The following is a 65,144-nucleotide window of genomic DNA, read 5'->3' as shown; positions in this document are numbered from 1 at the left end:
ACTAGCCCTTTGTCCGATATGTCATTTGCAAATATCTTTTCCCATTCCGTTGGTTGCCTTTTAGTTTTGTTGGTTGTTTCCTTTGCTGTGCAGAAGCTTTTTATCTTCATAAGGTCCCAGTAATTCACTTTTGCTTTTAATTCCCTTGCCTTTGGGGATGTGTCGAGTAAGAGATTGCTACGGCTGAGGTCAGAGAGGTCTTTTCCTGCTTTCTCCTCTAAGGTTTTGATGGTTTCCTGTCTCACATTCAAGTCCTTTATCCATTTTGAGTTTATTTTTGTGAATGGTGTGAGAAAGTGGTCTAGTTCCAACCTTCTGCATGTTGCTGTCCAGTTCTCCCAGCACCATTTGTTAAAGAGACTGTCTTTTTTCCATTGGATGTTCTTTCCTGCTTTGTCAAAGATGAGTTGGCCATACGTTTGTGGGTCTAGTTCTGGGGTTTCTATTCTATTCCATTGGTCTATGTGTCTGTTTTTGTGCCACATTTTCTCCAATTTCAAAGAGGTGTTTTGTCAGAACTTTTGTGTATTTAAAATAGTCTCTGCTTTCTATATTTTGATAAAATGTTGTCAGTACTTAGAGATTCATGATTGATATACTTTAGTGGCTTATATTTGTATTAAAAATACTCCTAACTTCTTAGAAATATGTAAAAAATGCACGTGTATAGGGGCACCTGGGTAGCTCAGTCGGTTAAGCGTCTACTTTGGCTCAGGTCATATCTTGTGGTTCATGACTTCCAGCCCCACACTGGGCTCTGTGCTGACAGCTCAGAGCCTGGAGCCTGCTTCACATTCTATGTCTCTCTCTCTCTCTCTCTCTCTCTCTCTGCCTCTCCCCTGCTTATGCTCTCTCTCTCCCTCAAAAGTGAATAAACATTAAAAAAATTTTAAAATTCATGTATATAATACATGAATAAAAGAGGAAATCAAAACTGAAATTACACACTAGTAAGAAAATATTAATGAAAATAATATATCTTCAGATGAAAAGTGATCCTGGTCTCACTTGAAATTTATGACCTTAATTGGGCCCCAAGAACTACCTCACAGCCCAGCTATGTTTTCCAGGGCAATTCCCTCTCTCTCTCTAAGAGGGCTATTTTAAACCTTCTTGAAATTCCCATACTTCTTCCTTAGTCCTCACTCTTAGCTGCCAACCTGTTTCTTATTTCAGTGCAAAGTTATTCTCCATCAGAAAAGCACATTCCCCTGGCAAGGAAAGCAACATCTTGCCTCCGAATCCCATGCCTCATCCCCTCTTGTCACACCAGTCAGCTGTCTTTGCGCCTACAGAGGCCAGCGCCGCCACCTTGTAAATCAGGTCCCCACCATTTGGAGCTGCTCAGGGCTTAGCCCCACTGCAAAAAGTGTCCCCTCTCTTTCCTGTTTCATCAGTCTTTCTCTCTCTGTGGGACCATTTCAACCTCAGCCTTGAACTCTGATGTGTTATCTTTTGTGTTAAAATAAGCCTCCTTCTATGGCCCCTGTCCCCATTTTTCTGCTGCCTGAGGAGTTAGCCACCTTCTCCATGTTGCCTAACTCATCCTCCTGATGTCTTTGAGCCTACTTCAAGCAAGCATTTACCTCCACCTGCTTTGTTCTCAAAGTCACTGCCACTCTCCACATTGTCAAAACCAAGGGTTAACTCTTTGTTGATTTCTCAGCAGTATTTGACTTGATTGACTCCTCCTGCCTTCTGGAAACACTTCTTTCATTTGGGCTTTTGTACCCGTTTCTCTCTCTCTCTCTTCCTTTTTTAAAAGTTGTAGTAAAATAGATATGACATAAAATTTACCACATTAACCATTTTTTAAAGTTTTCAAAACTTTTTAAAAATTTATTTAAGTGATCTCTACACCTAACGTGGGGCTTGATCTCATGACCTTGAGATCAAGAGTCAGATGCTCCACTGACTGAGTCAGTCACATGCCCCCCCCCCCATATTAACCATTGTTAAGGCTATACCTCAGTAGCATTAAGTACATTCACATTTTTGTGCTGCCATCACTTCCCTCCATCCACAGAACTCTTTCCACCTTGCAAAATGGAAGTGCTGGGCCTATGAAACACTAGCCCCCATCTCTTCCCCAATCCTCAGTCTCCCCTGCACTTCTAAATGTTGTCATGCTCCAGGTTCAGCACTTTGACCCTATCTCTGCTCTAGTTACACTCCTTCTCTGGGAAATCTCATCTAACCACCTGGTGTTAAATACTACCTCTGCAATGGTGATCCCCAGATTTGGATCACAGCCTGGACTTCTTTCCTGAACTTTGTATTTGGATGTCCAACTTCTTTTATATCTCCATTTAGAGATTTAATAGGCGTCACAAACTTAACATTGTCCAAGCCAAACTTTGTTTTCTGCCCCCAAACATGCTTTTTCCATAGTGGCCCCAACCCAGAATTCCCTACCTCATTACTCACTTACTTGCCCAGGCTTGGAGCTGGAGGTTCTTCCTAGAATATAAGATCCAAGAGGGCAGGGATTCCTGTTTTGTCTACTGAGGTACCTACAGCACCTAGAATTGTATTTGGTGCATAGCAGATTCTCTAAGGCTTGACATGATCTAACTGTGGATGTTTTTTTCTAACCCTCTGGCTTACTGCTCTAAAACCATTTGGTTTAGCATGACAAGCAGATGCCTCCCTTAGAAACTTTACAGTTATTCTTCTTCTGCCTAGTTCTGAGGTGATTTTAAAAATACAAACTTAAAAGAAAGTTCTTACACGGACTTAGGAATATCCAAATTAATCTTTTAATAGTCGTTATCTCCCCCACCCCACCTCCTGATATGGTCCTCAAGGAAACAGATGCACACAGGAGGCAAACTAGGCTCTATTACATAACGGAGTTGTGGCTTCCAACCAAACTGCCAACTCATGGACATCACAGAAACTTCCTTCACCTCATCCAGGTTCACCTAAAAAGCCAGCCTTCTTTTCAAAGCCTAAACCTACATTGACTCTTGGCCCTTCTAAATGCAGAAGGCCACACCTTTCCACCTGTGGAGTAGGAAATGGGGTGAGAGGGACCCAGCAAATGAGCATGTTTGTTTCAGGGATTAGAGTTGCCTCTACAAACCTTTAAAACTTAAAGTTTATTTATGTTAAGAGAGACAGAGATAGCACAAGTGGGAGAGGGGCAGAGAGAGAAGGGGGAGAGAGAGAATCCCAAGCAAGCTCCACGCTGCTAGTACAGAGCCTGATGTGGGGCTTGAACCCACAAAACCATGAGATCATGACCTGAGCTGAAACCAAGAGTCAGACGCTCAACTGACTGAGCCACCCAGGCACCCCTCTAACCCAACCCTTTTAAAAAATATATTTTTAAAAGGTTATTTATTTTCAGAGGGAGAAAGAAAACATGAGGAGAGGAAGGGCAGTGAGAGAGGAGAGCGTGAGAATCCCAAGCAGGCTCTGCACTGCCAGTGTGGAGCCCAACGCGGGGCTCAACAAGGGGCTCAAACTCATGAACCATGAGATCATGACCTGAGCTGAAGTCCAATGCTTAACCAACTGAGCCACCCAGGCGCCCCCCTCCAAACCTTTTAATGCAGGACAAATGGCCCTGGGTGGGATGCCATGATGGAGGGAGAACATAATAAAGGGGGAGACAAACAATTGGAAGGAATGATCAAAAGTTGGGGAGGGGGAGACAGAGACTGACCGAGAGACAAAAAGCGAAGAGAGACAAGTGCAGACAGAGCCACAGGTAGAGACAACTACAAAGAGACTTGAGAGCAGGTCAGAAAGAGCAACATGGCAGAATGCAGGTCTGGGGAGAAAGGTAGCTAGTGATGCTCACAGCAGGAGGAGCCAAAGAAATCAGGACAATAGCTTAAAGTTGTTTATTAAGCTGTGTGTTGTGACAACCCTCCTCCATTATACACTACAGCCTCTTCCCCACACACCACAGACTTTTGTACATGCTGATTTGGAGGTATGAAGGAAGGAGGGGTGGGTGCAGGGTGGGGCCTATGGCAGGGCTCCTGGATATACATGGGGGTACACAAGGGGGCAAGTGGAACTGAAAGTCAGCCAAGCATGTTCCATTTGCTAAGCCCTGTGTCTATGCGGCTGTGCCCTCTGCGAGTGAGGGTGGTATATTTAAGACAGAAGGTTTTCATGGAACTCTGTCCCTTTGCTCACCTAGGTTATGTTTCTTCACATTTCTTTTGATGTGAAGCAGCCTAAGTTTGAATTGAGCTCCTACTACATGTCACTGGGGGTTCCATCATCAACAAAACAAGTGTGCTTCCAGTCTTGTTTTCCAGTTTTGAAGGGGAATTCCTACTCATTCTTCAAGTCACAGCTTAACCACTGTCACTTCCTGGGGGAAGTTGCAGTGGCTACTGTTGATACTCAGCCCCATGTCCCCACAGCTTACCCCTCATCTCCAGCATCCTTTTCTTCCTCGAACTAAGGGAATGTTCTGGCACTGGAGCTTCACTCAGCTGCATGTAGACAAGGGGACACTTGGCAGTATCTGGAGAGATTTTTGGTTGTCACACTTTGGTGTGTGTGTGTGAATGCTACTGGCATCCAGTGGGTAGAGGCCAGGGATGCTGCTGAACAACCTATAATGTCTAGGACCCACCCCCTGCACACACAACAAAGGACAAATGTCAGTAGTGCCTGGGCAAGAAACACTGATGTTGATACAACTCAGAAGTATGTGCATTAATGCTCCTGGGGGCAGCCCTCAAGGAATGGAAGACAGAGCCAGTGGGTAAATACCTGTGGCTTCCTGTCCTCTAGTGGGGTAACCCTGAGGTGTGTTCCCCACGGGTTTCTTAAAGGGTCCCCACCAGGACTGAGCCTCAGTTGCCCACAAAGGCAAGTTGCTCACTACGGTACCTTTCATTGGATTTTACAAAAATCTTTTCATCTCATTCTCCCTGCTCCCTTGTTCCTGTTCCTAGGGATAGCTTCCCAAAGCAACTACCTGCACCCAGTTTCTCCCAGGGTCTGCTTTTAATACAGATTCCTTTTCTGATTCTCCAGTTAGATTAGGTTTCTCTGCCTTGAGTGAAGCCACCCCTCTTCGTAGTGACTTTGTATTTATTGTCTTTTTCATAGACTGTGAACACTATAAGGATGCCTGTCTTGTTCAGTGCTTTATTTTCATGGCTTAGTGCAGTTTATGGCATATGGTAGATGCTCAAAAGATATTTGTTGAATGACTGAATGAACAAATGAGTGAATTTAGGCTGTTTTCTTCCTCTGAATTGGGAGCCTCTTTGATATGTTCTTTCCCCCCTGATTTTTTAAAAATGTTTATTTATTTTTGAAAGCGAGAGTGAGTGAGAGAGAGAGAGAGAAAGAGAGAGAGAGAGAGATGGGGAGGAGCAGAGAGACAGGGAGACACAGAATGTGAAGCAGGCTCCAGGCTCTGAGCTGTCAGCACAGAGCCTGATGTGGGGCTCGAACTCATGAACTGTGAGATTATGACCTGAGCCGAAGTCGAACGCTCAACCGACTGAGCCACCCATGTGCCTTCTTTCCCCCTGGTTTGAATGGCTTAGTGAAACAGCTGGGAAAACCTTCAGAAAGAGTGGGAGGTCAAGCCATGGGTGACTTGATGGCAATATTCCTAAGGTTAAAATGGGGCCATTGTGTCAGATTCTTCAGATTTGGGATTAGGACCTTGGAATATGAAATAGTCTGAGAACATTCTCAATAATTTTGTTTAACAAAGCAGAGACTCAAGGCCTACCAAGTAACAGAGAGGATTATCTCAAGGCTTCAAGAAAATAGACAAGTTTGAAACAATGGGAGAGTTTAGTAAAGGAAAAGAGAAGGAAAATAACATTGATGGGTCACGTACTATGTGCCTGGCCCTGTGCTTTATTCCTACTGGCTCACTTGGTGGTAGGTGTTATTATAGCTACCCATTTTTCAGATTAAGAAATAGAAATTCAGAGAGAGGAAATGGCAGAGCCCAGATATGAACTTCAACTGCCCCTTTCCAAGACTTATGGCATTTTCTGTTATGGCATGGGATATGTGTGTGTGGGGGGGGGATGTCTAGACACTGAGGACATTTGGAGCAACTGTGGTCGGGGGGTAGCTATTGGGCAAGAGTTTGGACATGATGTCCTTCTGGGTTCCTTACTATGTTAGGAATGTCTTACTGCACTGACCGCAAGCTGTCCATCAGGCCTCTTTTGTCAGCTTATCAGTTTTAGCTCAGCGGCAGCAGGCATTTTCCCATCATTTACTTTCCTTTTATTGCTTCTTATTAGCTAAGGCTCCATCTTGTAGATATTGAGTCCCTGGCATTTATTGTATTTCAACTGATAAGCTACTGGGTGGATGGTACACAGTCATCTAATGTACCCTAAGAAAGAAAAAGCAGTGCTAAAAATTATTTTAAGATGTCATAAATTGTAACAAGTGTCAATTTTAGAGATGTTAAAATGTAAAAAATGTGACTATTTGAATCCGTGAATTATTGCAAACTCAAATTCCCACAACCACATACTCAGTTATCCTCAAAACAGGAGCAATACTCCTGGCTTCCCCCTCTCCTATCATCAATATACACCTAGTGGATGCCTGCTATGGGTAAGGCTCTGGATCAGATGGCTTGAAAGGAATATAAGATAATATGGAACCAGAACCACAAATCATAATCCTGGTGAGGTGGTTTTAAAAGATGGCCAGATGGATACTGACAGGGGCACTTGTTGGGATGAGCAGTGGGTGTTGTATATAAGCGATGAATCATGGGAATCTACTCCTGAAGCTAAGAGCACACTGTATACATTGTATATTAGTTAACTTGACAACAAATTATATTTAAAAAAAATAAAAGGATTTCAGCCTTAAAAAAATAACTAAAATATAGCCAGAAATTTTACGGCATTCCTCCCATAGCAAGGGAGGTCCATGTCCTCTTCCCTTGAATCTGTGCAGGCTTGTGACTACTTCGGCCACAGAATACAGCAGGAGTGATGCTATGTGACTTCCAAGGCAAGACGTAAAAGGTCATGTGGCCTCTGTTCTTTTAACTAGATCACTTGCTCTTGGAACTCTGAATCTCCACGTAAGAAGACAAGTACCCTGAGGGCACCATCCTAGAGAGGCCACATGTAGGCATTCTGGGTGTCAGCCCCAACTGACTTACGTTCTAGCCATCCCTGCCTAAGGGCGCCAGACATGGGAGCCAAACACCCATTCTGGAAATAGGGCCTCCAGCCCAAGCTGGTCCAACTCCCAGAAAGATGACAATAATCCCTTGTATAAGTTAAATGACCCTAGGCCATGCCAGCTACAAGCCCGAATGTCTGTAGACTTACATGGTGAACATTCATTTGTCATTCATGTCAGAGTCCCATGTGGGTCTAGTGATCCTTCTGCAGTTTGCAGCTATGACATCCAGGAGCAGTGGCTTCTAAGATTGCTACAGATGGGGGAGACAGGTCTGGTTTGCACAGGATGCTTTTAAAGGCCAGGTTTGGGGGGCACCTGGGTGGCTCAGTTCATTGAGCAACAGACTTTGGCTCAGGTCATGATCTCACAGTTTGTGGGTTCGAGCCCCACATCAGGCTCTGTGCTGACAGCCTGCTTCAGATTCTGTGTCTCCCCCTCTCTCTACCCCTCCCCTGCTCACACTCTGTGTCTCTCTGTCTCTCAATAATAAATAAATGTTAAAAAATAAAAAAAATAAAGGCCAGGCTTGGAATGGCTTAGAGCAGTGCTTCTTAAACCTTCTCAGGATGAAATTTTTAAATCAATCACAGACCAATACTTTTATAAAAATGCAACAAAAATGAATTACTAGGAAAAAGAAATGCTGATAAGATATAGTGGTAATGTCAAATTGCTATAAAAGTCCCTAATTACTTACTTTAAAATTTCTGTATTAGCTTATTGCAAACTGGCAACAATCTGCAAATGGGCACTGGTGCACAGACCATTGAGTACTGTGGGCTTGTAGTAATTGGGCCCACATCCTATTGGCCAGAACTCAGTTACATGGCCCCATCCAAATGAGTGAGCCTGGAAAATATAGTGTCCTATGTGCCGGGAAGAGAAGACAGAGTGCTGAATTCACAGCACTGCCTCTGCAACATGCTGTAAGTCAGGGGTTTACTCCTTTTTCTCTCTAGGAGGACCCAGTTGTTTACAAGTATATTGTCTTATTTATGTTCCAAGATCTAGGTTAGAAAACCCCAGTTTTGTAGGACAGGAAGGAAAGGAGACTGGGAAACTGCCCTGAACAGTATATGGTGCAACTGTGATTCTCCCCAGTTTTAAAGGTCCTGACCTTGGGTGCAATTCCAGTTGGATAAAAATTTTGTTCAAGGGCACACAGGCTGCAGTGAAGTTTCTGTTACATTCCAGATCTCTGGTACTATGTCAGGTGACTACTGTTACTGCCTCAGACCCTGGAGGAGGACCCTCCCCCATCTACCATGTAACACCAAAGGGAGTAGAGTTACCTCATATTTGAAAAAGAGCTAGGTTATAGAGGTCTCATATGACAATTCTAGAAAAAGTAACTCTAAATACATTTATAGGCAGCCAAAGCTCTGCAAAAATAGTCTCTTTTAACACTCATAGAAAATGACCACTAAGAAACAGAAGTGTTCAAAATTGCAATAATATAACTTTGTACGATGGTTTCTTTTAAAGTTTTTATTTATTTTGAGAGAGAGAACACAAGCAGGGGAGGGACAGAGAGGGAGAGACAGAATCCCAAGAAGGCTCACGCCATCAGCACAGAGCCTGACATGGGGCCTGATCACACAAACTGTGAGATCATGACCTGAGCCGAAATCAAGTGTCGGACGCTCAACTGACTCAGTCACCCAGGCGCCCCTGTAAGATTGTTTTAAATAAACTTGGCTTTTTAGATACAAGATGCCAATGTAGTCAGACTTTGCTCAACTTTGCTGAGGCCTATGTGCCATAAAGGACAGCTGTGTTGGGCAGATAATGATGGAACCCAGCCCAGACCCCCTCAGATCCTGTTTCCCCATTTGTTGTCTGCTTTGGCTTCACCAGGCATTTGCTTCCAACACCTCAGTGCTCTTTTTGAGGCCTGCCCTCCGGCCTATGGAGCAGGCCTCTACAGCTGGTAAGGAGAGCCAAAAGCCCTGGAAATTTGTTCCCCTGGGCAGCCCTGAAGCAATGACAGACAGGTACAGGAGTATGACAGCCCCACTCCTTTGCCTGGGTTAGAACAACTCTATGGCATAAGTTCTTACACTCCAGATCAAAAGGACGATACCTTCTATGGGACCTGAGATCTTATCTTTGTTCCCCAGTTTTTCCTGGAAACATTTTCTTCATTAATCACTTGTACACAAATCCTCACATCCAGATTTGCTTCTGGAGAAACCCAACTAAAGACATGTGTCCTTTAGAACTAATACCCCCGCAGAGCAGTCACCTTGTTGACAAAGTAGCCATGTCCAAGGCAGCAAGGTTTCCAACCTCGGCTGGATCCTCAACACTGCTGGGTGCTACTTTCAGCTCTTCCCTGTTCTCTATGACTGGTTTCTTGTTCAAGACTTTTAGAAAGGTGAGGCAGGCTGTCAGGTGGCCTCTGTTTTCCCCGTTCCCCTCCTTCCCAACCCCACAGACCCTCTTACAACCTTTTTTGGGATCAGCTTATTTCCTCCTCAGAGGAAAGAACATGTGTTCCTGCCTCTATGGGCAAGATTTCATCTTCTCCTCTGGACTTTGCTCATCAGTGACCTCCTTTTGACCTTTATCATCCCTGTCACTCTGACTTCTAAATATGTTTAAATGTTGTTCTGAGTGTTATAAGATACAGGCTCCCTCAAATTCTCTCCATATTGGAAATCTGCAAACCCAACTATGATCCTTTTCCTCCATTCTTAGTCACAGGTCTAGAAGAGATGTGTCCACTCGCAGCCTCAACTCTTCATTGGTGCCACAACCTGTAGTGATCTGGGTTTGGAACCAGCCCCCACGGTCTGTGGAAATGCTTCCCTCTGATGCCACCACTGGATTTGTAATTCTTCATGGCCCATCTAAGAGCTTACTATGTGTCAGACTCTACGTCCAGCACTTAAGATGTGTCTCATTACTTCACTCCCACCCCCAAAGCACCACATTTCACTTTTTTGTCCTCCCACATCCAATCAGTTAGCAAGATTACTTTTGACTCTATTAGTAAAATACATTTCAAACCTCTCTTCTGGTCTTTATCTTCACTGTCAATGCCTTTGTTCAAGCACCATCATCTCTAGCCTTTTAATAGTTCTCCCTTCTTCTCTGCTCGTTCTAGTACGGTCCACTTTCCACATGACAGTGAGAGGGAGTGCATCAAAGCTGAAATCAGGCAACTCCACTGCTGAAAACCTTCTAAGCGTTCCTACTACGTTTAGAAGAAAATCAGCATTTCTTGCCAAAACAGCCGATGAAGTCCCTGCTAGCTTCTGCCTCTCTTTCTCACCTTGTCTGATGCTTTTTTTCACTGTGTTGGGACTGCATTGTTTTTGTTTTTGTTTTTGTTTTTGTTTTTGTTTTTGTTTTTGTTTTTGTTTTGAGTCCTGAGAATGTCCTTTCCCATCCCAGGGCTTTTGCACATGCAGTTCCCTCTGTCTGAAATGTTCTTTTCTTGCTCTATCAATCTGACTTCTTGGAGAGATGCTGCTCCTGCCACACCTCCCCCAACTTATTCTCTAACTCAGCCTTTTGTCTGTCTTCATATCACTTAATAGGATATATAATTACTTTGTTAGTTGTTTACTTAGCTTGGTCTGTGCCCTCTTTTCCCCAGTGTAAGTACTGATGGCAGGAACATAGGCTTATTCACTCTTTTCTCCCCAGTGACAGTGGGGAAAGAACGGTGCTGGCATTTAGTATAAGCTCAGGACATTGGGCTGAAACATATCCTTCTCTGTGAAGCCCTCAGCACCATGGGAGAGTTAGGGGCACCGTCCTGTGAATTCCCATAGCAGTTTGAATACAGCACATAAATCCAATAACCACCTTGTTATTTATTGTCTCCTCCACCAGACCATAGTGAACAGAACTATATCTTACTCATTTTTAAACCCTCAACATCTAGCACAGTGCCCTAATCATAGTAAGCACTTAATAAAATAAGTGATGGATGAATGTACGAATAAATGAATGAAATCTTATTCTCCCAGCTGGGAGTGACTGAGAGGTGGATGCCAGCATTTTCTCTGAGGACAGAGAAACAGGCACCATGTTTTTGGAGATGGGGGTCTGAATTTCACTTTCAAGGCTAGATAGCTCTTTTATATCTGCAAGGAAAATACTTTGGGGGGAAAAAGCTGTTGAGCTATACAAAGATGAAATGAAGGTCCCTTTTTGAAATGAGGAGTTTGCAGACAAGGAGATGCTAAACTGTTCTGCATAATTATGTAAAAGATTTTTTCATGTGGGTAGAGTTATAACTCTGCACATTACTTCTTTTTGGAAAAACTGTTCTTCCTCTCTGTGGCTACTCACGGAAGTAAGCTACATTCCAAGGGAAGAGTCATAAACATGGCTGCTGTGTCACTGTGAAGGACCGGGGTTAAGGAGACAAATGGCTCAAGAAATCATAGAGGGAAGAAGTTATCACATAGTATGCACCCCAGGGGACAAACCTTGTCACCTGCTCTCCTGGATTAAAAACAAGCATCGAGGGGCACCAGGGTGGCTCAGTCAGTTAAGCATCCGACTCTTGGTTTAGGCTTAGGTCATGATCTCACGGATTGTGAGTTCGAGCCCGGTAGGAGGCTCTTTGCTAACAGTGTGGAGCCTGCTTGGGATCCTCTGTCTCCCTCTCTCTCTGGCCCTCCCCTGCTCGCTCTATCTCTCTCACTCAAAATAAATAAATGACTAAATGAATAAATAAATAAATAAATAAATAAATAAATAAATAAATATTAAAAAAGCCAAGCATTGCTTTGTTCATAGTTATAGTGTCAAAAATTAAAATTTAATATAGAAGTAAATGTTATGGGAAAATGAAGTGTTTTCATAGATCACAGCTACTTTCTTTTTCATAATTCTTCCCAGTTAATCATTTTTCATTTATCAATTTTTCTTCTTTCTGTCAGCATACAAAGTTTTTTTGGGTCACATGTTTATACATAATGGTACAAATATTTATTAACTAACTTATTTAAAAATTTCATAATATGATTTATTTTACTCTTTGCCCAAACTATAGGCAGACCTACAATAGAGCAGAACTGAGGAAAGAGGACCCCAAAAGAAGCCTGTAATTTGGGGCACATGATAAGAGTCTTATCCATGAGGACATTCAGGGGTGGGGCAATGGTATGAGCAGCCTGGCTCTTTCTGTTGGCTTGCATAGTGGAACATGAAAAAACCTCTGGAATTTGGAGGCTGAAGACCTAGATTACGGTTCTGACTCAGACACTTCTTAGTCATATGACTTTACCTTTTTCAAGGTGTTTTTTATGAAGGTGTCATTTATAAAATGGAGATTTTCTTATTTCTCCTTTGCAACCATGAGATATAATTACAGCTAACAAAATGTAAGGGGAAATCTGCTGAGGCTTCTGGGAGAGTTTCTTTCTTGAGAAGAGGAAAGCTCTTTTTCCCACCATCCCTGCTTTTCCTTCTTGTTTGGATGTTAGTGGAAGATCCTGATTCTTGGAGCTGTGGCAGCCATTTTGAGAACATGAGGTAAGAAGCATGAAGATGAAAAGTTGACTTGTTGAGAGTGGCAGATTAAAGAACTAGAAATTGCCTGGGGTTTTTCAACTTCATAAAATTTCTGAACCAATCTGGAACTACCTCCCTTCAGGTTTCTAGACTTGTGAGATGACTAAATACTGATTGAACCACTGCTACTCAGGTATTCCATTACTTGCAGCCTTGTCTCTGTGTCTGGATTTGAGACAATCCAAATCAAGACAAAGAGGTTCACTGGAGTTTCATATTGTGGCAGGGGTGGAGGGGACCCTCAGAAATAACCAGAACCAAGAATTCAGACCTCCTTAGAGAGTGCCAAATCTATTTCTCCAACTCTAGTTTTTTAAAAAATTTTTTTCAACGTTTTTTATTTATTTTTGGGACAGAGAGAGACAGAGCATGAACGGGGGAGGGGCAGAGAGAGAGGGAGACACAGAATCGGAAACAGGCTCCAGGCTCTGAGCCATCAGCCCAGAGCCCGACGCGGGGCTCGAACCCACGGACCGCGAGATCGTGACCTGGCTGAAGTCGAACGCTTAACCGACTGCGCCACCCAGGCGCCCCTCCAACTCTACTTTTTAAAATGTCAGGGTTCTGGGGTTCCTGGGGGGCTCAATCAGTTGAGTGTCTAACTTCAGCTCAGGTCATGATGTCACGCTTCATGGGTTCGAGCCCCATGTTAGACTCCCTGCTGTCAGTATCCGAGTCTGCTTCAGATACTCTGTCTCCTTCTTTCTCTGCACCTCCCCTGATTGCGTTCTCTTTCAAAAATAAATAAGCATTAAAAAAAACCTTTAAAATCCCAGGGTTCTAATTGCCCCCACCCTGAGTCCGTCACTCAACTTCTGGCCAGGGGCAAGGTCATCTATCATTGGGGTTCACACCTGTGGATGAGGTTCTTTCCCGAGGGGGTATAGCAGTGAGCTGAAGAGCCCTCCCAGGTGTGGTCTCCCAGAAGCACCAAGAAGCCAAATACTTATCTTTGACCTCTTACCACAGCCCCTTGAAATTTCGACTACTGTTGTCACTTTGTCAGTTTAAGGAACCTATATAACAAAAGAAGCCCCAGGCACACAGTAACACGTAACTGGATTGGTGAGTGACAATTACCAAGTGGATGGGCACAACATGAGTCTATTTCTTACTGGGAGGATACAAATGAAAGGAGAGGGAAAAGAAACAGTCTTTAAGTATGGGTAATTCTGCTGGGGACCTCTGGGAAACTGTAGATCACACTGAGGAATCATTCCACCAGAAGACAGGGAGGTGGAGCATTTACCACCATCCCCATTACTTGAGGTTTGTCCCTAGGGTGTCTGCTCCCTGGCACTATAGGTCATGCCTGCAGCACACCCAGGAAACCTGTCTTGGAGACAGAGAGAGCCCTAAAGCAGAGAGGCAGAGAGATTCAGGCTTTTGAGGTATGAGGCTGACAGCGTACTGGGAAATGTCTACAGCTACAGGGAAGCTCAGGAGGGCACAGGTGATATTGAGAAAGGCATCAACAGTATCTGCCACACCCCCTCTTGGCTGAAACTGGTTCGCTTTGGGTTTCTGTCACTTATGACCAAAGGAGTCCTGATAATGCAGCTCGCTTCAGTTCTTCCACAGAAGCAGCCATGCCCAAGTCGGGCCAGGCCTGTGTACAAGACACTGCTGCTGGGAGCACTTTCCTTGACATATATAACACCACTGGCTACTAAGGGGTCACTGAAGGCAAAAGGACTGTGGCAGAATTGATGTACCAACTGCAGGGCAAGGGGTCAAGAATGGCTCACTGTTTTATTTGTCCAAGGAGTGATGCAACCTACTGTTTGGTGAAGAGCTCTAGACACATAAGAGTAGCCAAACATGTAGAGAAATAGTAAGGTGCTGAGTGTATTCTGTTCTCCAGTGATAAATAACTCACTTTTTTGTGCCACATGTTCTCAAAGCATGAGTTAAACTGAAGTTTAAAGATTCTTTTAAACAGCACATGAATGGAATGGAAAGGTGAGCTGCAAACTGAGATGAACTGCAATTATCTGCTGGCCTTCTAGCTACAGAAAGTTTGTTTTCTTTTTACCAACCTGAAAACAAGCTAGTTGCTTCTGTGTGGAATGCATTCAGCTGCAGGGAACAGAAATGTGACTTCAGGGGCTCATATGAACAGGACCTTCTTTTCCTCACGTAATGAGAGAACTGGGCGGAGATGGTGGCTGGCGGTAGCTCATTGGCTGACTACACTGCCAGGGACTCATACCTTCATACAGTGGATGAATTATAAGTGTGCTTGCTCTGTTTGATCCTTCTACTGAAGGGAGCCTCTGTGTAAAGTTCCAGAGACCGAAGAAACAAAGTAAATCAACGGATTAATAAAAGTAGTGTTGGGGCGCCTGAGTGGCTCAGTCAGTTGAACTTCAGACTTTGGCTCAGGTCATGGTCTTGTGGTTCGTGGGCTCGAGCCCTGCATTGGGATCCCTGCTGTCAGCCTGTTGGCGAGGAGACTGCTTCGGATCCTCTGTCCTCCTCTCTCTCTCTTCCCCTCCCCTGCTTAGTCCCTCTCCAAAAATAAATAAAAAACATTTAAAAATGAAAAAAAAACGTTAAAATGATGAGCACGAGAAAGAAAATCCAATCCCCCTCAACCCCCAAAACCATACAAAACGAAAATAATGAGCATGTGTCTTAGATTTGGTAGTGTTCTGTTTAAAATGTGTTTTGCCTCCTACCTGGTCCTGTCCCCTGTCATACTTAAAACAGATATTTCCTCTTTGTTTTGTTTTGTGCTGTTGTCTCGTATGGTCTGTGATCAAAGTCATTGTCACCAGTAGAGGCTGTAGAGCACAGAAGGCAAGGACTTAGCCTTGCCACCAAATCTGAGTTGATTGATCTGGGACCATTTATGACCTACAGAAAGGGTGATGTCTTTTTTTTTTTTTAATTTTTAATGTTTATTTATTTTTGAGAGAGAGAGAGAGGGAGAGAGAGAGAGAGAACATGAGCAGGGGAGGGGCAGACAGGAAGACACAGAATTTGAAGTAGGTTCCAGGCTCTGAGCTGTCAGCACAGAGCCTGATGCAGGGCTCGAACTCACAGACTGTGAGATCATGACCTGAGCCAAAGTTGGATGCTTAACCGACTGAGCCACCCAGGCACCCCAGAAAGGGTGATGTCTTATAGTTCAACATAATATTATAATTATCATCATTTAGTGGCCATTTATTGAGTACTGATCATGAAAGAAATTTAACAGCTCCTCAGTGACCAAGCTAGGACTTAAACACTGCTGCATGTCTGTGCCCCTGATAGGCAGCTTGGTGCCATGCTGCTTCTCTCTAATTTTTATTTTTATTGAACACCCCTCATCTTCTGGCCTCTGGGTGATAATGCTAAAGATAGAAACTTTTCCTACTTTTTGAACTTCACTGTGTCCCCTCAGAACATGTGAGAAAGTGCTGCCAGCATCTTCTGGAAGATTAGGAGGGCAGTAAGATTCCGTAGCCACCTTCTGGCTGACATTTGAGCCCTGCTTTCAGCACGGTCAAGCCTTTTGGAGGAAGCCAGTATATGGTTTGTATCAAACTCTATATTTAGGAAGAACAACTGTGAGCTATGACAGGAATTCTCTTTAACACTTAGCCTGAAACCGAGTTTCCCTCTAGCCCCGAGCGGGGAGCAGCTCTCAGTACTGAGTGAGGCACCGAACACTTGAGCTATTTCAGCCACATGCAAAGCATCGGAATTGAGATCACAGCTCAGAGGACACCAGGCGTCCCTTCCACCTTCTGAGGAGCGTTGTATTCTTGCATCTGGCTGCTTGGGACTTTCCTTAGGCAGTAAACAAATACATAAAGCAGGTAAGCAAGAGGACCCAGCTCAGGGAGCTGGGGATTTCTGAAGGAGATTTCCTTGATACCTAACTTGAAGTGACTACTTAGAACTTTGTAGGCTTGTGACTAGTGGATGTAGCTTCCCTATAAATTCACTGTTCAGTGGTATTGTTGCTGATCCTGTTTTATAAGTTGTGTGTGTGGGGGGGAGGGAACTATTTGAAAGAATATTGAACTAAAACTAGTTTTCACCGATGGTGCCATTACAAAAATTTCCACAGTCCAGATAGGATGACTGTGATCCTGAACATCATGTCATTTTCATTCTTATGGCCAGGATTACAGTCAGTCAGCTGCAGAGTGATTCAGGCTGTAAGCCTAGAAATAATCAGGAGAATTTGCAGCAGAGGAAACCTGTAATGCTAGCTCTCTGATTTACCTAAATGCAAACGATTGCCGGAGTTGTTGCACAGTACAAGTTTAAAATGCTTTGCCCCTCTCCCTAAGCACCGGGCTTGGCCCCAATGATAAAGTTCTATGAACGTACGGATCGATTAACATTCCAAAGGCATCTTTTTGAAAGCGCCACTTTGGTCAGGTGTTCCCGGTGCCCAGCAGGGTGGAGGGCAGCACTTGTCTGTCTCTGTGGGCACCAGGTTCTGAGACATGGCAACGATGAGAGTGTCTCTTGCCTCTCGGCATATTTCAGGCAAAGTGAATAAGGAGTTAGTCAGTTCAGACAGCTGAACATCTTTCTACACTCTTCTCAGGGATTATTTTTAGCTGCGGGACAGAAGATAATTCCCTGTGAGAGTGAGCTTCAGCCATTTAGTAGACCTTGAAAAAGAACAAACAAAGCCCCTTCTATCCAGATATTGATTTATTTTGCTGTGAATCCCTTCTTATTAAATTAGTGATATTAATGTTGACAAATTTTTAGTAAGTGTAAGAGTCTTATTTAGAAGTCAGATATTAGGTGCTGCCCAATCAAAACATCAGCAGAGGTATATTGTATATGACTCAGCATACAGAACGTTAAAGTTCCCCCACTGACTTGCAGATCTTCCAGGAAAACCCAACTGTGCTAATCTGGCAAGCATTTCCATTATAGTATAGGCTTTGTAAAAGTCAATATGTCTTGTCAAACTTTCCGTGTTCCCAAATTTTAGCCAGAACCAGGAGACACAGTAATAGAGTGCTTTAAAGAGTACCTCTTTAGATGAAAAGCTGGGGCCAGCTGTGAGTAGACTTGTGCGTCTAAGGCATAGCTTTCTTTTTTGTTGGTGAGACGAGGCGTGCAGATAAAGAAGGAAGGTGCATTCTACACTGCATCCCTAACGGAGGTGAATGCAGGGCCAGGGAAACAGCCAGGGAACACTGTCTATTTTTATTCATCAGCGTGCTTTGCCCTGATTTCTCTGCAAATAATGAGGACAGCGGGAACGGCTTGCAGGACTGATTTACACAAATGTTATATGGCCTGTTTTCAAGGAATGAGAGCTGGGATCTGACCAATTTTCTAAAGATGTTTCTATTGCAGATTGACATATATGTTAAGAAGGAATTCATATGTAAATGAGATTATACAGAGGCTATATAGGAGACAAGGCTCAAGGTAGATCTATCTTTTAGTCTCAGAGGTCCACAAGAAACAAAGCAATCCGATAGTTTAGTGAAAAAAAACAAAATCAGCCTAATTAAAAAAAAATCAATGTCATATAAATAATACAATCATTCATTGCCTAATTTTTTTTTACATTTCAACATGCTATTGTAATAACAAAAGAAATTTCCTACTTCTCATGTTTCAAATCAATGTACAGTAACTTTTTAAAAGTTTCAAGTGATATTGGTTAGACTGTAGCTGTACACACAGAGAAAACTATATGCGGAGATGTTTAAAGTCCTGTGAGAACTATTGTTTTGCATGACTTCTAATAGCTTTTGAGGAATAGAGACATTAAATATTAAACTACTAAGCTTTTCCTTTTGAAATTGAACTATGTATCCTAGATCCAAAAATTAAAAAGCCTTCATTGAATCTTTGACACTATAGGAAAGACAGAAATCTATATGAAACATGTCATAGAGAAAAATGCATTCCTAATTGTTCAATTTCTTGTTGCTTTTTAATTTTTTAACCAAAATGAAAATAATTCTAACTAGGCTCTTCCGGATGGAGGCCATATATCTATGTATTACCAAAACATTCAGGTGAAACTTTAAAAAATCTCATTGTTTTCATGTATGTGACTCCAAAGACTTATATTTGGATTAGAGATTTAAAAAATTATGTAATTGTTTGACTTCATATAATAGAACCTAAGACTTTGAAAATCTAAAAGAACATGTTTTTCAGAGTTCTCAGCTCTTTTTTCTTTATAAGTGGTGGAGGCGTCACTACATCAATTCCTTTTTTTAAATTTTTTAAAATGTTTTTATTATTTATTTTTGAGACAGAGAGAGAGCATGAGTGGGGGAGGGGCAGAGACAGAGAGGGACACAGAATCTGAGGCAGGCTGCAGGCTCTGAGCTGTCAGCACAGAGCCCGATGTGGGGCTTAAACTCATGGAGTGTGAGATTATGACCTGAGCCGAAGTTGGATGCTCAACCGACTGAGCCACCCAGGCGCCCCACATCAATTCTTTTTTTAAAATGTGTACTTATTTTGAGAGGGAGAGAGAGAGCATGAGTGGAGGAGGGGCAGACAGAGAGGAGAGAGAATCCCAAACAGGCTCCACACTGTCAGCGCAGAGCCCGACATGGGGCTCAATCTCACCAACCGTGAGATCAGGACCTGAACTGAGATCAAGAGTCGAACACTCAACTGACTGAGCCACCGAGGCACCCCCACCAATTCTTTCTCCATACTTGAAGCTGTAGATCAGGAAAGTACAGAAAAGTCACTAGCTGTGGACAGTGGCAATAAAACAATAAATATTTGCATCAAGCTTAAGTGTTCACAAGGTAGTTTGGGGAACATTATGTCATTTTGATTCTCACCACAGCCTGTGAATCAGGTAAAATTTGAGGAAGAGGATAGGGGCCTATAAATGTTGAGTGACACAGGCCAGGTTGCACAGAACTTGTAGGAAATGCCCACGCTGCTGTCTGTGTTCATTTATTCACAGGTTAGCACGTGCATTTACACCAGTCAGTAGAGGAATGTCACTCAACCCATTTTATACTTTGGGTTTAAGTAGCAGTATGTTTTTCATTCACTCAATTTTCACCTTTTTCCACTGGGCCTGTCAACATTTAATAGACCTAGCTATGACACTATTTAGACTTGCGATAACATGCCAGAGCTGGGCTGTTCCCTGTCCCCCTAGCGCCAGGAAAACCTTGGCCACTAGTCACTGTGCTCTAAGCCAGGTCTCCTGATCTGAAAGAAAGCACAAGTCCTTTGGGAAGGAAGCACTGCTACATCTTGGGGAAATGATATAGTCATGTAAGTCCTATTTGCCTTCTGAGGCTATTTTGTTAAGAGAAGAGACGACACGGCCACCTGGGTGGCTCAGTCTGACTCTTGATTTCGGCATTGGTCATGATCTTGAGGTTCATGGGACTGAGCCCTCCATCGGGCTCTGCCCTGTCAGTGTGGAGTCTGCTTGGGATCCTCTCTCTCCCTCTCTCTCTTCCCCTACTCTGCTTGTGCTTTCTCTCTCTCCCCGCCCCCCCCCAATATAAGTAAATTAACATGAAAAAACATAAAAAAAAAAAAAAAGAAGACAGGTGAAGCTTATGGCTGCCTGTGTTTACAGAGCCTGGGGTCTGCACACTGTGTGGGGAGAGGTGGCCCTATCCTCACAGCGTCTCCCAGGGCTGTGCACAGTGAACACAGACAATGTGCACAGTGAGCCGAGGGCGTCACAGGAGTGAGAACGTAGTTGAGGCCATTTCTATTTGGGTGTTCGTGGAGAGGAGGAGCTCCCAGTGGACTGACACACAGCCCTGGCAACAGCTCATTCAGATCACAAGTTCAGTTTCAGGCGGAGAGCTTCTGAGGCCCCAAACAAAGGTGTTTTTTTTCCCACAACCTCTTTGCTTTGCTGCTCTTGGCAGTGGGGGCAGGAGGGCAGGGAAGGAGATGATAGAGCCTTTCAAGTTTCTGATTGCCTATCATTCGATCAGGGGCAAGGCGTCTCAGCATTTCTCCTCCTGAATGATTTATCCGGGCGCTCTAGTGTTCCCTCTCCCCAAGGCATTAGGAAGGAGAGTCTCTCAGTAACTTCGGAAACTGAGACGGAAAGAATATATGGCCAGTGAAAGGGGTGACTGCCCAGTTGAATCATGAGTTAAGTTCTAATTTATCAAGACAGAATCTCAATGCCGCCACCTTTAACAGTTTCTCACTTGTTTTTTTAGGGATAAGACCCCGTGAATATGTCGAAACAGCCGGTTTCCAATGTCAGAGCCATCCAGGTAAGTAGGCATATTTCTGTTTTAATATCAGCTCTGTGACGCCTAGCCTGTTTGCTTAATAACTCAGACCTTTTGTGATTGTTCACCCCTAACTTGGTAATTAACTTCAAGAAAAGCGCGACTCATAGGGCACAAATGAGACAGGATATAAGGCTGGTAAGGTACGACTGAGGAGGGAGAAGCTATTTTTGCTCAATTGTGCTCAATTGTAAGACAATCAAAGTTATAACTAAGAATCAAATGATTGCCTACCAAAAAATGCAGTGTTTATTTTTTGGACGTTTTTCAATCTGTATGTTTTTGACATGCTCATGATAGCCATTAACAAAAATCAATTTCCATTTTTATATCCAATTAAATTTGCTGACCCATGTGTTTAGAATACATCCTTTCCTGTCAAGTGTTATTCCCAAGGTTTGGGTATTTATCTTATAAAGTCTGTATGTTATTATGTCTCCTCCTGTCTTCCCAGCAAACAAATTCCTTGGTTGTTTCCACTGACTTAAGAGTCACCCCAAAAAGGGGAGGGGGAAACAGGCATTTTGGAACACAAATACAATTACGAAGGTAACTTTCAATATTGTTTTTACTCAATACTTAATTTTTTATTTTTTTGAGGTTTCTGGGTTTAACTCTCAAATGGCTCCCACACTGTGATGCTGGGCACACTGCTTTAGTATAAATTTCCATCTTTCTCTTCCATCAACATGGAGTCATCTGTGCTTTCTCTAAAGGAGCTTTTAAACTTTTTTTTTTTCCTGGACTTTTCTGAATCCCACAGGACATGAGGCATAGTTTCTGAATATTTGGGGTCTGATGCACTGTCACAGCATAAACATAAGCGATTGACCATATTGTGGAAGGGTGTGCATGTGGCCAGATTGTGGGGTTAGAAATCCTAACACACACTGGTGGTACACGAGGTGGGTGGGGGGACAAATCCTCACCTGTCATGACTAATGCACAGTCTTAAGTGGATGGGCTTCTTAAGTGGAAAGATGTATTACAACCTCTGGAAACCAGTCATAGAACAGACTACCAAGAAAGAGCCTATTGGCAAGGATCCAACTCCGCATTGCCACGTTTAGCCCTGTTGTGTCCACCTAGTGAGTGTCTGACATACCTTGAATTTATTTTGCCTCCCAGATCTGTGGGCATCCTTGAGCCTTTGAATCTTCTTTACATGAGTTTGAATCCTTAATCCATACCAGTGTGGAATCATGGGAAAATGACTTCATCTCTCTGCCTTTGTTTCCACATCTGTAAAATGGGGATAATTGTTATTATCATGTCCTCATGTCCTAGAGCTACACATACAAGTTGTTTAAACAGCATAGTAAGCCCTCATTAAGTGACAATTATCATAATAATTATCATTCAGGAATGCTCTATGTTAACGTGAAGAGAAATAATACCATTTAACCACTGCATTTAAAGCTCTCAAAGTGCTAAACAGAAAATTTCCTTTTTATTTTGCAGGACAGAAAAACATAGTCTTCTCTCAGGCTGTCTTTGCTTCTTTTCCTTTTAAAGCTAAAAGTGTGTTGATTTTTCTTCCTTAGCGCTTTCTAGCTTCCCTCACATCTACACTGAAAATTCACCAGTATTTTATCTACTAATTTTGACCTTGATATATTTTTAGGTCTGTAATATTTAAAAAGCTGCTATTGACTATTCTCAGTAGCTGTTATTTTACTGCATTTAAAAAATTCCATCCACTCTACCAACAAAGGCAGTAGAGTGATTTCTTATGGATGTGGTATTGCCTCTTTCAATATACTTTATGCCACTCAAAAAGCCTAATTTAAGGCACCTTCAAATGAAATATTATTTCTTGTGGCTAAATAGGATCTGCACTATCTGATACTTTTCTATAATTTCTGCATTAACCTAAAGTAGGGTCTATTAAATAAAATATGAAAATGGTTACACTATGTAAAACGGTTTATAGTAACATTAATTTAGGGTACAGTACTGTCTGGAACAAATAGAAACCCCAAATGATGAGGGAATGCTTTTATTGTTTAAATACCACTTAAAGATCTTAAATGTTCTATTCAACACATTCTAGTTGCTTCTTCTTTTTTATTTTAAATTAAAAAAATTTTTAACATTTATTTATTATTTTTGAGAGACAGAAAGAGAGTGCAAGCAGAGGAGGGGCAGAGAGAGAGAGAGGGAGACACAGAATGCGAAGAAGGCTCCTGGCTCTGAGCTGTCAGTGCAAAGCCTGATGTAGGGCTTGAACTCACAAACCTCAAGATCATGACCGAGCTGAAGTTGGATACTTAACCAACTGAGGCACCCAGGCACCCCTTGAAGCTTTTTTTTAAATTTTAGAGGGAGAGACAGTGCAAGTGGGGGAGAGAGGCAGAGAGAGAGAGAGAGAGAGAGAGAGAGAGAGAGAGAGAGAGAATCTTAAGCAGGCTCCATGCTCAGCGTGGAGCCCAATGTGGGGCTTGATCCTACAACCCTGGGATCATGACCTGAATTGAAATCAAGAGTAAGACACTCAACCGACTGAGCCACCCAAGTGCTCTGCTTCTCCTTTTTATCAGGATCTTATTTCCAATTCAACTGTCATTTCCTGGGTATACAATTTGTGACAGGAACTGTGCAAAGTGCAGGCCATGCAGAGATGAACTGATATCCGATTCCTCTCTTTGAGGAGCTCATAATCTCCAGGCCTTACTAGCTGTGTGACTTTGGGCAAGTTGTTCATCCTCTTTGTGCCTTGGTTTCCTTATCTATCAAGTGGGGAATTAATAACAGTACTGTTCTCATAGGTTTGCTCAGAGAGTTAAGTGAATTAATACATGTAAATACTCAGGCCAGTATCTGGCTTATTATAATTGCTTAATCAATATTAGCCATTATCATCAATCATCATCATCATCATCATTATCATCATCATCATATCACCACCATCATCTAGTTCAACAGTTCCCAAAGTCTGTCTCTTAGAATACTAGTTTTATGGATGCTTTTTGTTAATTAAAGGATTCCATGATAAAATGTTTGGGAAATACTACATTAAGCAAAGTTGAATAGGATCTTTACTGCATAATTTTTCAGAGTCCGTAACTTGGTAATGGCTTCATGTATTTCCAAGAAAATGATGATGTATGCAAAGTTTTATACATATTGGACCTTTAATTTTTTATTATATTTTTTAAATGTTTGTTTATTTATTTAGAGAAAAAGCATGAGTGGGGGAGAGGCAGAGAGAGAGGGAGAGAGAGAATCCCAAGCAGGCTCCATGCTGTCAGTGCAAAGCCTAATGTGGGGCTCAATCTCATGAACTATGAAATCATGACCTGAGCCAAAATCAAGAGTCCGATGCTCAACCAACTGAGCCACCCAGGAATCCCTAAATATACTGGACCTTTTAAATGAGTATTTTGCAGGATAGTATTTTGCAGCACAAACTTATAAAAAATAATGTCTTAGATCTCTATTTTGTCTGGATTGAGCAACTTAAGCCACTGTCAGCTATACTTACAACAGGTGGGCATTTAGATAGTTGAACTATTGCATCTGTGTGCATCAGACATGTTAAGGATTGTTATAATGAATAAAATAATGAATAGCACACAATTCCTTAAAAGATCTCTCTCCTTTTAATTTTTTTTAATGTTTATTTTTGAGAGGGGGGGAGGGTCAGAGAGCAAGGGAGACAGAGAATCTGAAGCAGGCTCTGCATTGTCAGTGCGAAGCCCAATGTGGGGCTTGAACCCATGAACTATGAAATCAGGACCTGAGCTGAAGTTGGATGCTCAACCGATGGAGCTACCCAGGTGCCCCAAGAGAAGTCTCTTTTAACTCTCCAGGTAGTACATGGAATGGCCTTGGTTTCTTTTCAGCTGGTTCCATCTCCCCCATGCCCCAGATTAATAAGGGAGGCCAGAATTAGGCCTAACCTCTGAGGACATGGACAGTTGTCTTTCATATCCACATTGAAAAGGTGGCTTTGAATTATAAGGGGATTCTATATAAGTCTGCATTACTTTTCAGTTGTATTAATGCAATCACATTTATGCCAGGGACATAAAAATATCCTGCAGGAGTCAGTTGATCCTTCCCTTGCCTGGACAGGGCCTCTGTCTCCTAAGCAGCTATAAGGCTGTATCCCAGATGTTGGCAAATGTTTTCTATAAAGGGCAAAATAGTAAATACTTCAGGATTTGCACATCATTGGGTCTCTATTCTGACTACCCAACTCTGCCATTATAGCACAAAAGCAGATATAGGCATTACATAAATGAATTGAGTGTGGCTGTGTGCCAATGCAACTTTATTTATAAAAACAGGTGGCAGGTTGGATTTGGTCCATGGGCCATAGTTTGCTGACCTTGGTTCTGTACTCTCCAGGCTGCTTGTTAAACCCCATTGTTGATGGGGATGGAGTTGCAACCAAGGTAACATCAGCACACTCAGCATAGTGGGTCTGGTCCCTTCAGATGAAAGAATTTGAGATGACAGGTGGGGAAAGCTAGAGCTGGTGGGAAATCCAGTCCTATCGGTGATCTGCTCAGCAAGTCTCTCTAATGAGACCAAGTGACACTGGCCACTGGCAGCACCTGCCTGTCCTTCCCCTTCCTTCTGAACACACTCCCTTTGGAAATCACCATGGGCCTCAGCTCACCCAGAGCCAATGTTCTCTGGGTCGTCACTGGCTTTTATCTCCACCATTGATCAAAGTGAGCTGAGTTTTATGTGTCCTTTCTCATGAGATCAGAGAGCTTCATGGTTGAATGGAAAAGAGTCCTGTGCCCTACTCGTAGCTCTGCTCTGTGACTTCACCCCCCCCCCCCCCGGTCCTCATGCTATGCAAAAGGAGGGTGTTGCATTATATGGGCTCCCAGCCTCTGTGCAGCTTCTAATAGTCTATGAACTTCCTGAGAATAACTTCTAAGGTTTCTTATTAGGATGATAATAATAGTCACAGTTTATTAAGGGTTTACTATATACTTGGCATAGTACAGTGAGATCCCCATGGATTATGATGGAAGGTTTAGAGAAGTGAAAGAACTCACACAGGATCACGCAGCTTGTAAGTAGGAGAGTCAGGACCTGAACTCAAGTCATGTGATCCCAAAGCCCATGTGTGGAAGCTCTCTGAAACATGCTTTGTCTCATTACTTACCAGCCCAACCCTGGCACAGAGAGTGAGAATGGAGGGGTGGGTGGGACCATCTAAAGGGTAATCATAAGTACCAAGGCTACCTCAGGGGACAATTGCCATTTTATGGATGCCAGGTCCTGCCTTTTAAAGAGCTGAAGTGACATTCAGAAATAGTTTCAGCATTTTAGGGAAGAAGCTAATAGCATACCCTGATTAAAGTCATCTTAAACATTAGTTGGCTAGGAGTGAAAAGTACAAAGTGACTCGGTGACACACATGGTCTCAAAGTACAAACAGCCATGGCCACTGCATTACCACCTCTCTGCTTAATTGACTTAACTAAGCTGCTTGTAAAACAAAACCTAACTCTTTTATTATATATTTTAAAGGAATGATTATATGAATGCTGCATCATTAGTGAGTGTGTGGCTTCTTATGGGAACTTGTCTGTTGCTACCCAACCCATGTGTAGAACAGAATATCATGATGCCCCAAGCTTTAATATTTTTTTACCTTCACCACTGGTTAACATTGCTCTTTCACTCCTCATCGCCCAGGGAATAAAGGCTTCATGGAAGAAAAAAACAACCCAACAAAAGTCTTTACAGACAGGTGTCAGGGACTCTGTTTCCTGACTAGGATTTCTAGTTTAAAAAGTATTACAGGTACATGACAGTCCTTGGCACAAGGGAGTAAACTATAACCACCCATATTTTGTCCATTAACCAAATACAGTGGTTAAAGCTACAAATAATATGATACATATCTTCCTTTAATATTTTATTTAAATTTAAAAGTAAAAATGAACCTTTATTTGCCACTTTTTTTAATGTATAATCAAGGCCTTTTCTTTGATCATGGATCTACTATTTCTTCTTTTTTTTTTGCTTTTATTTTTTAAATTTTATTATTTTTTTAATTTTATTTTTTAAAATTTATATCCAAATTAGCTAGCATATAGTGCAACATTGATTTCAGGAGTAGATTCCTTAATGCCCCTTACCCATTTAGCCCATCCCCCCTCCCACACCCCCTCCAGTAACCCTCTGTTTGTTCTCCATATTTATGAGTCTCTTCTGTTTTGTCCCCCCTCACTGTTTTTATATTATTTTTGTTTTCCTTCCCTTATGTCCATCTGTTTTGTCTCTTAAAGTCTTCATATGAGTGAAGTCATATGATTTTTGTCTTTCTCTGACTGACTCATTTCATTTAGGATAATACCCTCCAGTTCCATCCACATAGCTGCAAATGGCAAGATTTCATTCTTTTTGGTTCCATGAACATGCTAGAAATCTCAAAATGTCATATCCTGCTCCATTAAGAGAGGCTCAGGACACTAAGAATAGGAAAGTGCAGAAAGAAATACTGCAAAATGCAGCCCTGTGGGGTTTCCTCTGCCTGTCCCCTGGGAGGATGACGTGGTGGGGTGGCTATAGATTCTGGCAGGAGTGGCTAGAGACCTTTGAAAACTAAAGATAGAATCAGTAGTGGTCATCTGAAACAAATATGCAGTGAGAGGAAACTCCAAAAGCTTCAGCACTAAAAGGAGAAACAGAGTGGGGACCAACAGAGAGGGGTAGATAGCAGAACAATGGCTATGGAAAGCAAAGTGGATAGGGATTGTCAGTACCCAGTGTCAGGCAGCTATCAAAATCCAACCCTCTGAGGAAAGAAGATGTCACTCCATTGTAAGTCACATATGAGTGGCTGTGGAGGGAATACTGTTTCCAGAATCCTCAGGCTCAAAACCTGGAGCCAAGCAGGAAAACAGTACAAATAATTAAGGGAGTAGTGGAATTAACTTACAGGGAATTCTTTCTACTTTTCTTCACCTGGTGAGATCAAGTGTAGTATTCATTTCACATCAGATAGGTCTATTATCAGGGAACTGTATCCTGTTCTGGCAAGAGATGATCTAGTAGATATTTTTCCATTCCAAACTTCAAGGATGTAACAAATTATGTATAGTTTGGGAAAGCGATGCGCTAGGCTTGCTGTATCGGGGGGCATATTTAAAAATGTGTAGGATGAATAAATGTCAATGAGGGAAAAGAAATGCAAGAGAATGTGTTACAAAAGGAAAAAACAAAAGCCTGCTTCCTTTGCATTTATACAGAATCTGTATAGAGAAGGAAGTCCAACCCTTATAGAATAAACAAAGTCTAATAACATCAATGATATGGAGTCAACTCAACATACAGAAAGTCTAACATCAGTAACTTGGACAGACTCCATTTGCTTTCACAAAAATATACCTCATACTAGAAATCCATTTTGAATAGCAAATACCATACCCAACTCGCAGATGGAAAAATTAATCATTGAGAAAGTATTTTATTTGTGTTGAAACAGAATGAGTCAGTGAAAAACAAGAATATGACACAATTCTCTGGCTGATGAAATGAAAAAGACAGCTAAGGTCTACATATTTCTATCAAATTCAAGTTACAATGAATTTTTCTTATGGCTATAATTCAGTGTATAATTTGTCACTCAAATATCACCACCCTACAATTACATTAATGAAACATCTCTAATCATTTACAAAGCACTCTTCTGACACTCCCTTCAGGTGTATGTTCATGACTGGATAATTGACGCATTCTTGGGCTGCTTTGGATGCTGTCTATATCTGCTGTCAAAAAACCCATTTAGGTTCCTGGTTTTTTGAGTGATGCCTTAAAGATTAAAAAGCATCAAGTCAGCAAGTTAATGGCTCATTTTTCAATGTGGCCTTTCTTTGACACCTATTTTTGAATTATCCACTTTGCACGCCCATTTTCCATGGCCATTTTCAAAGTGGAAGCCTGCAATTTTTGTACCAGTTTAGAGAATTTTAGAGTGGTTAGAGCTCATTCTGGCCAAGTAAAAAGAGCTCTTTGGACAGGGCTTGAGAGAGTGAAACTGTCTGTCCCTAAGGTGAGGTGGCTCTGATTTGGAATCCTGGCTTTTCCTCAGACTGTTTGTGTGACCTTGAGCAAATCCTCTAACTTCTTTGAGGCTAAGTTTCTTCATCAGTGAAACAAAGGTGATAGTCTGAACCTCAGAAGTTTGTTGTGAGGATGTAGGACCTAGGCTGAATCGGGGCTTGGGGGTGGCTAAAATAGCGTGTAGTGAACGGTGCGTGCGGGGAGGGGTTACTGTCCCCAACATCACACCAGGTTAAGGTGAAGGCCAGTCTCAGGCCCAACTCTGCCACACGTATGGGCATTTGTTAAACACACATTTGTTAGCAAGCAGGCATGAAACCATCCAGGCAGGCTGTGAGCTCCACGAAGCCTTAGCTCTTTTCGCTTTACGTACTCCAAGTGACTGTCACCTCACATAAAAGACTCATGTTGGAAATCCTCATTATTGATGGCTTGAGACAGGCCATTTAGGGATCACTCGTTGAGCTCTGTCTCTAAAGATGCAATCTACAGGCTATCAGGTTCTTACATTCTGTTCAGCAGGGTGGGGATTGTCTCTAAAATATTTTAACCAATCTACATACCCTAACCTCTAATTTCATCAGTAAGAGCCATTTGTAAAGCTCATGCCTCTTATTTCTGACATTTCTTCAAACATCAAAACCTCAGGTGTTGGTGGACATATGACTAACAGAAAGACTTGGGGTAGCAATCATGGGAATGTGGTCTTAGTGATATTCTACCATCCAACCACCACCCTATGAGGATGAACTCTCAGAGCAATAGAATTCTCTAGAGCTGTAGTTTAAACCAAACTGAACATATAAAATATCACATGGTCTATGCTAGTTTAAAGTAAATGACAGACGACTTAACAATGGGAAGAGCAAACGTTTGAAATACATGTCAGTACTCATCCACTTAGGGATGATCTCTATCAAGGGTTGTCAGATTGGGCCCAACACGTTTGAAAGAACCTGTCATGGCCCAGGGTTTGGGGGAATCAGATAGGGTTCTGGGCTCCCTACTACCTTAGCCAGAGCAGCTCTACCTCCACCTAGTTTGCATTTTAGATGTTCTCACAATACTTTACTTAAGGAAGGGTTCCATAGCTGAAAGGTTTGAAAACCACTGATGAAGCCTAATGTTCATATTACAAATGGGAAAGATGAGACCCAGAACAGTTGTCACTTTTTCAAGTACAGAGAATCTGTAACAACTCCTTGCAGTGGGCTCTTTTCACTAGCATAAGCCACCTGTTTACCATGGAGAGGCTACATGCGTTGCTAAACTTAAACTCTAAGCAGGAAAAGGTGGTTTCCCATAGCATGTACTTTACCAAATACATTACCCTGGATGACCTTTATGTATTCCTTTACTGAAAACTACAACCTACTGTAGAGTATACACACTTCATTAAATAGGTTAGTTCAGCAATCAAGTCTTTCAGAAACTATGTTAACTTCAACTCACTATTAGGAAGACACCCTCTGTAGATACTCAATAAATGGGTCAGGGTAGTGATGATATAATAAAACTTTTAACCGGTTAACCTTCTTCCCAAAAGTCCCTATATTGACTTTTCCCTTTTTTCATTCAAACTGTAGAAATGGAGATAGACATTGGTTCAATGTGGATAAACTTCTTCAGGTCTTAAATTGTTTAGATCTTATTTCAGGACCCTAATGATATTTCATCCAATCTAAGACACTATCAATTGTAAAATACCATTATTTTATGTCCTGCTAAAAAAGAAAACAAATGTGCCAATTAAATATTTAAGAAACCATTGGTTATAAGACACATTTTGATTTGGGGGGTATTAAAAGAGGTGCATCTTGGAATTCATGAAGTATGCTACCACATTTGCCACTGCATAAGACATATTTTCCCCCTTGTCATATGCTCCTCCCTCCTCCCACTCTAGGCCACTGATATTTCCAATAAACAGAGGAATAGCATAGAAGGTTCAGCCTTAGGCTTTTAGAGGAAATGGCTTTCTCTAAGATTGTGTTGCATTTATATTTTGACATATATAGTACACACAGATCAAAAATACTTCTTGGCTTGGTGGCCCTAGGAATGGTGATTTACCTCTCTTGATACCCGCCACAAACCTTTGGATCTGTTTCCTTTCTGTGGGATCAGCATTATTCTAATACAAAAGTAAGTTTTAAAGACCCTAGGGGGAAAACGTCACTTCCTTCTCTTGGGAGAACACAGATCTGCCATGTTCCCCGAACATGGACCCTGTATATTTCCTGTGTCTTGAGTTGAACATTCCCCTAGTAACAGAGCTCACATCAGGCATTTCCAAATGGACCTTACCACACTTTCTAGTAATTTTGTTGGATGTGGTACCCAAATTGTCCAAACTGTATCATAAGGTAGTAAAATATTTTGTTTCCTTCGCTCAGGCATCACTTTGATGCATAACATCAAAGTGCAATTTCAACTTTTCAAGTCCACGTATCCAGTTATTCATAAGGCAACACTTTATCTTAAGTGGAAAAAATTAGGTTCTATCTTTAAAAAGAAGTTTTAGGGGCGCCTGGGTGGCGCAGTCGGTTAAGCGTCCGACTTCAGCCAGGTCACGATCTCGCGGTCTGTGAGTTCGAGCCCCGCGTTGGGCTCTGGGCTGACGGCTCAGAGCCTGGAGCCTGTTTCCGATTCTGTGTCTCCCTCTCTCTCTGCCCCTCGCCCATTCATGCTCTGTCTCTCTCTGTCCCAAAAATAAATAAATGTTGAAAAAAAAAATTAAAAAAAAAAGTTTTAATGCTTGTTTTATGTGAGTGATGCTCCTGGTTGGTCTGCATTAAACATTCTTGCCTTTTGATATCAGATGAAATATGGATAAAATTAAAATTTACAAATTCTTTCCCCCAGATTCAAATTACTGTGTCAGTATATATTCCTCACATAATTTAACATTTAGCCTATTTCATGTTTACTAGAAGATGTTTTATGTTTACTGGGGATGGAGATTAGTGTGTTATCTTAATGAATGACAAGAATCTCTGAAGTGTGATACCAGGGAACTTGGCTTTCCAGCACTCTCCTTATGTGCTGACCCACACAGTGGTGTGCTGGGGAGAAGGTAGAGGAGTGTCAATCACAGAGACCACAGAAGTGCCAGGACAGCCATAGGACATTACAGAAAGGAGGAAGGGGTTCAGGAGGTGTGAGTGCACCCCTCCTAGGGTGAATCTGAAGGAACCTGAAGGAGGGGCTAAGGTGGGATGGCTTCTGAGGATGCTGTTTCCTCCTTTCCTATCATTATGTGTTCCTTTTTCATATGAGGGAGAGGAAAATGTAAAGTGCCACAGGAGGGCAACAGCTAGAACAAACTGTCTTGAAATTCTTCTATCCATTAGGGAATCGTGAAATCACTGCATAGACCTAAAGATGAGTACCAGAAATCTGTAATAAATGGAAGTCAAATTTCCCTTTGCATATTTTTGTACTGTCATTATTGCAATTTTCTTGAGGAAAAAAGATTTAAAGATGTACTTTTTGGATGCGTTTTTTATCACAGTGATTACGGTCTCCAAGTGTCAATGCAAGTTCCTACTTTTTTTTTTTTTGAGTTAAATCTTCCCTGCTTTTTTCTTTTAGGCAAATATCAACATCCCCATGGGAGCCTTTCGGCCGGGAGCTGGGCAACCCCCCAGAAGAAAAGAGTGTACTCCAGAAACGGAGGAGGTGAGGAAAACTTAGTGGCAGAGCTCAGCCCTTTCTCCTCCAGACTCCTGACTAGAGTGGGGCAAAGCCAAGGCGAGTGTCAGCTCTCCAGGACAAGGGAGGCATGAATGGATGTGGGTCAAGGAGTCATCACAAAGTACATACATTTCTTTGAGCCTCTTGCTCACTTAGCCATGGAACACACTGCTCCTTACTTCTCTTTAGCCCTTTAAGGGCTTGGCACAGTTACTTGAAGATGCTGAGTTTAACATGTTGTTTGTTGATAGTGTGTGTGTGTGTGTGTGTGTGTGTGTGTGTGTGTGTGTGTGTGGTGGGGGAAGCATAGCCTCTCACATGCTTTTGGTCTGGCAACAGTCACTAGCTCGGTAAGGTCTCACTTGGAACTTATTCTGAACTGAGCAAGATGTATTTAGTACAGCTTCTGATGAGTGACAAACCCCAGTGGGAGCATAGGTAATAAGCACATTAAATTACTTGTGATTCAAACAAAAAGCCCCAATCTCTGTGTATTTCCTTTGAAAAGAGGACTTTGCAAGGGAGTCTATCAATTTCCGTCTTTTTTTCCTCCCTCTAATTCTTTACCTTTCCTCTGAATTCAGATGCCCACTTGGCTGAAATGAAGGCTAAAATTCATAACAAGTGCATTAAATAGAGAAGGGTGCCTTCCCAAGGTCTGTATTTCTTCTCCAACTGTGACTTTTCTGATGAAATTTGGAAGGTCTAATTCTGAAAAAAAAAATGCAGGTTTTGGAGCATGTCATTAGCAGAAGACAAGGAAAGTGGAATTCAACAAAGCCATAGGGCATAGCCAACTGTATTTTATCTTTCTAAAAAGACTTATTTTTGAACTTTTGTAGGTGACCTTTTTGGTATTTGCCCCCAAAGAACACCTATCACCATTTCAAAGTTTCCTAATAAAACTTTGGTTGTCCCTCATCTAACCTTTCTCCTCCCCCTCCCCCCGCCCCCGTAAATAATTCCTGATATGGTCCCGAGTTAGTAGTTCCAGCCTCCTATCATTAGAAAGGTAAGTTTTCAAAGAAGGAGATGGGAGTATTTGAGTGATATCACCAAGTTCTGGAATTTCAGCCACTAGGTCACCTTTGATGAATAAAAAGTTTGAACTACAAGTTGAAAAAAACCCAGCACTACCCTGTTCTTATGGTACATAATCTCAAACTCTGATGCTACTGACTTGGCTACCCAGTTAACTCATAATCATGGGCTCTCCCTCTGGGACTTTGGTCAAGTATTTCTGAGCCTATGTCTGCCAAATACAATCCACTCTTTTCCTCAGAGGGTTGCTGAGAGGAGTCGGTGACATAATGGACACAGCACAGCCTACCAACCATTCAATAAATGATTGTTCATCATTTGATCTAATTATTCAATTTTCCTGAAGGACTCCTAGGCCTATTATTTTGCATATTGTAAGAAAAAGGCATGGAGAGGTTGAAGAGAGGGCAGTGGAACTCTTCCCACACTTGCATGTATCTGTAATTAGGTTTTCTTCCTGTGTTTCCCTAAACCGTGTCTGTCACTACCATGGCAGTCATTCAGAAGATGGCTTGACCCTTTTCCTCACTAAACTGATGTATGTAACAGTGGTTTTGGAGGTTTGCATCTCATCTTCCCCTATGGTACAGATGACCTTCAGTTCTCTGTACAACTGGTACTTTCCTCCTCACAAGTGTCCCAGTTAGGGGTTTGGGAAAACATTTTGCTCTCACTCTTGTCCCCAGTCTGATGGTTCCAGCACATTCTAAAATAGACAAGAACTGATACGGCCTGTTTGTGAACACTGACTTTATGACCAGCCACATGTACAAATGGCTAATCAATATTCTTCACAGGATGGAGGGAGTGAGGTATCCACAGAGATCCAGAGACCCCAGAAGTGTTTCTGGAACTGAGGTATATCTTTCTCATGGGCTATATCCCAGCTCATGGGCTGGGAGGGTGGAGCTGAGAATGGTATTCCATTACTGTATGAGCAGAAATGAGCTCTCAGGACTTGTGGGATCTTAGGTAGGGGGAGGATCTGATGACTCAAGGCCTGAGCTGGACCTTAGAGTAAGTTTCTCATGGAAACAACATTGCAAGGGGAGCAGTTAGGCAGCTTGGCTTGGCTACAAGGTGAGTTAAGTAGGATTTTGTGGGTTTGCCACCTTTTGTCATATAGTTTGAAGGCAAAAATGGAATCTGAATTAAAAATAACCTATACAGGGGTGCCTGGTGGTTCAGTTGGTTGAGTGTCCCACTCTTGATTTCAGCTCAGGTCACGATCTCATGGTTCATGGGATGGAATCCCGAGTTACGCTCCACGCTGACAGCATGGAGCCTGCTTGGGATTCTCTAACTGCCCTGTGCATACACATGTGTTCTGTCTCTCTTAATAAATAAATAAATAAATAAATAAATAAATAAATAAATACACAGATAAATAGATAAATAAATAAATCATACAACCACATTTTTAAAAAATTACCTAATTTGCAAACCTGGAAATGCTTACTTACCTAGTTTTGGGATTTGTTGCCTAGGCTTGCATTAAGATAAGCACTGTATAAAATGGAGATCATAACATACCATCCCTGAACACAACAGGCCACCTCTATCACAGCCAGTAGCTCCCCCATCTCATGCGTGAAGAGGTTGTATCCCAGTAGGAAGCCAGGACCAGCCTTTGGCCCTCTGACAAGGCCTGCGAGTGCTGGCTGGGTCTCCAGCCCACCTATGGTCTCTGGGAGCCCTTTGCTTTGCTCACAGAGCTGGAGTACACCCTCCCTCTGCCCAGCCCAGCCAGAGTTTGGCATGTGCCTGACACAGAGGCCTTGCAGCCAAATCCTAATAAATAAGGCCAATCTTTTGGATAAGACAAGGCAGCTGCTTGTTTAAAGCGATTTGAAGGGTACTGACAAGGCTCCACTCTGCTTCCCAAATCTCTCTTTTGACTGTAATTCCATCATTATTAAGCCAGAAAATAGCATGTTGGTACTTTCTGTTAATTGTTTCCCTCTCCACCTTGTCCCTTTACAAGATGCAAACACACTACTTAATTCTGGTCTCACACTTCCTAGCCATGAGACTATGGGCAATTTTCTTACTCCTTCCCTCCCTGCCTTAGGCCTCAGTTTCCTCAACTATAAAACAGGGATAATAGTAATAGCAAATGTATAGAGTTGGTGTGAGGATTAAATGAGTTAGCATATGTAACTTAGAATAGCTAGCATTGTGTTTGCTGTTATTAGTAAGTCCTCAGTGTCTAAGCATGAATGAGCACATCAGACTGTATTGCCCCACAGAGATGAGGTTAGGGGAAAACTCAATAGAGTGGTAGTAAAGAGGGAAATGAAGGCAAGATAGCTGGAAAATGGTTCACCATTTTGCCAAATTTTACAAATACTCTATAACCCCCCACCCCCACCCCAGGGGAACATTTCCCTTGACAACAGCCATTCCTGACACTGGTAAAGGTGCAGGGGCTGATAAACCTTCTCTCAAAGTCTCTTTATCTCAATAAAAGAATATCTTTCATGTCCTTTCTCAGTTCAAATATCTACGTACAAAAGAAAAAAAAGTACCACATATTAGCCAGATGGAGCCATCTGGAACCTTGCTTGTTCATGTCTTTATTTATTATAATTCTTACAATAAATTTATAGAAGAAATGGAATCGATTCCCAATTTTTTAAAAGATGAGAGAAGATTCAGTTAAGAATATGTACCACCATTAACCCCTTCCTGAGTCAATGTCATATCTACTTATTGAATATATCCACTTATAATTTCTATTATATGTGACCATACCAAATCAAGTGCTGAAAGTCTTACCTTATTAAAAAAAAACACAGTGCACTGAGGTTTTAATAACTTGAAAGTGACTAATATTAAATATTATCATCCTTTTTTCTGTGTATGTTCACATAAGTCTTTGCACATAGACATAACTATACACATTGGCTTTACATATTAAATGTGCCAACAGAGCGCATTTTGATATTACAAACACAGTGAAGGTGACATACCCAGGAACTTAACAGAAAGAATTGGAAACATTTTTCTTCTTCATGCTTCTTTATTAAGATCTACCCACCTAACCATCATCAGAACATTCATAAATGAGGAAACATTTTTCATTTCACTGCTGCACATATTAAAAAACCCCATTTTATAGCCTTGTTTAAAATCTCTTTCCAAAAGTCTAGGAAAGAACATTTTGGAATACATGATCCTCCAGGTGGATGTTTAATAGTTTTCATTATTGCTTCTAAATCGCCATTTATAAATGGTGAATGTGTGCGCATGACAAAAGGAAGCTGATTCTATGACTGTGTACATCAGCCTGAGGAAATACTATTTGCCAGATATTTACAACAGGCACAGTCTACACTGAATTACTTTATCATTTTGTGTGGGTTACATCTTAGCTATTTCATCAGTACTGTGCCAAGGTTCAAAGAAAATGACTATAGGAAAAAACTATCAGCCCTTCATAGAAGAACAGTAGATGTACAATGTTTTATATTTGTACTTACCCCTCAAATAGGCAATTCTATAAAGGATATGCCTACAAAATAATTGGTTTGAGGTTGGGAATCTTGAACAGTCTCTTCCCTTTCCCTTTAGGTTCTAGACAATTTGAGAACTAGACGTAGGAGCCAGATGGGGGCAAAGAACAGCATTAGCTTTAATACCCAAGTCACATCGCTGCCTGATTAGGTTGGCAACAAGTATGGGCTTAGGGCTTGAACCAGAGGCAAATGTGCATTGTTTTACTCCTTTTCCCTAGAACTGTACCATTCATTCAGTTGTTGGCTGAGCAGATGAAGCCCTGCCAGTCCCACATTGTGACCATGTAACAGTGGGTCCTCCAAGGAGCAGACAACAGTGGGCTGAGATGTGGAAAATATTTACTGGGGAAACCATTTGTAAGGAAAAATGGGAAGGTGGTTAGACCATGATGTGGGTGAAGAAGAGTGGGACAGAGAGTTGGAGTGAAACCTCTTAGATCTCACTGCTGTTCTAAGGACAATTCTATAGCCGCAGTTCCTCCTCAAGAGTCTTGTCTCCCAGGAATGGGCTGGCCTTAGGATCCTGTGGCACTCAGTCATTGGCCACGAGCAGCCGTGGGAAGTGTGACCTCAGCGTGGTGCGGCAGGTGGGTTGCAGGGTGAGGCAGCTGGGACTGTTATTGAATTACCCTCCTGGCAGAAAGCTGATCCGACAGGCGTGCTCTCATGGCTGCCACAGTGATCAAATGTTCCTCCAACACCTTCCTTCCAGGGCTGGAGAATATGCTCCCCATGTCTAGCATAGGCGTCTAGCTAACAAGCAATTTCTTCTGCAGTAATGACTTTGGAGTTCTAGGAGCCACACACAGCAACTGATCTTATTGTTTTAGTCACTGTTAATATGTATGTTTGGTGTATGTACACAGAGGCATATATTTGTCATTATGGTACATTCTTGGGATTAACGAACTAAACAAAAATCGGCAAGCATGTCGTCGATACCAGGCTCTGGAGGAGCCACAAAGAAAAGTATAGAATGTGGTCCTGCCTTAAAGCTGCAACAATATAAAAACATTAAATAATAAGGAATTTAAAATAGTTCCCAAAGCAGGAAGAGAGAAGTGGGCCTCCTCTTGCCCCATACTGTCCCACCCACATTTGAGAAGGTTTTGCTTATGTCAGTGTCAGTTTGTTTATGCTTCCAGGAGACGTTGTTGGAACAAAGGCTGACAGCTACTGCACCCCAAACAAAAAAAAAATGTTAAACTCCTGGACGAAGTCATTGCTAGAGCCAACCATGCACAAACATTCTACAAATCTCTGCTGTTCAGGCATATTAGGATCCTAAGATACGAAATTAAATTTGATCTCGTAAGGTGCTTCTCTTGGAAACACAAATCCTAACTAGTCATAATTTTTGTTAGTTATCAGACATTGAACAGTACTCTTGTGTTTTCTAAGTCATGTGGAAGTTACTTGTTTTCTTCTTCCAACTTTATTCCATATTCCTCCACAGACTTCAGGAGATCTTCTTGGGACTCTTGAGGGTGTCTCAACAGCACAGGAATGCGGCTAGAATTATCCTTTGACAGAGAGACCAAATGCCTTTTTCAGTGAGCTGATCTCTTTCTCTTTTTTCTCTTCAGGGTGCTCCTCCCACCTCGGATGAGGAGAAGAAGCCAATTCCAGGAGTGAAGAAATTTCCAGGACCTGCGGTCAACCTATCAGAGATCCAGAATATTAAAAGTGAACTGAAGTATGTCCCCAAAGCTGAGCAGTAGTTGAAAGAAGGTGAGTGAAAAATTATTTCCTTCCTCTTAAAAAGACCACTGTAAAATGGATGAAGGAAGTTTTCCACAGGAGTCTGGAATTCCAGAAGCATTGATTAAGCGCCAGGTCCTTCAGTTTAGAGTGGTTTTTATCGTGCAGAGGTTTTCTGGGAAAGCAAAGCTTTGTGGCCATTGAGGATGTCTGCCTGCCAACCCCTTTCTTATTTGGGGGAGGACAAGGTTGGGGGAGGGGAGATGCTTGGGAGGAGGCCTTGAGGAGCTTTTGATTGTGGAGTCCAGGGAGCCCTCCCTCATTCCATGCCTCAGTTTCCCCACCCAGATGCCACAAAGAGTGATGAGCAAGTCCTGAGGAGGAGATAAGAAGAGCAAGGTGCTGAGGAGGTCTGGAAGTGTAAAGGGGGCAGGGACCAGTTTAGGCCTTGAAACCAGTAACCCAGATGTGTGCAAAGCGGACCAAGAGGACCCAGTGATGACTCAAAATGTGCATGAGGGAAGGGTAGGCACAAAACTGTACCTGCCATCCTCCCGAAGAGGCAGTGCAGGCAGGGCCTGTGACCTTATTTTCATTTTAACTGGATCTGCTCAATGATGACCCTTTGGTGAGGGCTCCGCCCTGCCCTCCATCTACAGACCCAACACATGCGGACCCGCCTGCGAATTCTGCCACCAGGGGGCGTATGGAACTGGCCTGGCCTTCCTTTCCAACTCTCCTGTGAAAGCCTGAGAGCAAATCTATTTTGTCTAACATTACTGAATCCTGCCGTGCACAGTTTGTTCCATTCCTTAAGCAGAAGTTTAAGTTTAGAAGAGAGGAATCTATATTGATAACATAAAACAGGTATTTTTTTTTTACTTCTACAGAGAAATTTATTTTTATTTTATTTTTTCTAATTCAAGTATAATTAATATACCATGTTGTATTAGTTTCAGGTATGATAAAACAGGTATTTTTCTGGCTGACTGCCCATTCATTCGTTTGTTTGTTCATCAAGTCACTCATTTATTCAACCAATATTTACTGAGCAGCTATCATGTCCTGAGCACTAGAAACATTTATTAATCACATACCATGTGCCATTTACTGTGTGAAGAGCATCATATCCATTGTTTCTGTTGAGCCTTATTGATACCCACTTACTGCCCTCATTCTTGAGATGGATCTTCTAGAAAGACTGATTTTCCCCATCTTTCATGCACCCTAAAGAAGAGGTGTGACTTCAAAGTTAGTGCTGTCACTTACTTGTTATCCTGCCTCACCTCTTCCTCCCACTGCACCTTATGAAGGATGGCATACTCCCTGTGGGTGTCAGGGTGAGGTCCTCTGACCATGTAGGTACAGGCACAGCACTGGGGCCCTGCTGTGTCTTCTCCTGTAGACATAACAGAGGACAGAATGTTCTCTGGGGTAATCCCATGTGTAATGGCAATGTTACTTGTGTCATGTTTATGCTGACTTACAATGACATTTGCAAGTTAGTTCTGGGGAAATGATTACTTTATAGTACAGAGAAGGAGGAGTTGTTTTGAGTTAAAATAAAAGAACAGTATCTAGTGTTTTCAGCATGCTTACATAAAAGAACAAAGGAGTAAAAATAAAATACAGTGGACTCTATGACTCTAGAATGAATCCCAGGAACCTGGTTGGGAACAAAGTTACATGAGCAGATTTGACCCAAAGTGTGGCTACACACACTTGTCATTATTTATGACAGAATGACACAAGTTGATGGCGAACATCATTACACTCAGTCCTGCTTATATAGCCAGGCGGAGATGGAATACTCCAATATGCTTGGGACAAAGCTGCAGGACCTTCTTGTAAGAAAGCCCGGGGAAGGGAGACTAATGTTTTGTAATATTTATCATCATCATCATCCAACCAAGGCGAGTTACATACATGAATCTTTAATGTAAACTTTAAAGGGTTTGGTTTTATGAAATCCATGTAGACCTAAATTTAACCCCAGTTACAGTTTCAGAAGAACCTGGTTTCAAAGATTCAAAGGAATGCTGTTTTAAAATTAGCTCAGAGAAGGGGGGCCTGGGTGGCTGAGTCGGTTGAGTGTCCAACTTCGGCTCAGGTCGTGATCGCATGGTTCATGAGTTTGAGCCCCACACCAGGCTCTGTGCTGACAGCTCAGGGCCTGAAGCCTGCTTCAGATTCTGTGTCTCCCTCTCTCTCTGACCCTCCCCCACTTGCACTCCCTCTCTCTCTCAAAAATAAATAAATATTAAAAAAATTAGAAATAAAAATAACATAAAATAAAATTAGCTCAGAGAGGATCTTGTACTATTATCTGGCAATGATTCTGCAGCCTTGCATCTGTGGGTACTGTAATGGGGAACAATATCAACTCAATAAAATATTAAAAAGTTACCCAAACATCCAGGACAAATTTTTGTTACTTCATTTTTCCTAGAGAAGACTTTAATGATTATTCTCTCACGAAGCAATTCCAATAATGCAAAACCACTCAGAGAGGCCTATTTTTCCTTATTCTTACAAGAATGTGAGAACCTACATTGTCAGAATAATTGATCTGAATTCTAAATGAGGACATTGCCAAGGAATGATCTTTATTTCTTGTAGGAGAGGTATTAAGTTGGTTTGCTTTTGACTTATCAATTCTTCTCCTGCAAATACGTCAGATTTTGAGACTTCCATGGTCATGGTTTGTGGTCACAGAGGGAGAGCATTTTATTTTTAATACTGATTGATTCAGTGGACTTATAAGGAGTAAATATCCTGGACCAGCCATCATTTAGCCCCTCACTGGTTGGATTGATTTCCTCCTTCTTGGGCTACCATTTTGTTACCTATCCTCACCATGTCCAATTCAATGATTCGATCAAACAGATTGTTGTTTGAAGTTTGAGTGAATAAGTCCATAGCATCAAACACTGTGAACACCACGAGACTCAAGGCTCAAAGTCCAGGTTATAACTATTACAATATTTTAGACATGTAAGATAGACCGGCATCTCCTTCCAGCTGAGATCAATGCCTCCTTTTAAGTAGGATTTCAGATTCTTTCCATGTCCTATGCCATGGCTAGAATTTTTCACAGAAATTGGTTGAAAACATTACAGGATAGGAACCAGAAAGGCCGGTAACTAGCCAGTTGAGGACCAGGAATGGCTTTTGGCAAAGGACTTAGGGCCTGGACCCAATCAGGAACCAGAGCCAGGCAAAACAGGGACAGTATGTACTGAGTCAAGACCAAGAGACACAGTACTGTCCCAAATGGGACCCCAATCCAGGTTGGTATAGTCATGGGGCACGGGGCAGGGTAGGGTGTTCAGTCACGTACCTCTCAAGATTCTCCTGGCTGTGAGTTAAGGTGGCCAGATGGTAATTTAAGCAAGCCCAGGAGCCAGAGGAAGAGACAGGACCAGCGGCAATGTCTGAAAACCAAGAGCCCTCCAGTACTCCCATGCTTGTTGTTTGCTGCTTGATCAGGAATCCCCCATGTCCATAGTCAGAAGCCACCACCTGGAGGATGGCTTAGGGCTGGTGTCCAACACTCTGTGTCCATTTCTGCTCCCTCTCAATCCTCAGATCAGACCACAGATGCTCAGTAAAGAACCTCTGTACCATGGCCATTTTCTTCATTCTGTGCTAAGATATATAGATAGCAACCTTTGTCCCCTGCTCTCAGGATACTTCAGTCTTGGTGGAAAGATAAAATAAAATACTCTAAAAGGTAAAAGGCAGCAATTAAAGAATTAGACAACAGTTCAGTGATTCAAGATATCCAACAGCTGTTTATGACCCCCTAAGTAGGCAGTTATGTTATGATTTATGAGAGGGAGAACTCATGATGATTTTGGGTCAGGGACAATTTGAAGGAGGTGCTGAAAATGGAATAGTTTTTACAGAGGCTTAGAATTAGCCTCTGGACATATGGAATGCCCAGAACACCATTAATAGATAAGTCTAGTGAAAGCAAACAGTTCCTCTAGGGCAATATTCTTAAACTTCTGGAGTAGAGCAAAATAAGATCCCACAACCAGCCCATACCATCTCTTCTCTTTTTCCAGCAATAAAAGAACTCAGTGATAACAAAGAATTGGAGAGGAACAAAATAAATATCAAATAAAAATGATTAATAAAGGTAAAGCCTTAGGTCTACAATTATGTTAATGAACACAAAGGGCAGCAATTGAAAGTCCTGGGACTGATGAAGCACTAGAAAGAAACTGTCGTTCTGAAAAAGCTGCAGGAATTCTTCTCTGTGTTGGACAGTGCAGCATGGCCACATGTTGTGTGGCAGCAGACTTCATGATTAGGTACTAAACCAGGGTTTCAGAAAGAGGCAACATTTTAGTGATTCTTAATAACCCACTTAATAGCTTTTGGACATGCATATAAGTGAAAATCTAAGGGCCAAATCCCCATTTGCTGTTAAGGACTGAGGAAAGCACTTGTGCTTTTGCATCAGGAAGACTTTTGAGGTCAACCAGTGGGCACTGGACCATACTCTGAGAAACACTGTGGTAGGGCTGTGAGAGTGAGTTCAAATGATCTGCAATGCCTACGTAGCCATATACACCACCATGATCTCAAGTTAGCCTCAATCCCATACCCCACATCAGTCAACCAGCCTTGCTTCTGGATTTTGTGTATGTGAAAAGAACTATTATGATGCCTGATAGAGGAGATGTGCCTTCTTCCAGCACTCTGTTCCACCCCTGGCATCTTCTGTTTATGTGGTCACAATAGTTACCAAAGTGATGTATTGGTTTTCTTGTTTATAGCTTCTCAAAGGCTAGGGGGCACCTGATAGATCATGCACACACAAGGCATGTCTGTAGAATGTCACAGGTGCTCTGACCATAGCAAGTCTGCGGGTCCCTAGAAATGTGTTCTTGTAAACTTCCCACGTCCTTTTATTATCAGGGAGATTACTACTTAAGAGTAAGACTAGCCTTCCTTCCAAGGTCTGAAAGTAACAGTGTTGACCACGATCACTTAAGGGCTCAGAAATTTGACTTTAATTCAGATTATAACATTATTCCTCTGGGAAACCGAAAAATGAAGGAAGACATCAGTTTTGGTTCATAGTCTTCAAAGGGGAGAAAACCTTGTAAAACCAGAAGAAAATCATTTAATTATCAAGAGTTATTTGGTTTTACTTTTGTAAGACTATCTAGGTCCAGATAAGACATATTTATGAGATGCCATTTCTGCTAGAAGAGAGCATAAGGTGTTCATTACTCTTAAATGTTAAGTATTATGCATCACCGTTGTTCATGCTGATTCAAGGGCTAATTTTGAGACTGCTGGCAGGAGGGCAAATTGACGTATCCAGACATTTGATGAAGAGTACATTTAGCACTAGACCCCCAAAATACATAGCACAAAAACTGACAAAATTGAAGGGAGAAATGGATAATTCAACAATAATAAAAGGAGACCAAGACCCTATTTTCAACAATGGATGGAAGAAAGAGACAAAAATAACAAGGAAATTGTTTTAGTCTTCTGGGGCTGCTGTAACAGAATACCATAGACTAGGGTGGGGGGGCTCATAAACAGGGATTTATTTTTCAGAGCTCTGGAGGTGGGGAAGTCTAAGATTGAGATGCTGACAGATTCATTGTCGGGTGAGACCCTGCTTCCTGGTTTATAGATGGCTATTTTCTCACTGTATCCTTGCATAGTGGAAGGGATCAGGGAGCTCTCTGGGGTCTCTTTTATAAAGGCACTAATCTCATTCAAGAGGGCTCCACTGCCCTCATGACCTACTCACCTCTCAAAGGCCCTACCTCCAAACAGCAGAAATAGAAGACTTGAATGATACTATAACCAACTAGATCTAATTGACATCTATAGAACACTCCCACCCAACAACAGAAAAATACATTCTTCTCCAGTGCACATGGCACATTGTCTAGGACTGGCCACAGGTTAGGCCATAAAGCAAGTCTCAATAAGTTTAAAAGGATTGAAATTGTGTCAAGTATGTTGAAATTAGAAATGGGATGAAATTAGAAATTGGTAACAGAAGAAGTTTGGGAAATTCATATGTGTGGAACTTAAATAAGCACTCCTGAATAACCAATGAGTCAAAGAAGAAATCACAAGGGAAATTAGAAAATACTTGGAGAAAAACAAACAAAAAATACAATAAACCAAACTTGTGGGATGCAGGAAAAGCAGTGCTTAGAGGGAAATTTATAGTTGTAAACACATTAAAGAAGATCTTAAATCACTTAGCAACCAATCAAATCAATATTAGCAGTTCCATATTTGGGAAATATGCCCTTTATTCTCTTAAACTTAATTGATATCAATCATGGCAGATGATTAAACTGATATGTAAATGGAAATATCCTTCCTTTCAAATGGTAAGATGTAATTGTAAGTGTTAAAAATAAATTTGTATAGATACCATAACAACAAAATAGAAGGTGGGAAATAAAAAATAATCACTCATAAGATCACCATTTTACCATAACACTCATTTAGATAGCTACCCTTCCAGTCTTTTCCTCTGAGTTTACATATTGGATACAATACAATACAACTGGTTCTCCTTTTACTTTTTCCACTCTACATTTTCTTGGAAGAGCATTCTTTATGTTGCTTTGTGGCCTTCAGAATTAAGATGATTTATTTCTCACACTGTTTGGCTTATCATGATTCATAACCTTTTCCCTTTTCCAGAAGACAAAGGATTGGTTTATTGTTTTCCAGATAACTAAATTTAAAAAAAGAAAAAAGACTTCTCCAAATATCTTTTCTGTTGTTTGCCAGAAATTTTTGTCTTCAATTTTAAAATGTTCCCCACTTCAACTCAGTTACAGAAGCTCTATCACTTTTTTTTTTAAGAAAATGGCTTTATCCTGAGATTTTTCACTCCCCAGTGAAGTCATATTTCTTTTGATTTGTGATGCTCTTTTTTTTCTCCCCACTTGGTTAGGATAAAGATGAGTTTTGCCATGGTTCTGAACTGCCTCAAGGTTTTATTCATTTGTTTTCCCGACCAGCAGAGCTATTGTTCTAGGCCCTGGTACAACCTGTGTGGGTGTTAAGTGCTCTTGAGGGTGAAAGTAAGGAGCCTTTGAGCTGATTGTGGCAGTTGCTTTAAGAGCCTCTCCATAGCAAACACACAGAAGCTATCTGGACGGTTTCTATTTTTTTTATATAAAATTTTTTTTAACGTTTATTTATTTTTGAGACAGAGAGAGATAGAGCATGAATGGGGGAGGGTCAGAGAGAGAGGGAGACACAGAATCTGAAACAGGCTCCAGGCTCCGAGCTGTCAGCACAGAGCCCGACGCGGGGCTCAAACCCACGAACTGCAAGATCGTGACCTGAGCTGAAGTCGGACGCTTAGCCGACTGAGCCACCCAGGCACCCCTGGATGGTTTCTATTAAAACAGAGATCTGGAGGGCTGAGCAGGTGAGCTGGTGGGAGGGAGTTGGAACTGGCGATAGAGTGTTCAGGGACTAGATCTGAGACCAAAGAAGCACAAATGCTCCAGCCAGCTTGGTAGAAGATGGAGGTGACTCAGGACCCAGATCTGTAGAACCCTGGACACTGGCATGTAGATTTCCATGGGATAAAGGACAGTTACAACTGACACCACTTGCCCTGTTTGCAACACAATGGAACTCATTACCCGGTCTCAGTAGTTTGGAGACTGGTGCAGGGCAGCAGGGTCTGCAGACAGCTTGAGTTGCCACAAATGGAGGGAGGTATGGCTGGTACTGTCATCTAGTGGGAAGACCCCAGGGATGCTAGGAAATGTCCCATAAGGTCAAGGACAGCCCTCCCCCTACAAAACAAAGAATTATCTAGTCCCAAATGTTAGGAGTGCTGAGAGTAATAACCCTGATTTACCTAGTTTAAAGGTTGATGCCAGGACCAACTTTTTGCAAACTTACCTTTCGAACAATCAGTGCATTGTATTTTAAAGAAATTAAAACATTAATAAAAATAATTAATTGCCTAATATTTATAATCTCTTTACATTAATCAGAAACTTAGGGATAAAACCCTCTTAAGTAGGATTATTTTGTCAGCTGCTACACTAAATATATTTATGATATATGGTATATATGGAATATCCCTGAGTTATAATATTAGGCCTTAAACACAACTACTTTTTGTAGGTTTTTATCTCAAATGTATCAGAAAGCAGTAGGTTATCTTAGCAGTTCATCAAGTCTTTTAAAATATTAATGTTAAGCATTTGCAATCGTCAGCACCAACATCATTGTCATCATTTGTATTGTCCTTGTTAGCACTACCATTTAGTATGTGTTCAGGAGATGCCCAATGTCATGTCTTATGCTTCATATATTTCATTCACTCCTCGTGCTGACTACATGGGGCATATACTATCATGCCCGTTCCCTTATGGGGGAAAGAAGGCTAAGAGACTTTACAAATTTGACCAGGGTCACCCTGGTTGTAAGTCACAGAGGTGAGATGTAAACTGTTATCTGCCATACTCACAGCCACTCCTTGTAATCACTATCACCCACTGCATTGTTTTAAAATGTTCTTAGTCCTATCTTCCAGGCTTTGCAAATCTTTCACTGTGTTAGTTTGGAGTAAAACAAGCAAAGGCTAAAGAGACTGCAGAAACTGTCACCGTCACAAAGAGGTGACACTATAATTGTGACATGTTGGTTTGTTCATTCATTCTTTAATTTGCTAATTCGTTACTTCCTTCATGTGTGCATTCATTAAGCATCAAGCATGTGCCTGGTGCTGAGGATATCAGTGTTGTAGACTCCAACACGAATCAGTGTCTAGATGGGTTCAGTTGAATGGGGAGAACAATGCATGAAGCACAAATAATTGGCTCTTTTTAAAGGTCTTGAAAAAGAGGAAGGGTAAATATCAGAGAGAGCATAACAGAGAAAAGGACTGAAAGAAAGGCAAAGGAAGAGAAGGGAAGGAAGGAAAGAAGGGGGTGGACGAGCAGTTGATAGCGGCTGGGGACAATGTGGACAGGGCTCAGTGCTGACAAAGCTGCACCAGAAGAAGGAGCACGAGGCCTCTGCAGAGGACGCCTTTGCCACGGAGATGAGAGAGGGCTTGGCAGGCATCTCCGTGTCATCATGAGGCAGCCGGCTCCTACCCGTGAAGTCTTTTCTCTCGTTCCCTCTCATGCTGTGTGCAACCCACACAGAAAACTGGGGAAATGAATTCCAGGCTGTCTAATTGGGCTTGGCTGCATCGTGACAACACTGCTCATTTTAACTCCCTCCACACATTGTGGCATTTGAGAAGGAGAAGGAATCATGAGGAGTGAATCAAGACTTGCACATTGAACTCATAGTCCCTTGCCACCGCTCCCTGTGGATCATTCCACACTCTCTGGTTTAGGGCTTTATGCAGATGGCGAGGTGGTCGCTGCTTTAATCCCAGGCGGGGTCGGTCAACTAGCTTCTCACTGAGGGAGATTTCTATTAAGCAGTCGACAGATTGGAGTTGCTTTTGTCCAGGCAGGTAGCAGAAAGGGTGCTCAGAATAATTCATCTCGACTGCTGGAAAAACAGCAGAAAGCAAGCATGTCCTCTTGCCCAAAAGTCATTGGATGCCTTCTGTAGAAAGGACAGTGGCACTTCCTGCCATCCCAGAAGACCTGCCTTGACACATAGGAGGCACGGCCTAATCCTTAACAAGTAATACACATGTTTCACTGCCTAGCTCTTGCTTCACCCTCAATTTTGGACACAGATGACAGGTATCACGACTGCCTTTGAGGTTCAGATGCAGTGATTAATTCCTGTGAATTTACCAAACAGGTTTCTTAAATTCTGAGTGTTCACACATCCATTTATTCAGACTCCATTATTTTTCATCTTCTAATCATTTTGTACATGAGCTACCTGGAATTTGATTCAGCTGAATGAACCTTTTTCTTCATAATGCAAGGTAATAGCATCAACTGGATTTGAATGCGAAGGATTAAAGTACTGGAATAATTTACTCAGTGAGTTAGTGAACATCTGCACACCTACTACATGCTGGGCACTATGTTAGAGGCAGGCGATACAGGAAGGTGCCCCTCCAGGCACTCCCAGTCCAGTCAGGTTAGGATGTGAGAGGTGACATTAGCACATAATGGCTACAGCAGGAAGGACGAGACAAGACACAGCCTTTGAATATAGGTGATGAAGATTCTAGACAGGATGCTGGAAAACAGATATTCTACTGAAAGAAGGTGGAAGGGCGTACAGTGTAGAGGTGATTCAGGTGTAGGTTCATGCCCTGGCTTTGCAATTCCCTTGGTCTGTGATTTGGCATAATTGCTCTGTTTCTTTTTCTGAAAAATGACAAAAATACCTAGCTCAGAGGGGCTATTTTGCTCCCTACCCTACGGGATATTTAGCAATGTTTGCAGAAATTTTTGGTTGTCACCCCTCAGGGTAGATACTGTTGGCATCTAGTGGGTAGAGGCCAGTGATGCCACTGAATTTGTCACAGTGCATAGGACAGCTCCCCACAGGAAATGTCATTAATGCCGAGGCTGAGAAACACTGAACTCCGCAGTGTGTATACAGTCCTCAGCATAGTGGTAGCTATTATTACTGATGATAGCATGTTAGCATCAGAAGGAACTTAATTGAAGGCACTGGCTGTACTAGAGTAGGTACATCTGCGCTCCGCTTCCAGCCATATCGCATAGTAATTCTGTTACTTTGGGCAAGTTCCTGGTTACTGTGAGCCACATCTGTAAATAGGAGTGGTAATACCTATCTTGAGAGGGAACCATAAAAACACTGAATTGACTCAGATGGTGACCTCATCCACAAAGTGTTCATTCCCTTTGTGGTCTCCACGTCTTGCTTATGCCCTCCATCCTCTGACCCTTTCTACCAAAGGCAGGGGTCAGTTGGTTGGTTTTTAAATGAAATAATCTCTAAAGAATAGCTCTGCATCTTTTGCCTGGGGAATACGAAAAATCTCACTGAAAATGAAACCCCATTAACTGTCTGTGACTAAGATGAGCTCATTGCAGCACTTGTAAGCATCGGAGAGGATCTCTTTCTCAGTTGCCACCCACCTTACATCATTTGAGCTTGAGCCAGTTCGTGAGCTGATTTCTAAAGTGTAAGTATGCTCATTCTCCTGGAGGAGGCACTGCGGTCCCATTTTTCAAAACTGGCAGTCGCTCCAGTATCCAGAGCCCTTGTCTCGACAGCAACATTACAAACATTTCATTTGAGCACTTTCATTTTGTTATGGAGACTTCAAGGGATTTCCACCCCTGACCATTTTTAAGTAGCAGATACATCCGGTTTGTAATTTCAGACTTTTCTCTGAAGGCAATCAGTTTAAGAAATATTTAGAAGGTCAAGCTGCCACACTACTATCAAGGAAAAGTGAAACAATGCATCTGAGACACCATTTTACTGAGCATTTAGAATGGGCTTGATGGCAAAAAGAGGCATATCATCTTTTTAGTAATCTTCTGTGCACAGACTATGTACTATTGGAGTCTGGTCTAGAAACTAAAACAAGATCCATGTCAATCTGAATATCCAGAGGTGTCTTCTCTATGACATCCTGTCCTGGCTCATGCCCCATTCATATCCAACTTACACCTATTATTACTCTCCAGGAGTGTTCTCTCCCTCTTTCTGATGTTACTTAACTTGATCATTAAGTTACATCTACTTTGCAATAAGAGTGAAACAGGTAGGCAGTCATTAATACACACAGGCACCAAACAACATGGCAGCTTAGACACTGTGATCGGCCGCTTAAGGGGGTATCATGAGCCAGACAATGAGGAAACAGAGGCTTATTTGGAGTTTTAAGACAAAAACTAACTCACATCTTTTAACGAGAGGCTAATAGTAGCAATAATATTAACAAGCCCTTGCATCTGATTTTAAGAATTCCAAATTACTTCTGTGTTGTCTTCTGAGGCCCACAACAGTTCCATAAGACAGGCAGGGCATTGAATTTGCAGTTCATTTTTTTTTAGTTTATTTATTTATTATGAGAGATAGAAATAGAGAGACAGTGAGAGTGAGAGCATGCGCAGGGTCAGGGCACAGAGAGAGAATCCCAAGCAGTCTCTGCACTCTCAGCACAGAGCCTGATGTGGGGCTCGAACTCATGAACTGTGAGGTCATGACCTAAAGCAAAATCAAGAGTCAGACACTTAGCTGACTGAGCCACCCAGGTGCCCCAAAATTGCAGTTCATTCTTATGTGACTTCCAACTTCACACAGCATAGAAGATTGTGGAATATATCATCATCTCCTTCCAGAGAAAGTTCATTTTAAGACTAATTATTAAATTAAGCCTAGATAAGTGCATCTGTAGAAAATGTGTGTGACCTCTTTTAATCATAAAAGTAGGATCATGACATAGTCTGTAGCAGGCACCAAAGACCCATGCATGGGCCACAACTGAACAGGAGGATTTTTCTCACTGACACAAAAAGAAAGCCAGGATTAATCTACCCACTTCTATCTATAGCTATATGTCAAAGGAAATGTACTATCTCAACTTTCACCTCTATTTACTGTTTTATTGCTGCCTAATTTTAGAAAATCGTATTTTAATCCTTTATTTTATTTAAGTAGGCTGCATGCCCAGTGTGGGACTTTAAGTCACGACCCTGAAATCAAGAGTCACATGCTCTACTGACTGAGCCAGCCAGGCACCCCAAATTGTATCCTTTATACACATATAAACATACAGCATACACACACACACACACACACACACACACACACACACACACAATCCCAGATTTGAAAATTGGGTTGAAATGTCTTCATTTCAGGAAGACCGGGTGGCAAACAAATGCCCCAGGGAAAGACCTCCCTTTAAGAAACCCCCAAATCATCACCCTGAAGGTAAACTCTCCTGGAAACCTCTTCATTGTCACCAACAGCCAAGAAATGGCATACTGGATTCCCTGTAGAATCACAGATGAAGTTTACTGCTGGTTATCTGTCAGGGGAGAAAGCCTGGGAGTCATTCTGAGCCAAATCCAATTCAATTATGGGCCAATTATAGACCTGCTTCCATTGCCAGAAATGGGCCATACCACCAACCCAGCTGGTTTCAGAGCCCCTGGCTGGCAGGGACTCCCTGTACAGGGGTAGGAGAGATCATGGCCCAGATAAGACAAAATAGCTGAGACAGTGTTTGGAGACCAGCACGGATGGGAATCGCAACTGCATTATAGTATGACCCCTGAACCTCCTCACCATCTCACTACCATTCTTTCACAACTGACTTCAGACTCACTTTTCCCTCCTGGGCGGCACCCTTTCTAATGAGGTGATCAAATTATGACATGTCAAGAGGTGGCAGGTGGGACTTTGCTCTTGTACCCAGGGTCAGCCTGCTACAGTCTTGCAGCCCTGGCCACAGTGCTAACAAGAAACACAGTGCCTGGATACCCACATCCACTGGCAACTTCATTGAACATGAAGGAGTTAAAATGCCAAGAAACTTGAGTTAGAAACTTGGGTCAGGTAAAAATAAAGCTATCTCTGTTAAAAATCAAAACAACTTTGTGAATTTTGGCTGACACTGCCAGACGAATGACGTCATTTCAGGTCCATATTCTAGCAGCCAGAGTGCAGCTATTCCTCCAGGCTGGTTTCGCATGTCTGATGTGCCAACTGCAGAGGCAAGCCTGTCCCTAACTTTAACTGAGATCCTGAGGAGAGTGGGGACGAGGCAGCACCAAGGACAGCATCCTGTGGACTGTGGCAATAGAAACCATTCAGATTGCCCTATAGCAGTGGTTCTCAAACTTTCTCGCACATTGGCATCAGGTGGAGGGCTTCCTGAAACTTAGATGTCTGGGCCACACCCCCAGTGTTTCTGATTCGGTAGCTCTAGGGTAGGGATGAGAATCTGCATTTCTGACAAGTTTCCAAGGGATGCTGCTGCTGGTTTGGGGACCATACTTTGTGAACCACTGACGTAGAGGCATCAATCTAGATTGTTTAGGTCTGGACATTCAAAATCCCCTAACTAACCTATCATCTGGTCCACAGTTTTATAGCTAGTATCCAAACGTATAGTGAGCAACTTGGTTAAACGTCCTTGCCGAAATTCAGATACACAAAGCATCAATGAAGCAACAGTCATTCATGCTTAGAAAAGTGCTTCCAAGGGTCAGTCACTGTGCCAAGTATTTTACCTTGTGATTCTTGTATGAGTTAGTACACATAAGAGCTCCATTTTACAGGTGACAAACCTGAGGCACAGACAGGTTATGTGACTTCCCCCAAGGTGGCACAACTACACAATGGGGCATACAGGATTCAAATCCAGGTCGTCTGACTTTTTTTTTTAATTTTTTTTTTAATTTAGTTTTGAGAGAGAGAGTGCGAGCAGGGGAGTAGTAGAGAAAGAGAGGGAGACACAGATTCCGAAGCAGGCTCCAGGCTCTGAGCTGTCTGCACAGAGCCCAACATGGGGCTTGAACCCACAAACAGTGAAATCATGACCTGAGCCGAAGTTGGAGGCTTAACCAACTGAGCCACCCAGGCACCCCAGGGTGTCTGAATCTGAACCCATTACCCCATGCTAACTCTCCATGTGGCAGATAGGGTAAGCTCCATAGAGGTGAAATGTGCTGTGTAACTTAAGAAGGACATTCCTAATATAACAGATGAGGAATTCTGCCAGTGGCATCAACTTATACCTGCTAGTCACTTAACCTCACTGATTCAACATTAATTTATGTAATTGTTTATTAAGTTCTGACACTGTTACAATCCAAGGGTTGGCAAACTAGGGCCCATAGGCCAAATACAGTTTACCACCTGGTTTTCTTTTTAAACTTTTTATTTTGAAATAATTCTAGATTCACATGCAGTTGTAAGAAATACACAAAGAGATCCCTGGATGCAATGATTTGGAAGAAAGAAGAAAAATCATTTTTCTAATCTCTGTAGAAATATTTCTCAGGAAGGCCTTGCCATGTTTCAAATATATGCAGAGACAAAAAAGCCGGATTTGATACTCTTTATTCAAGCATACTGTTATGGATATCTAGGGATTGGAAGGAAAACACAAAAGAGGTTCTAAATTTGAACATTTTTCAAGTCCAATACAAGACAGGACCAGGATCACAGCTACTTGGCTGATTGGCAGTTGCATAGCTTTTCCCAAATATTGTGGCATAAGAACTGAAGCCAGTTTCTGAACAACGGAGTTGTCCAGCCTTGGGCTTTCAGTGGGAATCACTTTGTTTTTATTCTAGTTATCGTAATCTTGGAGTCAGGCAGCAGTGAATTGCTGGATACAGCTAGACCTGTGGTTGTAGGTGCAGACTGCACACTCGGATCACCAGGACTTGCCTGAGACCCACCTCTGACCAATTAATTCTTTGAGGGAGGGGTATGTTTCACAAGATCCTAAGGTGAGTATAACACACAGTTTGGGTCAGAAGGACTGAGTTAGAGAAGGTTTCTCAGTTCCTCCCAGGACAAACCAAACTGAAATGTTTCTTGCTTAGAAAAGTGTTCCTTTGGTTGAATGTCAAGGTTGCTGGTATGAAAGTCCCTAAATGTGGGAAATAGCTAAGCATTCTTGAAAAGCCATGTAGCATAAATATACACTTATTCATAGGGTGGTCCAATAGTGAGCCACAGCCTCTGTTTGGGATAGCACATAGGGAAGAGATATTGTTATCCAGAATGCCAGAGGAGTCCAGAACAATAGTCATATTGAGCTTAGTAGGGGCTGAAGACACTCTGGTCCCCACTAGTGAGTATGCTGTGCCTTGTCAGTGTTGTGATGTATTTAGCCAGCAATACGTAAAGTCATACTCTAATAGGTCAGGGGACCATCCGTGTCACTTAGTCCAACCCAGTCCAGTAGGTCCTCTCTATACTCCATGTTTTCCAGATATGTTCCCTACCCTGGAGAGTGACTTGGGTTTAACAATGAACTCAGCAACTTTTTATCTCTATCCCAATCCACCTCACTCTAAAAACTGTCAGGGCTGCTGTCCCCTCCAAATAATCCCAGTCGCACCCTTTGGAGTGACTCATTGAGAGTCCAAGTAAGTCCCATTCCATTGGAGTTTCTTTTAACTAGTTCTACCTTTGGGTATAAACATAATATAAGTGGGTTATATTCTTAGTGTGATATGCAAAGTACTAACTGCTGAGTGCTGAAGTGTTGCACTGTAAGCTTTGGTTCAAGATCAGTCAACTATGTTGGCCTGCTCCTGCAAAGTTGAATCCATGAGTTCTCAGGATGCCAGATCTCTAATGTCTGGCTATCCACCATTTCAGAAATGCCCAAAGCAATATGTTCCTACCCTGTGGCTAAGGAACTGGTTTTTGACATAAATGCCATTTTTTTCATGATTCCTACCAGTAACACCTATTTATTGACACATAAAATATAAGAGCTGGGCTTGGCTTACAGCAGTTGTAAAAAAAAAAAATATATATATATATATGTATATACATATATATGTATATACATATATATATATATATATGTATATACATATATACACACATATATATACACACATATATACATATATACACACACATACATATATGCGTATATATATACATATATGTATATATGTGTGTGTATATGTATATGTGTGTGTATATATATATGTGTATATATATACATGTATATATATACGTGTGTGTGTGTGTATATATATATACACACACACACGTATATATATATAAAGTTTTTATTTAAATTCCAGTTCATGAACATACAGTGTAATAGTTTCAGGTGTAGAATTTAGTGATTAAGCACTTATATTCAACATCCAGCGCTCATCTCGACAAGTGCCCTCCTTAATCCACATCATCTATTTCACCCATCCCCCTCCCAATTCCCCTCTGGTAGCCATCAGTTTGTTCCTTATAATTAAGAGAGTATTTCTTGGTTTGCCTCTCTTTTTTCCCATGTTTGTTTGTCTTGTTTCTTAAATCCCACATATGAGTGAAACCATATGGTATTTGTCTTTTTCTGGCTTTTTTCACTTAGCATAATCCTCTCTAGTTCCACCCACATCATTGCAAATGGCAAGATTTCATTCCTTTTTTATAGCCGAGTAAGATTCTATTGTATCTATATACCACATCTTCTTTATCCATTTATCAGTTGATGGACATTTTGGCTCTTTCCATCATTTGGCTGTTGAACAACTGTCTTACCTATTGCTGTGTAACAAATTTCCCCAAACCCAGCAGCTTAAAACAATAATAAATATTATCTCAGAGTTTCTGTGGGTCAAGAATTCAGCAGTGACTGAGCTGGGTGGTTCCAGCCTGGGGTCCCTTGTGCGGTTGCAGTCAAGACATCAGCTGAGACCACAGTCATCTAAAGCCTTGACTAAGGCTGAAAGATCCACTTTCAAGACAGTGCATTCATGCCACTGGTTAATGGGTGCTGACTGTTATCAGGAGGCCTTGGTGCCTTCCCATGTGAACCTCACCACTAGGCTACTTGGGTGCCCTCACAATATGGTGGCTGGCTTCTCCCAGAGCAAGTGATCCAAGAGGGAGCAAAAGTACAACATGCAGTGGCTTTTATGAGCTAGCCTTAGAAGTTACATTCTGTAATTTCTGTAATGTTCTCCTGATTACCCAAGTTAGCCCTATTTGGTGTGAAGGGGACTATACACGGGTATGAATACCAGAAGGCAAGACTCACTGGGAGCCATCTGGGAGGATGCCTACAATATCACCTTTAAAAAAAAAACAGTGAGAACACTGAGGTCCAGAGAAGTGAGGTTTGCCCAAAGTCACATAGCCTTAACATTTCAATATTTGTTTTTCTTTCAACCCCAGTGATCCTCACCACCCACACTTTCTTGTATTTATTTAAAACACCAAATGTTGTTTATCTTTGGGAAGATTAGAAAGATTATTTCCAAATGTGAAGCCAGTTTTCCTGATGTTTTTTTAACAGAAGAAGCCTTCAGAAACCAGACAACGTGTAAGCAAAGTGCATACTCTGAGCACTCAGGAAAGGTTTTTCTTCATTTCCTTGGGTCATTAGGGAGGAAGTGCTACAGAAGGAGGGAGAAAAAAGCAGAACCTCTAAGGGAAGACAAATACAGAAGAGAATCCAGTGTTTGAGGGATAAATTTTACCTTTTTGCATGCTCTTCTCTCTCCTCAGCTTGTTCCCATATTGTGATGGTTTTCCTGATCTTTCTTTTGATTTCTGAGGGTGAAAACAAGAAAAAAGAAGACAATAAATAAGAAAAAAAAATCAGAGTATCACCAAAAATCAAAGCATTGGCAAGGCCACCCTCCTTAGGAGTTTGGGTTTCACTAATCCCAGATAAAAGACAGTGATCTGGCCACAAGGACTCCCTAGGAAAATCACAGAATTTTTTTCTGTAAAAACTTATGTTTCTGAAAACACACATACGCACAAAAAGATTTTTAACCGCAAGACTCAGAACTGATCAATATTATCAGTTCTTTTCTCTTCAGGATCCTCTTTGAAATAGCCATCTCCTAAGAAAGGCAGCAATAAGAAAGAAACCTCTTCCTTATTCTCTATCCCTTTTCAGTCAGTTAAAAACTGACAAGGCCTGTCATCTCTGATCAATGTAATTGTCAGGAGACACGACGGCTTTCTCCCTGCTTGACCTATTTTGTCTAATGGGGCCCACTCGTTTGTCCTCTGCCACGCTACCTTCTCTCCTGAGTTTCATTTATAGCAGGGTGTATTAATGGTTAATTCGTTAGAAGTGGATCTGTCTCCCTCCCAAGGCTTATTTCCCCTATTCAATAAATTAAGCCATGGGATTGGAGAGACTGTCCATTTCTGCTCTATTTAAGTTCAGATTCTTCCCTGCCCACAAAATACTGCGAACCGACAGGTGAGAGCTCAGTATGAGTACCCACTGCCCGCCCAGCAGTCTGTGGTCACTTGCTATTTGTTTCCTATTTAGTTCTCTAAGAAATGCTTGTGTGGCCCATGGGAATTTTCCTAAGCCCTTGATGGAAGTCTGATATCTGGAGCTGAAGTGCTTTACTGAGGAGCTCTTGGGCATTTGCGCATACTGAAGGACCTCCTTTCTCAATCCTCAGGCGAGAGCCCTTGGACAATTGGTAGGAGGTTCTGATATATTTGATCCCTCTCTTCACCTTGAAAGAAGGTATGCAAACTCCATTCATCCACCATTCTTGTTGCTGTCACACAGGTGACCTCACTGAACAACTGGAGCATTAATGGCCCACAGCTGTCAAAGTGACCTGTGCACTTCCCTTCTCAAAGCCTTTTCTCACTTGTTTGTAGTTGCCAGAGCCCTGCAGTCAAGACCTTTCAAAAACAAAAGTGATAATGTCACTGCCCTGCTGAACATCCTTCAGTGGCTCCCCATTACCCCAGGAGCCTGCATTAACTGGCTCACACTCACCAATTTTTCCCCATCTTGCATTTCTGCCCCTTCAGGGCATTCCTTCTCTAACCCTAGTGAACTTCTCCCAGTCCATGGAGGTGCCACGCTGACACGAGGTCTTTACACATGCTGAGAATTTTCTTTGCAAGTCTTTCTCTCCTCCCCTACCCATTAGCTGGTTCACTCCCACCCCTCATGCAGTCTCAGTTTAAATACACTTTCTGGAAAGCCCATGGCCTTTTAACGGGATAGCACCCACAACAGCACCCACAGCAGCTGTCATTTATTTTATTGTCTTACTTTGTTCTAGATGTTCAATTCCTTGAAGGGGGTAACTTGTCACTTGTCCCCTAGTGTGCCCACAGTGCCTAATACATTTTCTGACATATGATGTAACCAAATTTAAGCCAGGCATTTAAGACCATTTAACCACCAAGCCACATCCAAAAGAAACCTAAATTGATTTCCAAAAACGGCCTCAAAAATGAATGCAAATCTTCATCTAAGAAAGATTTACATTGTAAAACACATAGTAACACTACCCCAAAAGTCTCTTGATTCATTATCAGCCCAAGATTCCTTCACCCTGGAGACTTCTTACCTCAAATATCTCATTATTTACCTAAAACCCAGCTATCCAATGGTTGCCCCAGCCCTTCTTTTTTTCGTATAATTTTGAGTCAGTTTACTCCTTTCAATTCTACACTCCAGCCCTTTAGACCTCCACCAGCTGTCAACACCACCAACAGCTTCAAGCCAAGATGACAACGACTGAATCTTGCTTGGAAGGCAGAGGTGGAGGAAGGGATGTGTTGACTTATAAGCTTTTTGTGGGACTTGGGTTTTTTTTGTTTTTTGTTTTTTGTTTTTTTTTTTTTTTTTTGCTATATGGGAGGCACTCTGCTAAATGCTTTATTAAGTAATGCTCCCAACAACCCTACAAGCTTCATACTATTAGTTTCCTGTACTTCAAAAGAACACTTGCCCAAGGTAGCACAGCTGGGAAGCAGGAGAGCCGGGATCTGAAGGCAGAGTCTGCGTTAAAATGTTTCCACACTAGGAGTTCAGTAAACATTAGTTGAACATATAGACAAGGGTCCCACCTGGGAACCAGTTTGGAGGCTGGCAAGGCAAAGACTTTTAAAGCATTTTCTCTGGTGAATTGATTGCAAGTATACGTGAACACTTTATTTCAAAGTTGCTTTTAAAAAGGGGGAATGAGAGATACAGGCTTCCAATGGAATGTATAAGTCATGGAGACGAAAGGTGCAGCACAAGGGAACACATTCAATGGTACTGTAATAGTAATACGTGGTGAAAGACAGTAGCTATACTTGTGAGCACAGCATATCATACAGACTTGCTGAATCACTATGTTGTACACCTGAAACTAATGTAACGCTGGTGTCAACTATGATTCAATAAAACAAACAAAAAGTTTAGCCTCTAGCTAAAAGAGGCTTCAAAAAGTGAGTTCAAAAACTTGGAATAGGAAAAAAATGTGGTTAGGTAACATTGTTAGACAAGGTAGATGTTGTCATTAAACTCTGCTACAAGGCTAATTTAGTGAGGCAGGTAAATCTAATTTCCAAGAAGGGGCCATTAATCTAATCAAAGTTGATCAGAAAATCATTCATATGTTTTATCACAAATGCCCCAGAAGGGACTGTTCATCACACTAGAGCACACAGCTGTCCCAGCTCAGGTTTGGGATCATTTTCTTTCACAGAAGCATTTCTCAACCTCAGCAATATTCACATTTGGGCTGGATAATTCTTTGGGGGTGTGGGCTGTCCCAGGCCCTATAGGATGCTTACAGCATCCCTAGCCTCTTCCCACCAGATACCAGTGGCATCCCCTCCTCCTGGTTGTAATAACCAAAATGTCTCTAAATATTGCCAAATGTCCATGGTGGGGAGGAGCAAAATACCACCCCACACACTGCAAATGACTCCTCTAGGCCCTTGATTCTCAAAGTGTGGTCCATGGACCAAATGCAATAGCATCTCTTGGAAGGTTGCTAGAAATGCACAACCTAGGCTCTACCCCAGAGCTCCTGAGTCAGAATCTGCAGTTTAACAAGATCCCTAGGTGCTTCCTATGGGCATTAAAGTCTGAGAAGCCCTTCTAGACCAGTGGTTGTCAACCCTACCTGCACATAAGAGGCCTTGGGGAGCTTTAAAAAAATACTGATCTCACCCCCAGAGACTCTGAAGTCATTGGTCTGGGGCAGCCTGGGCCTTGGGATTTTTTAAAACTCTCCAGGTGATTGTAATGTGCAGCCAAGTTTATGTTTCTTGTTGTGGATAGTTTAAGAACAACCTGCCCTACAACTTTGGGAGTAATTTCCAAAAGCCTGTAAGCAAGACCTCACATCTCCAGAGTGATGCTTCTTTCCTTTCCATGAACATCCTTCTTTTTTGACTTATTATCACTTTTCAGATGATAAAATGAAGGTCCTTTGATGATAGCTTTGAAAGGTAAATTTGCAGCATCTGGGTGGCTCTGTCGGTTAAGCGTCCAACTTCAGCTCAGGTCATGATCTCATGGCTCATGGATTCGAGCCCCATATTGGGCTCTGTGCTGAAAACTCAGAGCCTGGAGTCTGCTTCCGATTCTGTGTCTCCCTCTCTTTCTGCCCCTGACCTGCTCACGCTTTGTCTGTCTGTCTGTCTGTCTGTCTCTCTCTCTCCTCTCTCTCTGTCTCTCTCAAAAATAAACATTAAAAATGTAGGATTTGGCCATAACTAACTTGAAATCATGGTTGGAAAGATTTGGAAGAAAAATGAAGTCATTGGCTTAAGCTTCCCCAGATAGCTTTTTAAAGACGTAAAAGCCATATAGTCAGTGATATTGTAATGGTGTTGTATGGTGACAGATGGCAGGTACACTTGCGGTGAGCACAGCATAATGTGTAAACTTATCAAATCACATGTTGTACACCTGAGGCTACTGTAACATTGCATGTCAAGTATACTAAAAAAATTTTTTTAAACCCCTTTAATTAAAAAAAGAAGAGCCATCAGAATCATATCTCAAACTCTTGCTAATTTAAAAAAATGTCTGTACTTGAAAAAATTCCAAACATTAAACAGCAAACTCTATCAGGAAAATTGTTTTGCATGAAATGTGCAATAATATAAAGAGCCCGTGAAAATTGGGAAGCAAAACACTAACACCTTAATAGATAAATAAAGGAAATGAACTCACAATTCACAAAAGTGGATGTATAATTAGAGAAGCATGAGAAAATGTGCAGCCTGACTAGTAATCAAAGGGATGCTCAATGGAAAGAGTTACCAATTTTCTTTTTACAATATTCACAAAGATGAATGGGAAAATGATCATGGAACAGGCCCTTGCTCATTCCCTCAATAGATAGTGAGTGTCTTCTGTAGAGTAGGCACTCCGCTAGCCTACACAGGGTGTGGGGCTTACTAAATGGAAAAGTTCCAGCCACTGAATTTCTATCTCCCCCAACCCAGTTGGGCCTTGATGGAAGGCATCCTAAAGAAGATGTTCATGTGGGAAAAGTTTTATTCATTTACAATAGCAAAATTGATTAAAAACACAAATGCCCATTAACAGGATTATGATTAAGTAAACTTTGGTGAATCCACCTGATGAAATACTACAGACACTATTTGTTATATAATGAATAATTAATGAAAAAAGAATACAAATAGTAGAAAACTGGAAAAATGGTTCAGTAATAAGGTAAATTTTGAAAATGCTACATGGTGTCATCCCCACAATCCAAAACACACAATATGCATCTGTATATTTAGAGCTCTGAGGAGCCCTAGGGGTGCCTGGGTGGCTCAGGTGGTTAAGCCTTTGACTTTGGCTCAGGTCATAATCTCACTGTTTGTGGGTTCAAGCTCCATGTCGGGCTCTGTGCTGACAGCTCAGAGCCTGGACCCTGCTTCTGATTCTGTGTATCCCTCTCTCTATGCCCCTCCCCCGTTCGTGCTCTGTCTCTCTCTGTCTCAGAGATAAACAAACATTAAAAAAATAAAGCTCCAAGGAGCCCTAAAACTTAGAAAATGGTTTATCTTTGTTTAACCCAGTATTTCTCCATTTATCTGAACATGGAAAGTTTCTTTTTTTTTCCCTCCCCTCCTTTTCTTTCAAAAGTGAAACTTTATGGTCTCTTGGAGCTACTATTTCTCAAACCCACCAACCAACCAACCAACCAACCAACCCTTGAGGATATGCTAGCATATACAGTAGTATTTAAAAGCTATATGTACTATATATTATTAACTTAAATTTAAATTAAAAAAATAAAATCTATGTAGAAATAAAAGCCATACATGCTATGTACATAAATTAAAAAATTCATCAAGTTGTTCACTTAAGATTTGTGCGTTTACTCTACAAAAAATATTAGAAAGAAATCCTGCTAAATTCTGAGAAGGCAAGAAATATTTTTAAGTTAAATTTTGGTGTACATTAGAACAAGTACAAGAATGTTTAAGTCAAATTATTGATACACCACAGACAGGCAAGGTGACTCTGATACTGTCAATATGTACAGATTACTTGTGCCCATTTTATATAGGTTTTGAGAAAGGGGTTAGCATAGGGGAAAGAGCTCCAGAAAGGTTTTAAATCCTGGGCTGGCCATTAACTAGTTGTGTGACCTTAGACAAGCAAGTCAATGTATCTGGATTTTAACTTCCTAATTTCTAAAATGAGAAGCAATACTAAAATTCTAGTTCTGTTAATCTTCAAAAATAGTTTTAAAGCTTTGTAGTTCTATCTTTGCCTGATGGTACATCAAAAGCCATATTTTTATTTGAATACTGAATCTTTGGACCTCTTGGTACCATCATTGTTACTGTAAAAACAAACAAAGTCAGTCAGCTCTAAGGTGATCTCAATGGCAATGTGTTTTCCAGGATGCCTTATGGGTGAGAGACAGAGAGGCCTATATTTATTTTACAGATTCTGTTAACTTTATGTCAAGAAATTGGTTTACCATTTGGATGTTCCAGAACCTGTGACTGCTACAGACAGTTGCCAGATACTTCTAAGAGGATGCTGGATATTTCTGATGTAAGCACCATTGTCTATAGGCCTTGAATGCTTAGGCCTGAACACAGAAGGGTTTCGCCATCTTTGGAAACTTGGAGAATCTCTTGGATGAGACAGTAGTCTACTCCATTTTGTTTTATCACTTTGTCTACCTTTGATGTTTGTGAGTTCTGTTTTGTGTGGGAAGTCTTGGGTCAACTTTCTCCAGTGAAGTCACTGGCTCCTTTTGAAATAGGGAGGTCTGTGCTCTGGTAGATGGAGAGAAATTGACCACAAAACCAGGAGCTGTCAGTGGTGACTAGTCTTGGATGATGCCCTTTTCTTCACTAAGATCTCCCCAAATTCATTGTTGTCTCAGCTGCTGTCCCAGGCCCTTGACTCTGGCTTGATTACCTAATACAACAAATTCGCAGTACAATAGGATTAAAATAAAACCTTCTGAGCTTGTTTTAATGAGATTTGACCTGGACATGCAATTTGCCTTTTCCTTACTCAAACTTTCCACGTCAAGCACAGAACACTATTTGAATCTGGATTTTAGGTGCAGAATTTTAAAAAAATGTCCTACTTTTTGTGCTTTTTCTCATATTCCCTGCTTCTAATAGCTATTGGTAGAAAGATTTCAATTTTCACTTTATCCACCAAAAACTTCATGATGCACAAAAGCCAATTTGGGTGGATGTTTCATGGTTTAAGAAAAAGATTTTAAAGTTTTTATTTAGAGTTTTGTTTCTTTTAATGAGAACTGTGGGTTTGGAGTTCACCTGAGTGCAATTCCAGGCTGTGCACTTCCTCATTTCCCTGACCCTGGTGTGGGCGGTTCTGTAGGAGCCATGATTATAGCTTGCACTGCCTCCTCTCCGTGCTGTCATTTACACAATACAATGTGTGTGAATGTGCTTCATTAACTCTGGAGGGCCCTGCCAATGCCCTCTGACCAATTCCAAAGCTTCAGCTAGTTTTCTCTGGGTGCATGGCTACCCCCTGCACATGGAACCAGACAGAATGTGAGATACACCTTTCTCTTGACTACTTTTGAGTGTCACTGTGTTTATGGCTCTATGATTTAGCACTACGCAGGAGGAAGTAATCATTGCACAGTCCCTGAGTGTCTGGTTAAAGGACTAAATGCAGACAAGTGTTGAGTGGACTCCGTTTCATAAATGATGTATGAGGGGCCACAGCCACTATGACTAACAGAGCTATAAATGGATCATGGCAACGTGTAAACATCACATGCTCCTCAGCCCAGACTTAAGGTGACACAAGGGAGGTATTTGGTGTAGCACCCCTGTACCAGCCAAGGTGTGTCTTTCCCAAATATAAACTAGAAGTGGTGACTCTGTGTCTTTTTGATTTAAGTACAAAAGGAGTGTGGGATACCTGGTGAGTGACTGTTCAGCAGAATGCCTCATGTTCCCCATGGTTCTCACAAGTGTCCCCTATAGGAGAACAGGACACAGGAGAATAGCTGACAGCTGTTGTCTAGGCAGGAAAGCAGTGTGGCCCAGGATACCGCCCAACACACTTGCATTCCAACAACTCGACAAACAAGTGTGCTTTGCGGCATGGGAAATTTTAGCTCTGGATCCTTTCCCATTGTTCCCATTTCTAAAATTGAGCCCTGACCCCAGGTCTCTGAATTCCTGCATTCTTGTATTCTGGTAACCGACAGGTACCCCAAGAACACACTGAGGCCCAGAAGGCTAAGGATGGAGACTCTGGTCCTTTGGAGGCTTTGCAGTGCTGGCAGAACCATATGTGACCTCAGCTATCAGCAGTGTCCTGTGTCCAGGATTGCTGGGTCCTCTT

At 41.8% G+C, this 65,144-nt stretch overlaps 1 protein-coding gene across 2 annotated transcripts; it reads left to right on the top strand.

The window, feature by feature from the left end:
• Window positions 1–16,292: 16,292 nt before the first annotated feature.
• Window positions 16,293–38,976, top strand: SMPX (small muscle protein X-linked). Of its 2 annotated transcripts, none has more exons than XM_040468864.1 (4): window positions 16,293–16,502; window positions 20,844–20,900; window positions 32,550–32,636; window positions 38,797–38,975. In XM_040468864.1, the coding sequence occupies exons 2-4, from the start codon at window positions 20,862–20,864 to the stop codon at window positions 38,929–38,931; spliced, it is 261 nt and encodes an 86-aa protein (XP_040324798.1). In that variant the 5' UTR covers window positions 16,293–16,502; window positions 20,844–20,861; the 3' UTR covers window positions 38,932–38,975. The 2 variants fall into 2 exon arrangements, with proteins under 2 accessions (XP_040324798.1, XP_040324799.1); XM_040468865.1 differs by lacking the exon at window positions 16,293–16,502 and adding an exon at window positions 20,433–20,496 and having other exon boundaries at window positions 38,797–38,976.
• The last annotated feature ends 26,168 nt before the right edge of the window (window positions 38,977–65,144 follow it).

The sequence above is a fragment of the Herpailurus yagouaroundi genome, unplaced genomic scaffold, assembly GCF_014898765.1.
Source record: "Herpailurus yagouaroundi ecotype Mexico unplaced genomic scaffold, PumYag 67793, whole genome shotgun sequence".
Classification (NCBI taxonomy): domain Eukaryota; kingdom Metazoa; phylum Chordata; class Mammalia; order Carnivora; family Felidae; genus Herpailurus; species Herpailurus yagouaroundi.
Note: the sequence above shows the minus strand (reverse complement) of the source record. Positions and strands in the feature narration are given on the sequence as shown.

Excerpts from the sequence above, each read along its gene's own strand:
- SMPX (XM_040468865.1), top strand. The coding sequence starts at position 20,862 with ATGTCGAAACAGCCGGTTTCCAATGTCAGAGCCATCCAG. Across the intron at positions 20,901-32,549 it reads CCAATGTCAGAGCCATCCAG|GCAAATATCAACATCCCCAT; the intron begins GTAAGTAGGCAT and ends TTTTTCTTTTAG. Across the intron at positions 32,637-38,796 it reads GTACTCCAGAAACGGAGGAG|GGTGCTCCTCCCACCTCGGA; the intron begins GTGAGGAAAACT and ends TTTTCTCTTCAG.